This window comes from Siniperca chuatsi, linkage group LG8 (genome assembly GCF_020085105.1).
Source record: "Siniperca chuatsi isolate FFG_IHB_CAS linkage group LG8, ASM2008510v1, whole genome shotgun sequence".
Lineage (NCBI taxonomy): Eukaryota > Metazoa > Chordata > Actinopteri > Centrarchiformes > Sinipercidae > Siniperca > Siniperca chuatsi.
Window position 1 is genome coordinate 3,347,177 of NC_058049.1, and position 72,089 is coordinate 3,419,265.

The following is a 72,089-nucleotide window of genomic DNA, read 5'->3' on the forward strand; positions in this document are numbered from 1 at the left end:
CTAATGCTTTATCCCTTTGATAATCCCTTTGACTGGTATTTCTCCTTCTCCACCTGCTCTTTAGATCATCACATGAGAGATTATTGTGAGAATCATTTATTTATGACTCACTCACATTTATCACTGCAGACTCATTAGAACGTGAGAAATGTGACCTCATGACCCTTGCATCCTGTTATTAGGTATGGTAATAACTGATCTATAAAGCCTTAACAAATGATTAATTGCCTATTAATAAATCCATTGATTACAATGTAAAAACCCAATATAAAGAGTGCCTCATTAGACCATGGTACCAAGAATTCTTCACTGTCCATCAAAACCAAATGTATGTGTTTTAACAGTTCCGTAAGTCAACTTTTCACTGCCCGCACAGACCTCAATATGTGGATTATAGAGTTACCATTAATATTATCATGCTAAACATGCTAAATGTTACATTTTTAACCTAACATGCTAACTGCACACATGCTACCAAGCTAACACACTAACATCTTATCATGTTATCAGGATAAATATGCTAACCTTAGCATCATAAATGGTTTATGCTAAATGTCCCGTCTTCATGTTAACTACAGCCATGTTGACATGCTGATCTGCTGCAAGCTAAACTACTTCCAGGATCAGCAACGTCACTGATGGCATCCGAGACGTCATGCTGGTCTTTCTGTTGAGGGCCTGTGAGGGGTCTTAGACATGGTAAAAGGGTTCAGGCATGCGTAGAACCAGATAATAATATATTAACCACCATCACTAAGTATAACCTTTTTAATCATCTACTTGCAGGTAGCTACAGTTTGTCGTGGATGTTTCTGTCTGCTTCCAGTCTGCTGTCTCTGACTGCTGTGCTCACAGTCAGGCCTGCTCTGACCAGCGGAAGGAAGGCCATCGCTGCTTTGCTCCTCAACATCATCTCTGGTACAACACAATTTTACAGTTTTAACCATATACAGACAACTATCATTGAACATGTGCATATATATGCAAACTGCCATGCACCAGGGAGCTCCTGAAATCAACCACACTCATTCACAAGCTCATGCACAAACAGCAAACAGTAGATTCATACATAAACGTAGTTTAAATATCTCCTCAACAATTGTTTTGTGTTTCAGTGCCATATTTCAATGCATTCTACAGTTACTGTATTTAATGGTGTGTGGAAAACTTATAAGCCGTGGCGATTACATACATTTATTTAATTATTTACCTATAAAATTAAACTAACTATATTTAAACTTGAAACAGATAAGAGCTTTGATCTGTTCCACTAAATAATATATGTTAATTAAAGGTCCACTGTAGTGGTTTTGCACGTTTTAGGCCATTAATTAGAAATGTACTTTACATAACTCTATGAAACTCAGTTTAAACTGTCTTTGAGATACATCACTGCATCACTGTGGAATTTCATTTTTATGTCAAATATTGTTATCATCACTGATGATAATAATATATTGTTATCATTGACTGAACATGGACTGATTATAAACATCCATCCATCCATCCATTTTCTACCGCTTGGTCCCCGTTAGGGGGTCGCGGGTGACTGGAGCCTATCCCAGTGACTTCGGGCCTTAGGCAGGGCACACCCTGGACAGTGGCCAACTCGTCGCAGGGCGAACACAGACACAGACAAGGACAGACAACCATTCACTCACACATTCATTCAATACGGGCAATTTAGAGTTATCAATTAACCTACACATGCATGTCTTTGGACGGTGGGAGGAAGCCGGAGAACCCGGAGAGAACCCACGGTAACACGGGGAGGACATGCAGACTCCACCCAGAGAGATTGTGTGATGTTGGTCCGGTCCGGGATTATAAACATCTGACCTTTAATTTCTTTGAGATTTATTGGTCGTATTTTTGGTTTGTATACTTACTTTAAACACAGACTAAAGGTATGAAGTTCAAAACCACATTGAAGACTGACTGCTCCATGTTCTGTGCCTAACCAATCACATCTAGACTTATGTTAGGAAAAAGTGTTCTACTTTTGGCCCCTAGAAAGTACCTCTAAACACTAAAGGGTTCAATGTCTTGCTCAAGGGCACTTGAACAAGATTTCTTCAAGGGGGGGGGGGGATCTGTGTAACTGTGTTGCAATATGTAATAGGACATTACATTTAATACTTCCTGTGCTCCTCTGCAGTTGCTCTCTGTGCAGGCTCTCTGATCGCCTTCTTGGTGTCCATCAAACAGCAGGAACCTGAGCTGCTGCAGCACCTCGGCTGGACCTTCTACATCTGCTGTGCCACCCTCTTCTACGCCTCACTGGTGACCTTCCTGCTGGGTTTCATTCACGGTGACGCCGCGAGGGTTGAACCGGCTGTGAGAGGGGCAGCTGTGGATCTGTCTGTGATAGCAGCCTGACAGACAGACGGATAATAATGTACAAAATATCATGTTTTTTTATTGGTGAAAGGTTGTATGTTGCAGCTTTAAATCCACATTATAATACATTAACCTCCTATATAGTGTATTTTATGTATATTTTTGTATGTCACTTTGCTCAGGAATATCAGGAAATTGCATTGCAATGCACGTATATACTGTAGCTCTAATTTATCTGTACCCTGTGCCTGCCTACCTCTCTGGTCAGTTTCTTGTGCTGCTGTAACGCTCAAAAAAAATACTCAATCTGCCCCTTGGGGGATCAATAAATTTAAACTTCAAATACACATGAAAAACACCCTTTTTTAGGAAATATCCATCCCATATGTTACACATTATAACCACTTGCCTTTCAAACTGAGCCCTCAGTGATGGAATTCAGCCTGATTTGACCAGGAATGCACTTGCATTTCATAACTGAATCCTAACAGCTGATGACGTGTCTGACACGATGATCCTCGTCTTTAAGTTTGAAACATTAATCTCAGGAGTGTCTTCCGCTCCCCGCTCCCACCCGTCTGAATAGCCAAAACTTTATTTTCTCCTGACAGAAATCACACCGGCAGTGGCACCCATGTGTTTCTGAGTCACAACACAGTTTTGATTTATGAGGATCAGAAAAAGAAAAAACTGAACTACTAAATATTTAATTCTAACCTACTGTTTTGGGAAAGTATACTGAATAAAAAAGTTAACTCTTATTTCTGTTTTACTTCACAACTCGTCCTTGAGCTCTTCAGGAGAAAAAAAGAAGTTACAGCTGAAAGAGGGGGCAAATGCAGCTGTTAAACAATTAAAAGCGCTCAAGAAAGTGGGCACATCTTGATCCCACAGTGCCACCTGGTGGTTGAAGCATCGCGTTATTATCAACCTGAACATCGCACGTTCAGGTTACAGTGAGGGAGCGGGGAGAGGTCAAGTGTGTTGGTCAAGGGCTGGTTCATCAACACACAGTGACAGTTTACCTTCTGTCCAAACAGCCGGATATTTGCTAAAAAGATGACTACATATACAAGCTCTTAAACAGGAAGGAACACAGACATTTGGCTTTTTTATGCTTTCAGGAAGGACAAGGACAATTGTTAGTGTGCAACAACAGTTCGACTATTTAATTCCAATAATTGATTTCTACTTCAGTTACCATATTTAAATTCACTTTTTAAAACACATTTTATGGGTTTTTTCACTTAATAATGTGGAAGAGAAAAATGTTTCCTTGAATGTGCAGTCAGTTATGCTGACATGATCTTGACCAAGCCAACTTGCATATCTGATGTAATGTATAACACAATGCATGGTTGCATACAGATACAATACATACAAGTACTCTTTTTGCCATTACATAAGGGCTCATACATAGTTTTTAGTAAATGTTCATTATCAATACCATCTAACTAAGTATTACTACCAGTAAAGCTATAAAAGAAAGAAATAAAAAACAACTAGTGACATACTGAGGCATAACTGATTTTATTTCCCCTGTGCATACACAATATATCGACACAGACAATTATAAAAGCCCAGGAGAGGGTGGTTATCTTTTACCAAAAGTTTTAAAAAAACAGAGTGAATTACAACAAGAGTTTCATGTTGTTAAGAGAAAACAAAGATATCTGCTAGTAAATATCAATCAACATGATATATTTGACCTGTGGAATTAGTGGATTATCATAGTGTAAACTGTGATAGGCTAAAAGGAAGCAGTTCTACAAAATCAAGTCCAGCAGATGGTCCCTGAAGGGAAGACAGACCGAGTTTCCTCCTTGGTGCAGATCTACTGCCATCTTCATACATGGAGCTTCGAAAGGATGACTTTTAATTATGTCAAATCCAACAAAGGCATTAATACTGAGTCAAGGTTCACGTAAATATAGCCAATAGTTTCTAGTATGTTTTACATTCCAGAGAATGTATTTCACTTGTGTCAAAGGATGTTTGGTAGTGTCTTAAGGTGACCTGTACACAAACAGGAAAGACAGTTACAAACATAATCACATGAAAATGGCTACCATACTTCAAATCTCTGGTTGCATGTCCTGATGTTTTTGATTTTACAGCTGGAGTTCATATCCAAGAACATATATGGTGTCACTGTACAGCCCTGCCTTGTCCCATCTGTTATTTACCAAATAAAGATATCTGAAAGTAACACAAAACAGAAAACATTACTGCCATTTCAGGAAATTTAAAAACAAGATGTAGGAAGGCTGTGATTCCAAAAAAGCATACTTTTCTTTCTCAAAATACAGGTATGTAAATCAGAATACTGAATAGAAGCATGTTGGAGAATGCTTGTAGAGTGATTATTCAGGCCAGGCCACCGTTGTTGGAGGAGAAACAAAACAGCATAACCTCGCCACCTCTTCAATCCATCACATGGAAGACAAACACAATTACACAATTAGAGGAGGCCAAGTATAGTGCTGCACGTAAATGAGGCTTCACAGGTGGACAAGTGCTAACATCATGATATTTGGGTTTGCTGTCATTCTCCAAACATGCTTGCCAGTTCTGGCCTTGTAGATCACAACACTGAGAGAAGATCTGCATCCAAGAGGATTTTGGTGTGTGAGAGCCGGGGGGGGGTTTGGCATCTGGGGGGGTCACTTAGGATCCATCAGACTTTTCCTGACAGGTAAAGAACTTAGCATAAATCTTCACTTTGCATAAGCAGCAAGGATTTCCTAAAGAAAATACACAGAAGTAAGAAGTAAGCCAACCCATTCCATTATATGTATAAATCCATAACAGATCAGTTGATTAGAAAATAGTCATGACTTGGAGGACTAATATGCTCAATGTGAATTTAGATTAAATTTACCGTTGCGGAGAGAGATCAATTAACATGTAGTTTTTTTTCTGTTTCTATTGTTCTCAGGTTCAGGCAAAACGTTTTCTAAAGGATAATATATCTAATAAAAATAATAATAACCAACACAATTCTCCATCGTTTCTAGTGGTCAGAAAAAACCCCTACAGAGTTACAGTACGTTTATGGAGATCATAAACATAAATCTGTGAGAAAATAAACATAAATCTATGTGGACTTTAACACTTTATCTCCATCATGTCACCTGATCTACGTGAAGCAGATTCCTTCATTTAGTGCCGTTGTACTTGACCTCCTTTCCGCATTTCTTCAGCGTCTCCATGAGAACTTCCACATCTCTGTCGGACTCGATCCAAACCAGTTTCTTAGGCAGATCGATCTCAAACTTCACATCTGAGAGCACAGAAAACAAAGAGGCGCTTTGTTGAACTGCAAGAAGCAACAGCACTGAAGACACTGCGAAGTGCCCTGCACAACGCCACTTACAAAGCAATGGATTGTATAAGGACAAGATTCACCACAAGACACTAATTCTAATGTTGGTTATGTGTTATATTTCTGGCTCCAGTTCTCTAACAAAGTAAATCTATTTACTACCATGAATTGATGAGATCCGGCAGCGTAAGAGGATCTGAAGAAAGGTATTTACTTTAAGGGCAGAGCGCGTTCAATAAAACAACTGTCTTGTTGTAATGTCACTACCCAGACTGTGAGACTGGTATGAGCTAGAAAAACAGAAGTGTCACTTAGGCACTCAACATTTTAATGACTAAGCCAAATAAAGGTTTTTAAAAAGTACCACTGTATCAGGTGACATGTTGGCTGACTCAACATTTAGGGACAAAGTCATGGGGTGGGTGGGTGGTTGGGTGGGTGTGATGCAAGCTGCCTTTAAGAGCTTTCACACCTAAACCTAATCTAAAATTGGATTGAAAGAGGGGCAGCAAATGATAAGACAAAGCAATAGCTGCAGCCAGCTTTAAAAGCTGAAATTAGAGTTGAACTACTGGTAATTTTGGCCTCTAAACCACTCACAACGTGACTCTACTCACACTTAATGGCAGGTGGACTCTGAAAGTACGTTTGGCTTTGAGAGAAGAACTGCATTACGAGAAATAAAACTATATATGTAGGCAAAGGAAGCATCAATTTATTGCAGGTGTTAAAGGCGGGGGTTGGGGTCACACATGACAGGATAAGTGGATGGCATGACTGGATGATATCCAGTACTTAAAAAAAATAAAAGCCATAACATGCTTATTTATATATCCATGAAATCCGAGGATAAACTACAGGGACATATGTGCTCGTTATGTATTGATCTATGCTATAACGCAGAGAGAAATCAAACAACTAGAAGAACATTTGAAAGACTCTGGGCGTCTGTCTTTTCTCTTCTTATAGCGCCCAGAGAAGAATAAGATACAGAGGACCAGTCAGTCTCACCTCCCAGCTTGTTGAGGACTCTGGTGACAGCTCCTGAGCATCCCTCGCACGTCATCGCCACCTCAAACTCGTGCTTCTGTTAGAGACAGATTTAATAATGTGCTGTGTCACTGACACTGTATTTTGTGAGGGTAATGATTTATTAACTTATTTATGATTCCATTTATTACATCAACGCCTAAGTTGTAGCATATATATATAAAGAATAACTGAAGATCCCACTCTGTGAGATCAGATATCATGATTTTTCAATGTGAGAAACAATGTCATATGTAAATACCAGCATTACCACCACTGATCCTACTGTGACGTTACAACCAACTAGTTAACATTGCAATGGCTTAACAGGTAAGTACTACTACTGTAAGTACTACTACTGTTATGTGCTGCTCAATTCACGCTATAGCTCAATCAAGTCAATGACCAGAATCGATTTTGCTGTTACCTGGCCTCTAACCGTGGTATCAATGGAAACGAGTGTTAACTTATAGCAATCTGAGCCAACTAAAGCAAGTTTGAAAGCTAGCTTACAGGCTACTTAGCAATGCAGAGAGGAAATGCTATATTAACTTCGCACTAAAGCTAAACTGAAATTACGTCCGTAACTTACGGTCATGTTTGAAGTGATGTGGCGCAACCTGGCTGTCAGACCAGATGTGGACTTTTGCCTCTGACTGACCTGCAAATGTTGCAAGTACTGTGGAAATGTTCACTACCTGGTAAGTGTGAAGCTAGCTGTGATCAACGGAACAACAGGATTTCCGGTACGAAAAAAAGGAACATAAATTATTTGTAGATGGACATAGTTTTATGGTGCAATGTTTTGGGGTCACGTATAAAAAATACAACAGTGGATAATTATATAAAATGGATGTAACGTGTAGTAAATACAAACTAAAATAGGACATAAATCATTTGTTTTGTTTTATTATAAATAACCGCTTCACTTCCGCTTTTATCCTGAGGGCATTTTGGCTAATACAGCAAGCTATCTCCCGGTTTGACTTGACTGGATGTTTCTCTTTTTACTGCACATTTCAAACCCTTTTGTGTTATTTAGTCTCTTTTTACTTAGTTATTTGAGCAAATTATACCCGAGAAAGAGAATAAATTAAAGACAAACTGCGTAGTAAATCTCTACACGTAGCCTCAATGTAGTCTGGCCGTCCCGGGGTCCGAACCGAGCGCTTCCAAGCCGCAACATTTTTACAAAATAAAAGCCGGGGCGCTGATTTTTGCCACGGAATACAGATTTGATCATAGAATTAAAACGTACTTTTACTAACATGTTTGACAAAGTCGAAATCAAAAATTTAATTTCAGTCTATTGTATTTTGCTTTATCGCCATTAGTTAGTTATCCCGGACCGTCCTAGTCTTCCGTCTTCCCGAGAAGATTATGGGTTGTTTTTTTTCCCCAGAACTAGATGTGAAAATATGTAAACTTTAGCCTAAATATAACGGTATTTTAAACATACAAACAGTAACACTGTTAAAGTTATAATCCGTATCTATGGCAACGGCCAGTCGAACTGCACTCGTCCTCGGCCGGGTCACGTGACCACACCGCTGGCTCTGTGACGCTAAGAGCCGACTCCTGTTTTGCGTTCAATCGGTGCAGTGTTGTCGCGCTGCGTTCAACCAGATATGACTACGATATGAAAATAATAGGTCTGCGGCGAGTTTGCTGAAGCCAGCCCGAGACTCGGGAGAGGTGAGAGAACGCAAGGTTTCTCCGAGGTAGGTTCGTCCTCGCTATGAGCCGTATTTCTGGGTGTTTACGTACACAAAGATGGCATCGGAACGTTGGCTAACCTCGGTTTGTGCATGTTAGCTAACATGCTGCGTAGAGCCGGAGCAAAATAAACTGTTGTGTTTCCAGGCAAGTCAAAGTCTGTCACTAGTGTGTAACGTTATTTGACGGTGTTGTTTCCTGGCCAGATCCCATCTGTGATGTTTGTCCCGGTTGTCCTTCCATTGAGACGACAAGAGACACTATCACGTCTCCTGGACAAATATTAGGTTAAAATTACGAGATTATCGGGTTTATCCAGTCGGTCTGCAGTGTTTGTTTGTATGTGTGTGTGTGTGCTGTTATGAAGAGACAACACTTCTCATTTTAAAATATCAAAGAACAAATGAAGCCGGATGCCCAGGGGTGATCTGGTTTAGCCGCACCCTGGACAGCCACGGAATGTGCTGTGCGTTAGCTTATCATCTGTAAACACTGGAAGCTGCATCCAATATCAGTTTTAATATTGGCATTCAGACCTTTGAATGCAAAGGTCACTGTTTGCACCTTATTCAGTTTTTGTTGCATGAGCTGAAATGACTTAATGCCTTTGGTCATTGCAGAATAAAGGAGACTTGTACATCTTTGCTAAGAGAGTACACTAGAAAGCATACAAAACATAGTGTGTGTATATATAAATGGGTACATACGCTTTGAAACTGAAAGGATTAGTCAATTAGTCGTTTAACAGATTAGTAAATCGACAGGAAATGTATCTGCAACTGTTTTTAAATACTGATTCATTGTAAATTTGTTCAATTTTTTCAAATCATTTGCTGGTTAAAGCTTCTCCAATGTGAGGATTTGCTACTTTTCTCTGTTTCATCACATTGTAAATGTAATATTTGGGGGTTTCGGAGTGTTGGCGGTCATTTTTTTTTGCTAGTGTCTGACATATACAGAATGATCATTTGTTTAAACACAAAAAAACACATTTCCCTCACTGTGAAAACGTTTATTTCTTCTAACTGAGGGCATTGCTTCAAAGAATAATTTAAAGTGATGATGAGTAATCTAGTAATATTGCAAATATTGACCTTTTGCTGAAGGAAATTCGTTTTTTGTCTTTATTCTTGTCCTGTGGGGGAAAAAAAAAAACCTGGAGTACACATCAAGATATAGAAACATTATGAAGTTTCGTATTATTGAAAATATTTTTCACTATTAGAAAAATGTTTAAATTTCCTTTTTAAAGTGCTGGTGTCAGAAATCGCACACCATGCTATTTGCAGTGCTTACTTTAGTCCTCTGATGTCACAGCACATTGTGAAAATTGCTGAGTAGCTCATAATTGAGACACTTTGGCCTGCTTACGGTTACATTGTAGTCGTCGTGGAAGTCGCACTTCTTGTCTGCATGTTCACTGAACCCCTGCTGAACAGCGGCTCATCCCCAAGAGGAAGCAGCAGCAGCAACACACAGCAGGTCATGAAGATGTTCTCACACACTCTGTTTGAACTAACAGCCCTTATCCTACTCTTATGTAACATCATGGCAAAGTGCCTGGGGTTAAGTGACAAGCTGACAAGAGTATTGATCACTACACCTTCTCATTTGAGCGTTTCTTCTTATTAAATAGTGCAATAATGGTTGCCTCGTAACCACAAAATGACTATAATGCATTAGAGGGAGTTTATTATGATGATCAGAGCCAGTGAAGTAAAATATTTCTTATCCAGTTGTTCATACATTAGTGAAATTTCACACCTAAATGAAAATTACTCATCTGCACCACACCTGTGATTGATAATATGTCAGGTTGTTTTGCTTTTAAATTTGCAGAACATTTCCTTTTGGTGCTGCAATTAACAATTATTGTCATTAATGATACATCTTGCCAATTATTTTGTCGATTAATCAGTTGGTTTGATCTGTACAATTCCAGAAAATTGTGAGAAATGACATTCAAAAGTTCCCAGAGTTCAGGGTGGCATCTTCAGCCGTCTTGTGTTGTTCAACCCACGGTCCAAAACCCAAAGATAATTCAGTTTACTCTGATGTCAAACAGAAAAAAGCAGCAAATCCTCACATTCGAGAAGCTGAATGACTAAATGACTTTAACCGATTATCAATATAGCGGATTCATTTTGTCGATCCACTTATCGATTAATCAACAAATCGTTGCAGTTCTGTGTCCTTTTTTTCTCTCCTTGTATTATCGCTGACCTGTTTGAGAACCCTATTTCTGCTATTTTTTTTATAATTTCTAAAACTTTTCCTTTAATACACAGATTTTGGGGTTTGTTTGATTCCTGATACAAACATTTTCCAATTCTCTTTTTTTATTGATTTTTAAGACAGCATGAGCATGAAACACAACAGAGAGAATCAACACACATCGAAGCACAAGAAGACTTTTTACACATGAGAACAAAACATACAGACAAAATGGGAGGCTAAACATTAAATTGGAAAGGGGTTCCCGATGTCTTAAATGTTATATTGATATTGTGGGAGTAGTGTGAGAGCCATAGGTGAAATGCATAAATGTGTCTACTGTCAGTTCTTAAAATTTTAGCGTCAATGTGAGAAAGTATCTTGATTTGACCGGTATTTCATTTGTTGGAGTAGCCAAAAAAAGGCATTACCATTTTGTTATTTTATCCATCAACAGTTTTTAAATTGATTTACCAGAAGATTTACCATATCATGATCATGAGCTGAAACAATTAATTGATTAGTTGATTAACAGAAAATGTATCAATTAGTTATTTTTGAGCAAAAATGTCAAATATGTGGTTGTTCCAGCTTCTCCAATGTGAGGATTTTCTGTGTTTTGAACTGTTGGTCAGATAAAACAAGACTTTAAAATATGTCACCTCGGACAGATTATAGTGAGAACATAATTCAATAATGAAAATAATCATTAGTTGCAGCCCTAACCATGATATATATATTAATTTTACAATATGAAATTTACATATATCGCAAACTCCGACTCACTATGAATTTTGAATTTACAAATGTTAATTGAAGATCACTGAATCAAAGAGGCAACATGTTATTCAAAGAGCATGATCTGTCACTGTAACTTCCTTTCTGTGTTCATGATTTCATAATGCTGCTGCCAGATCTTACACTGAATTACTTTCTCTGTTTTGCAGTGGGTAGCTGTTTAGCTAGATGCTGCACTCCCTGATCTCCCAGCATTAGGATCTGCGAGGCTGGGAGAGACGACACCCAAACCACCTGACCTAACATGATGGCCTCCAGCGACGTAGACATCCGAGGTGAAGGTATGAAAATCAAGTGCGCTGTTTTTGTCAAATGACAGTGTGTTAAAAAAAGGAAAGATTGTACTCTGGGTATGGTACAAACAGTATAAAGTGGATACGTAGACGCAGTGGGATTATACATAATCCCAACTGGTGGGTTGTCTTGTTTGGCAGGACAAATGAAATATTCATGTTGTGATAAAGGTACAGCATCTAGCCATTTTTAAATTGATTTGTATCTTGTTTTTTATTCTGATTCGTTAAAACTTTTGAAAATAGCATATACAGTGTATGCATGGTGCATTAAAAGACAAGCTCTACTGAACTAAATTGAACCCCAATGCTTGTAATACATGAACGTTGTCAGTATATTGTCTGACAGGTTTTGGAGCACAGGGCTGTGAGATTTAAGGTCAGGCCTCAGTTTCACTTCAGTATTAGTGTTCACACTGTGAGTAGGCTTTCTGCCTACTGGTGCAACAATGAATATTCTGCTCTTCACCCTTCCTCCTACACTAAAATATGCAGTTAATGTGCACACACAACAGCTCCTCTCTGCTTGTATAAGAGTAATAAGAGTCCCGAGAGACTAAAGTAAACTCCACTGAAGCTCCAGCGCTCTGTTTGATAGAGCAGTCTCAGATAATTAAACACGTCTGTCAACAAGCAGGTAGCAGTAGCTGAGTACAGCAGCAGGGCTTCTTGTCGTCTGTGCCGTCCAAGACATTTTTTCCCCAGCCAAACCAAATAATAGGTTTCATGTGTTTTTATTACAGTCAGCTGGTTTACGGGGACCATTTGCAGGAATTAGATCACTGTAAAAGTCATGAGATTTTCTTTACGTGCAGTTAGCCCGAGCCAATGAGCCAAGTATATTCTGACATAACGTGACTGGAAGCCACAAAGTGATTTTAATGCCTTAAAAATCAGTGTTAATCTTGGCACTGGATTTTGATTCCTAATCTTTTGACAGAAATATACATTAGTTTTAGTCACATTTTATACTCATTTTCTTATTGTGTTTTAGTCTAGTATTCGTCACTTCTAGTCTCATTTTTGTCATGCATTTCAAATTGTTGCGTTCATTCTGAGGCTTCAGCTGTCGCCATCGTCTTTTAAATGTTCTTTGTGATGTGTTTTATGATGACCCTGATGAAGGCCACAAGCAGAGATGTGTTGGTCTCACAAAAATTTCTTGGAAGTAGCTGTCGTTGTGCCAGAAATCCATACTCTGTCTACATCTATGATACCAGTATTATTGTGAGAGATATGATATGGCACACCCCTAGATACAATACACTTACTCAGAAAATAAGTCATTCTCAAACTCAGGCTGTTTGAACTGAGCCACACACTCACTGACCTTCTTGCTCACTTACCTTGTTCTCTCCACTGCAGAGCAAAAGCCGTGCACTCACTTGTTCACTAAAAGGCTTTTTTTGAGACAAGCAGCAAAAGCGCGAGATAACAATAACATGAAACTGTTCATTTAGCGAACATCAGGGTGATTTAGTTGGTTGACGGCCTACAATAGACTTGCACGCATTCCTGCCGAAAAACACTACAAATAGCCAACTGAAAGTAAAGTAAACGTTCCATCCAAATCCAGTTCTTGATAATGTTAACATTATATGTTGTATTTTGTTTTGTTGCCACCTCTTGTCTAATTTTGATTGCAGTAACGTGAGCTAGCATTACTGACAGGGACATGTTACTGAAATGCACGATGCTAATGCTAAATCAACATCTGAAGCAGAAGAGATTTACTGTTTTACCAACCAGGAGCAAATAAAGTGGGATTCTGCAGATGCATGCCGATCGTTGAATAATATTTTGCATTCAAGCAGTAATTCGTTAATTTGTCCGTTCATCTGTTTTTCACATTATTGCTAAGTTTTTATTTGTTGTTGAAAATTGTTATACATTTCATCGTAGTTTGGATTTTAATCGGTTTTTATTTAGTTTTAGTCTTGTTTTCATTGTGGGGGAAAAAAGGTTGTCAACAAATATTTTTGGCCATTATATTTGTTAAAATTAACACCAATATAAAATCTCAGTCCTAGAGCCCTTCAGTGTCAAGAAAATGTTTTTATTCCATGTTGAATGTTTTAACAAAATGCGGTGGTTATGACATAACTCATTAACTTAATGAGGTCCCCACATCATATCAGTGCCATTCGACACAGGGTCTTGTCCTCCCTTTTTTTTTTTTTTACTCTATCCTCTCTCTCCTTCGCTTCAGGTTCTTTGTTGTCTGACCAAAATCCATCAGAAATGGATGCGCTTTGTCCCTCTCCTCCTGGACCTTCCAGACCTCAACGTCACTACGAGAGGATTGGAGAACGGAGAGGAACCTCGTAAGTATTATCAAATCTAATGTGCACTCAGCAGCCAACAATCAGTAACAACAGTATTTGTCTAAATGGTTTGTAAATGTAATAAAAATGTTGGCCTGACTTTGATGCAGATTTAACTTGTTGGTTTTTCCTTCTCCAGTTTCTGTCAGACTCTTATCCACCTGTTGAAAGGGAACATCGGTACGGGGCTGCTGGGTCTGCCTCTGGCTGTCAAGAATGCGGGCCTGGTGGTAAGCACGCAGAGATTTTATCTGATCGCACCAGGTCGCATGACAGCTCTGGAGACACAAAATTAGATTCTGTTCCTGTTCCTGTCAGATAATCATGACATAATACAGACTTGGTCAGGCTGGTGTTGCAGTCTGAATTAGATGAACAGTATGTACAGTGAGCATTTTGTCAGCTTTATTTTGTTGTGTAAAATATGTATATTATATTGTGGTTGTCTGGTACTGCAGTAGTGAGCAGTGTTGCACCATGTTGCACCAAAGTGAAAGTGAAAGATTGCGGTCAAAGTAGCGAGACAGGCAGGATGTGATAAAAATTATTCTCACGGTGTTCGAAAATAAAACGACTAAAGCTAATGTTGACCTTCGTGATTAAGCTTCCACTGTCCGTGTTGTACTGCTTACTAGGCTGAAAACTTTAGATGGAGGCTGAAGCCTCTTAGGCCATATTAGTGAATCACTAATTAATGTATTTATGTAATTACGTATGTATACTGTTATTTTGACACATATGTGTCTTTAATTACACTGGACTCTCTTTAATTACACTCATAGGACATCTTCATGTTTAACAGCATGTTTTAGTATTATATTGTAACATCATGAAATGTGTCATTTAATCTTCAATTTTGATATTGGGCTCAAACAGTCAGCAGATTAAATGAATCACCTGACTCTCTTTCCATCTCTCCCTTTTTGACCTCTCTGTCTGTCTCTCTCTCTCCCTCCAGCTGGGACCGGTCAGCCTGCTGTGTATGGGTGTTATAGCAGTCCACTGTATGAGGCTGCTGGTGAAATGTTCCCACCACCTCAGTGCAAAGTAAGTAAAAACACCTGAAAACCACTATTTTCAGTAGATTTCTGTCATGTTAACTTACTTCGAGCAGGTAAAGTGGAGTTAAATAACATTTAACAGGCATTGACATTTCAGCTCTCTGAAATGCCCATTGTAAATAATGTCAGCTCCTCCTCACAAAACAAATAGCAAGGACTTCAATCACTTTTCATGCACACTAGTCTTAATAGACCACAATGCAATGCAGCCACAGTCGTGTTGGGATTTAACTATTGCTTTTTCTCAACATGCTCTCTTTCTTTTGCACTAATGCTCGTGCTCACAGAGTGGGTCGTATATTAATCGCAGGGTCGGTGGAGGCAAATAGTAAGTCGCTTTATCCGTGATATATCAGTGCAGTCCATTTACAATTTTAAAAAAACTAGACAGGAATGAGTGATGCAATGAATGAATTACCTAACAAATCAATCATTACATTGATACACAAATCCTGTAAATCAAATATTGCCGTAATGCACTTTTGCTCATTGATTAACAGTATTGCCTGCAGTAAAACCAGAGATATTAAAAGGGTAGTTACTATTGTATAAATGGTATAGAAAAACCGCTATATGCTGTCGTGTCCCCAACCCTAAACCCACCACTTAATAAAAAGTTCACTCCTCTTCTCGGGGGCAGCACCTTCCCTTGTTTGAAGTGTTTTTGGGAAATGTAGAATATTTTTTACTAAACTAGACAGAGAGGCAGGTTGAGATAAATCAGGTTCAAAAAAGTCCTTTTCCACAGGGTTTTACATTATTTTGTCTTCCACTATAAATGTAGTTGAAATTGTTTCCAGAAAGCAGCCTGATGATAATTTCTTGTCTCTACCTCCCTTTCCTTACAGCAGGTCCACTGTGGCTTCTTTCAGCCGAATAATCTAACGCTCTATGCGCCGTAAAACCACAGCTTTTGCTCTGCTTTCGTTGTCATTTGTTTACTTAGCCGTCCGCTGTGCCAACAGCGACTTGTTTGTCGCTTGCTGACAGATTACACTCTATTTAAGCGTGTCTCTCCACCCTTTTCTACTGTGCAATCAACGAGTTTTGGAGTGTACCCACACTGAGGCCTTCGTCAGCTCCACAAACCAGACATAATGTAGCTGTGACCTGTGATCAGCGCCACCAATCAGAAGTGGTGTGATGCTGCAGTAAATGTTGTTACAAGTCCAATTTTAAACAATCAGATTCTGTAACTGAACCAATGAGGCAGTAAACCCCAGGAATGATCTGTTTAACAGCTGTTAGTGTGTGTCAACTGAGGTGATTATCACACTCGTGCACTTTAACTCTTTATCAGATTTCCTTTAGTGTGTTGCAGTTGGTGCTGCCTCTGACAGTGTCCACGCCCGTCCATGGTGTCTCCCACCCTTTGTCCTGTTCATGCAGGGATATACACCACCTCCGCCCTGCCACGCTAAAGAGGATTAAGCAGATAGAGAGCAGGAATGACAAGCTTCTACAACAAGCCTCAGAACTAGATTCGACAAAAAAGTCACACATCAATCCGAGAATTACAGAGAAAAAATGCTCATGGGAAAAATGCTGCTCTTCCTGTTTCTGAGGTGTCTTTATTGCAGAGCCAGAATCATCACTTCCTCCTTTTCCTTCATAGAAATATAGGAACCGCAGGTTGCATTTACTAAGCACTATACCTGCAAACATCCACATATGGATGGAAAAATAGTTTTCAGTTTATCGTTTCATAATGTCATTCTTATCTGATCTTAGTTCACTGCAAAGGTTGTCCTACAACTTTTATTTTTGTTTTAGGCTTTTTGTGGTTTTACTAAGCAGCCTCCAATGTGTGTGAATGTCTGAAACTGTGTGACTTTGAAGCATGATGGTGCTGAAAACAGATCCAGTAACCCCCTCTGTGAATAACTGAAATTGAAAACATACATAATCTCTAAATAGTAACGCAGAATGAGATCTGTGTTCAGAAGTCGTCTCAGTTGGAAGTTTCTATTCCCCAAAGAGAGAATTTTATCCAAACAGACGAATGCGATGACAGTTAAAAGATGTGAATATGTTTCCTCGTCCAGGATGAACAGGCCGTCTCTGACCTATGGGGAGGCGGTGCAGTACGGGATGGAAAACGTGTCATGGCTGAGGAGACACTCGCAGTGGGGAAAGTAAGACAAATGTTTTACCTACTGAGTTTAGAGGTCGGCTAAAATTAGTTTTCATCTTCTATTCATTTCACCCCCATACAGTTGTATCATAGGGCTGATTTGTTTTTTACACATTATTATGAAAAACAACAGTATTCAGTAATGTACGTGTTTTAGTAAGTTATCTCATTTTTTAAGGCCTAATGTATCCCAGTTCCCCACTTCAGTGAAGAGTTTTGGCGTCTCATGAGGGTGTAAATACTGTTTCAGAGGCTCTCCCACTATGAAATATAATTATGGTGGACATTTTGAATTCTTGATTTAATCAGCAAAGTCATCAATGTTGTGTATTATTGTATTTCTGAAAGATTTCCTAATAATTTCTACAATCTTTCCTGGAAAGGTTGCCGTAATTTGGTACTAATTGTAGTAGAAATTGAGACAGTGTCCAATTGGTACACTTCCACTTAATTTTCTTCATTTAATTGCTGTCAATGTTCTACAGGCAACCATACAATTCACCATTTATATAATTTGTACCAAATTACATAGTTAATTTTTCAGGGAACTTCTTGGACATTTGTAGAAAATTATTCAGAAATACACAGATCCATAAAATGCCAGCTGAATGTAAAGGCACTGACAATATGCACAAACTATTGCAATCAGGGATGTTGGTCTAAAAACATTTCCTGTCAGAGAGCCAACTTTTTCATCTATGTGTTAGTTTGTGAACCTAATGTATGATTGCATATTGATAGTCCATAGGCTCAGTATTTACTGTATAAACATTCTTACCCTTTGTTTGACCTCTTCCCTCTTTCTCTCTCTCACTCAGACAGACGGTGAACTTGTTTCTAATCATCACCCAGCTGGGCTTCTGCTGCGTCTACTTTGTCTTCCTCAGTGACAATATCAAGCAGGTCATGATCACACACACACACACACACACTCACACACACACACAGACATTCTGCTCGTCATTTTCAAGGAATTAACTGACGCAGTTTTCTTAAACTTTCAACACACTATAATACGATTTCTCTGGTTTACATGTTGTCTAATGCTTGTCTTACCACTTTGTGAGATTGTTTGCAGTGTCAACATAACATACAGGTTACTGTGTCTTCTGACCTTTGACTTGCACAGCTCAAAAGATCTGAGTAAAATCTAAGTGTGTGAACCCGGTTCTGTTTACGCGATACAAATAAATAGGTAGCTAGCAGTAGAGGGATTTACATCCACCTGCTTTAGCAGAATAAGTTTAAATCAACCCAAACAACATCTAACAATTGTTGTACATGTAACACCATTTACACCATTTCTACAACATGAGGCGGAAATAGAAACAAACCCAAATACAGCTTTAGAGGATTTGGAGGAACTTTATTCCTGTTTGTTATTATGAAATCTTGAATAAAAAAATATGCAAGATGCATAAGAAAATGTTTCTGTAATTAAAAAAAACTCAAATATTCAGAATACACAACACTGTGAAAGATGCTGATAATGAGTTTAAAATGTAAAGAATCTGGATATAATTGACTAAGGTTTGATGGAAGATTCATACAAAGCATTTCTTTATATGGTTGTTGTTTTATCTGTTTGTCTGTTTGTTGTGACCTTTTGACCGTTGATCTTATTACCTTTTATTGACCTCGCCGAACCGTAGGCACCGAACACCTAACTGTTCGGGGCGCCTGATTATGTGGCAGCCCCGTCACTCTAACATCTCTCCCCAACAACTGCATGTGTATACAGAGTACAATGAAGTTTGCATTTGCGTGTTTGCATAATGTCAAGTACGCTTTGAGCAGATGTCACTGTAAATAAATCAAACACTTTCTACATTGTATTTGGCACTGTCCCTAAATTCTGTCTATTGAAGTGAAGTGTGGTCCTGGATAGAGTTAATTTATGTAGTACAGTTTCTTACCACTAGATGGCGGTGTCTGTCTACTACAGTGGTCTCCTTTCCCCAGCTGCCACATCAACCTTACCAGGCAGAATATTGAGTAAATTTCATTGAAACAATCAAACTTTTTTGTGAGTTTGTGGTTATATTAATCACTGTTGTGTTACCATTCCAAACCTGTTATAACAATAACTATAAATATATAAAAATAAAAAATAAATCGTTCTAACTCACCACACCTCATATGGTGGTACTATAATGACAACGACACTGTTGAACGGTATCATTGGGATCACTTTCAGAGCGACTGATGAACTATAGAAACATCTACAGCCAATCAAAATCCATCCGAATTTACAGGACAGCACGTTCAACATGGCAGATGGCATTGCAGAGACTCGTCATTGAGGTTAAAAAACCCCACCTGTTTGATAAAAGAGTGTTTTATAAAGACGCTATCAAGAAGAAGGGCGTCTCGTGAGTGTTTTGTTATTATTATTATTATTATTAACGGAGATGAGGAGACGATTATGAAGCGACCCCCAACTTGAATTACTTGATAATGGAAATAACCAGGAACTGTTCTGATTAGCTCAGATCAGCATTGAGAATGACAGAGGGTTTTTTGTTGTGCATAAGCCCTCCCAGTTGATCCTCCTTGAGATGTCACAGCTCTGATTCACAAAAACACCTGTCCTGGGTGGAGAATACTTGAGAATCCCACTGTACCTCGGTACATACCTGTTTTAACCCCAGTACCCCAGTAATGAGAGCAGGTGAAATGTGAAAAGTTCATCATAAAGATATCTTCAAGCACAGATTTTCAACAGAATCAGTTTCCTTCCTTCTCTCATTTATAACCTGACTCATTTCTCTGTGCTCCCCTCCACCCCTGCCTTTACCAGGTGGTAGAAGCAGCCAACACCACCACCTTCAGCTGCCACATGAACTACACCAACCAGACCCAGGTCCTGGTGCAGAGCTTCGACTCCCGTCTCTACATGCTCTGCTTCCTGCCTGCCATCATCCTGCTGGTTTTCACCCCCAACCTGAAGTACCTGGCTCCCCTCTCTCTGGTGGCAAACCTGGTCATGACCGCCAGCTTGATCCTCATCTACATCTACTCCCTCACGGTAAACACCACATTTATCTCACCTAATTCTCTGATTTAACCTTCATTAATTCAGAGAAGATTTACTGACTTCAGTTCTGCTTCTCAGCTCTGCCTTTTTCACCCTGACTTTGTTTACATGCACACAATAAACCAGATTTGAAACAAGTAACGTATCTAATCTACATGCGCTGCAGTAGTCTGAGTACTCCAGAATCCCAGTTTACATGCAGGTGGTCAGTCGACAAATTTCACCCGTATCGTATTTGTGAACCAGGATTTGCATATTTTAGTCAGTTTGTGCATCTCTTGTAATATGACTACATTTAAGTCATAGAGCTATGCATCTGTTTTTCTGAAAGACATTTACTTACAGAATCCTCAAAGACTCTTTTGTCCACCTGGTTCAAAATGTATTTGTTCCCCTGTATGATTTTAAAAACGATTTTTAACGACTCTGTTTCCTAACCTAAAGAATATATAGCAGCTGGAAGTCACATATCTGCTTGCTTGTCTTGTACGATGCAAAGCAATTATAAACATGTCATTATACAGTATAAACAAGTTATATAATGGAGGGAAAAAATCACAATTACAGTTTTTTGGACTCAGCACCTGGACCAGAAAGATGAGCATGTTTTGCGCACTGAAAGTTATTATAAATGCAAAGTAATTGACAATAATATTCATGTAATCAAATGTGCCTAATAATAAAACTTCCTACTACCAATTATACTACAGAGCAGGCACTGTGAACATGTTCAGTGTTACAGATATCCTACTTTTCAGCTGCAGAAACCAACATCAAGGTTTTATTTATTTATTTTCAGTTTCGCTTTAAGTACAGCTTTTTATTTATTTGATTTGCATACATCAACAAACAGAGTAGTGATGATTATTTGCTGCTCTGCTGCCACAGTGATACCTTTACTGATCCGTGGCTTCGTCATGCGCATGCCCACATTTAAAACACGGCCTTTAGAAAACAAACTTCCAAGTCAAAGAGTTCAGATAGATCTATTTCCCCAAGCAATAAAAGTGTACTTTGGAAGTAACATCCAAGTAATCACTGCATACAGTACAATCACGTACGTTCTGTGCTGTGTTAGGTAGAGTCATTGTGTGCAGGACTATAATCTGTGAATAGGGGGGATATGTTTTTCACCTGTATATGAAGCAATAATCTCATGTGATCTTTTCTTTATTCAGGTTTACAACCAACCACCTTAAACCCTCACTTTTCTCTCTCTGCGTTATAATCTGTCTCTCTGTTTCTACTCTGCTGATTGGGTTCTGTGGCTGTTATGAATAACAGGACAACTGGTATTGACAGTGTTTCCAGATTACCTGTTTTCTGTTTATAGAGTATTTCATCATGCAGCTTCTGCCATTTACAGATATATATAGCAGTCGTGTTCCCTTGAAAAAAGCAATTTTATGCATTAGAAACCCTACAAAGATTCAGAAGTAAAAGATATATGTGACCCGTAAGGTGTTTCTGTGGCTGATGAATCACCTGAACAAGGAATTTTGGGAAAGCTGAATCATAAAGGCTGTAAGCATTGAACAAACAGTCTGGAATGGCTTTCTTTCTGTTGCTCAGTTTAATTTGGTGTCCTTTCTATAATTCAGCTCTGTTTTTCCCCCAGAATGTATGATAATATTAATGTGGTTCTTATATGCTTGCTCCATTTTCATTTTTAATGACTCCACAACATGGTTTTAAGGTTTTGGCTTATCCCGGTGACCTTCATTTTAAGAGTAATATAAAATATGCGCATCTAAAGTGAAATCATAAGGAAGTTTCCCCATCGCAGCAAAGACATTGTCAGCAGTTGTAAGTCCAACTGACTCTACTGATCCTTCACCAGCAGATACATTTAATTCAGTCATGGTTTAACAGGAGGATATTCCATCAGGGTTCCCACTGGTCTTTGAAATCCTTCAAAGTCTGTGAATTTGAGGGGGGGGGAATCAAGGCCTAGAAAGTTTTTGAAAATAGACATGGGTTATTGAAAGTGCTTAAATTTATATATTTTGTGCAAGAATATAAGTGCTTTTGATTTTTTTTTTATTTATTTATTTTTTTACTTAAAGTAACATCACTGTAACACAGCATCACAACTGAGAAGTGTTCACACATTCAAGCCTCTCTCTCCTTTTAATTGTTGCTTCTGTAAAGCCTGATAGTTCTCATAAAAATTCTCAGTGTTGTAACAGTTATTAACCTTGATCCATGTCTCAAACTATGCCGTGTTGGGTCCTTGAATTTGAGGGAATTGGGCCTGGAAAAGTCCTTGAATTTCATGTTTAGTGTGGGAACCATGTTCTATGAATACGGGATTGTCCTACAGTGTGCAAAAGAGATGTTTGATGGCTTACATTGTCTTAATTTATCCTAGTTGGGTTTATTTTACAGTTATGACACTTCCCTTTATATTATCCTACTTATCAAAGACCCTAATAATATTCATTTGTTTTATTACAAGCTAATGTAATTTGCAAGCTTTGGCCAACGAACAAGTCCAGGACCAAGGAGTGGTGTCCTCTTGGCACAGGGGGTTTTTACTTAATATGACTGCAAATTATCCAAATGGACCTCTTGACTGCAAATATGAAATGATTAGATGTGGAACAGTAGTCTGGTATTCAGAAATAACAAATCAGCCAATCAGACATGAGCATTCAACAAAGCCTTGGATTATAATATCAAATAAGATGATACAGTTTTTGCAGAACGCAGAGTTAATGTTTAAGTCATGTTTTTTCTCTCTTTTTTTTTTTTTTTTTAATCTCCCCTCTAGAACGTCACATACCCCATCAACCTACCAAAAGTCGGCAGAGCTAAAGACTACCCCCTCTTCTTTGGGACAGCCATCTTTGCCTTCGAAGGGATCGGAGTGGTACGTGACCGACTGATGATAACTGGGTGAAGCTGAAGAAAGCAAGGGTCAAACACATTAACATCTAAATAGTTAAACCCCATTTAATCTGGTATTAACATGAAATGTGGTTACATTATCTGGATTATGACATCTGATCAGGGGTCTTTGCATTTACACCTGGTATTATAAGCGGTCTCATTATCTCCATTCTGTCCACATTATGAAGGATTTTAATATGCAAATGAGGGAGGCGATGCTGCAGTTTAGGGTCTACATTTTTCTTTTGCTGAGGAAGGGGTCATCTCGCCGAACATCTTAAAATAGCAGCAAGAGGCAGAGTTAAACTTTTTTCTTAAGAATGTGGTCAAACTATAGAGATGCCATTTACACCTAGCTTAGATCCGAATTCAATATGAGCCAGACTACAGTTGTGATTACAACCTGCATTAACATGCGTTTCTCCTCATCAAGATAAGATGTTCAGATACAGATGGCATTTTTATACCGGTTATAAATGGGGTATTACACTACCATATATTTAACATGATGTCTCGTGGTTCTTTTGGCTGTTAAGAGTGGAAAGTCATCTGAAAATAACAAAGCATGAATCTATATTGGCTTTATCATGTTATGAAATATATATTGTTTTTACTCAATATAAGAATCCGTGTGTTCATCACTTACCTCCGGGTGGAACTTGATGCCTGGATATATAGTATAAATTGAAACCACAATGGAGAGTAAACCATACCTAATTTAATCCTTGACGATAATGTGAAGCAGCCTTGTCACATGACCCCTGACTGTTGGAGACAAATGAACATGTTTTTCATAATCATGTGCGGTCCAAAGTGGCCATTAGCATGCACCACACTATACTCAAGCCACACATCAATTCAATTTTGAAGCATACGTGTTGCTTTTGTGTCAATGTGCAGCGAGCTGGTTTATAGCTGGGGCTTGTTTTGTATTTTGGCTTCATTTTGGAAATGGAGGAAAAGCTCATTCAGCTCATGTTTTTTTTAATTTAATGGGACTATGTAGTCGAGTGCCATATAGTCCCATTATATTCAAAAAATGCAGACATCTTTATGACAGATATCTCCAAACCTCGGCAACTCACACCAAAACAATCTAGATGGATAAATGGCACTACAGGTAAGAAGAAAAATATGTATTTTTGATTTGGGTTGAACTGTCCCTTTTTAAAGGTCCAGTGTGTAACACTTAAGAGGAGCTATTGGCAGAAATGGAATAGAATATTTATATGTTTTCATTAGTGTATAATCACCTGAAAATAAGAATCATTGTGTCTTCATTACCTTAGAATAAGGTACAGAGGGAGCGTGGCCCCTTCCACGGAGGCCGCCATGTTGCACCGCCATGTTTCTACAGTAGCCCAGAACGGACAAACCAAACACTGGCTCTAGATAGGGCCGTTCACGGTTTGCAGCCACCGTAGTTTCTCCTACACGCTTTGAAGGAGAGGGTGATGCGAGCGGTATTTTAAATGGTTGCAAAGTGCAATTGCGCACTAAATCCTACACACTGGATGTTTAAGATGCATATCAGACAGTTCTGCAGAAGAGAATTTTCCATCAGTATTCAATAAATATATCCAGAGTGCTGAGAGAACATTACACTTTTCAAAATGTTGAGTGCAGTGCAAGAGAAGCGCAGTCTTTTGGTAAAATGTCAACTTAAATTTAGCCTTTATTATAACGTCCATAAGCGAAAAGCAAGACATCACAGCCTGAGAGGAAGTGGCATTTTAAAATGAAAAACTCACAGGAACATTGTTAAGGCATTTTCTTTGGATTGTTACCTCTAATGTTGTTCAAATGTCAAAGGAGAGGAAAAAACAAATCACACATTGATTTTGGTCCATTGTCCTATTAACAGTCTGTCTGTGTCTTTGTCTCCCTGGGTCGGCAGGTTCTTCCCCTAGAGAACAAGATGCAGAGGCCTCAGAGTTTCATCCCGGTTCTGTATTTGGGGATGGGCATTGTCACCTTCCTCTATATCAGCCTCGGCACCATAGGATATATGTGCTTTGGAGAGCACATAGGAGGGAGCATCACTCTCAACCTGCCAAACTGCTGGTAAGATAACTTCAACATTCCCTGGATTACAAATAGATGTTGGTACCTGATTTGCAGCGTTTGAGTACCTGATCAGCAGGGTTGGACGTTGGACAGCATGCTGACTCTATTCACTTCTGGCTTGATTTATGCAGAACAAAAGGCTTTAAACTTTCCCAGCCAGTGAATTTAAGCCCGATCTTTAGTTTGAAAAGGGTGCAGATGTAGTCCAAAAAAATGCACCTACTTCTTTTTACACTACATTTGGTGTCTGCATACACGGACATGTTCACACATTTGCTGGCACATACATACTGTGTGTACAGTCCAGATTGTCAGAAAATTTAATTAAAGGAAACTATAAATAAAGTTTCAAGAGGCTCGCACTTCCCAATGGGGAGTTTTTGCCTCCCCACATAAATCAAATTATTAGTTTTTCAGCAATGGATGCAGGCAAGCGCTCAACCAATAATAGCTTTCCATCGACAACCCTACAGTGGAATTATAGGTGAGTTTTGAAGCAAATGAGAAAGTTGTGGCAGAGAGTGTTCCTATGATGACATCTAGTGGCCAACTTCAGAAGAACTGGAAACTCCCTCTTCATAGTAGACCGTGGGACATCTTAACAAATTAATTAAAACACAAAGTTTGTAATTTCACCCACAAAAGATTATAATCTTACTGGCTAATTTAACCTCTAATTTAACAAACTCCATTGCTGTCATAGTTGCGGAATTAATCCAAAATTGACCCAAAATTGAAAAGAATTTAGTCAAGTTCTACAAAACTCAATTTCTAACTTTCTAACTTCAAGCTGCCATTATTAGTGAGTTTTAAGCTGGGGGTTTTTTATGTTTCTTGCTCCAAAACGTATTCAGACTTTTATCAATGAACTAGATTTCCTTCAGTCACCTTCAATTGTTTGTGACAGAAATGAATAGGAGTGTAACATATTAAAACCTGGCTTCCCAGTATAACCTTTGTCACTGTACTACTCTAATGTACGTGTGTTAATGAAGTCACTGTGTGTCAACGTTTTGTGGTAATTTGGGTTTTGGTTTTCTTTGGGAAATCTTGAGGTTTTGTCTTGGAGAGGGTGCCTGTGTCAAACTCTACTTATAAATCCTTCACTATTTCTACTATTTCCTAAAGTAGTTTGTGTTTAATCAAATTATCACGTAGCAGCCAGGTAGTATTTGAGCATAGACATACCACAATTGCTCATCAGCAAATTGACTTTGCTGCTTTTGCAAATGTAAAAAATAACACTCCCTGTGAACCTGAGAATGTTTTCCAGGTGTGCGCTCCCCAGTCCCAGAACAGTAAATGTAACATATTTCATGAACTGAGACAAGTTGTAATCAATATTGAGGCTGAGTTTGTAACATTGATATTTTATAGTATAATTATATTATGGCTATTTAAACATTTCGCAGGGAGCTAGTCATAAATCTCCAGACATTACATATGAATTAGGTTAGAAAAATAATCTTTAATTTTTCAAAGCAAATCAACTTTACTGACAAATCTGAGGTGTATGTCTTCCAGTTTGGTTCTTTGCAGTTTTGATTAACACCATTCATCTTCCTCTCTCTGAGGAAAAAGCTCAGGCATGATGTGTACTCATTTTAATCCTTCTGTGAGCCCTTTCACTTCTTTAAGAATAATACAGGTACTAAAATCAAATACTCCAATTGGATTTGTTTGCTCATTACTTATTGCTATCCATACTATCACGGCAGCTGGAGACAGGTGTCTTTTTAAATTTCTCTCGTGACTGGACTGATGCAGCTAATTAGTGGAAAAGATTGGCTGCTCAATGAGGTTGAAAACTCAGACTATAATTACCAGCATCTCCGTTTTTTTTTTTTTTAAAGTGAGCAGAAGACAGTCAGTGTTTACTGTTTGTATTATAAGGACTACCAGTTGATTCGTCTTCACCTTGTAATTTTTTTTGATGGATCTTGAACATGAAAAATGAGGTCTTGTGTTGATGCTTGTTTTGTATTTTATGAAAGGTTTTTGATTAGCTGCATTTCAGTGCACTAAAAGAATTTAAATATGATTAATGTTTTTCAGCTGTAACTTTGCTACCAAACACTTTTCATTTAGTCTGTTTGTTTTTTTCATTCTCACATTTCTATGACTCTTTCTTTCACTGTCAATTTACCCTCCTCTCATTCACTGTTTCTAGGACGTACCAGGCTGTGAAGCTGCTGTACAGTTTTGGTATTTTCATCACCTTCGCCCTGCAGTTCTATGTTCCAGCAGAGATTCTCATACCACCAGTATTGGCTCGCGTGTCAGAGAGGTGGGAGAAAGCCGTCGACCTGCTGCTCCGCACCGTCTTGGTCATCTTCACATGTAAGTATAAACCGGTCAACAAAATAATGCGGGCTTCCATCCACAGTCTGGTGAATCGTTACATTGGATACAATGAAAGATGAAAGAACTTTTTTATTTAATTTCGATATCTTGTAATCTTTAGTGATTTCAAGTGTAAAAGGGAATTCAAAGCTATATCCTGGTGATAAACTTCAATTTGGGCTGAGAGCAGCGGGAAACTAGGAGATAGAAATCATGCTTAATAAGTAGCAACTGAGCCAAGATTAACTCTGATTTTAAATATATTACATCTAAGTACCAACCAGAGAACTACAACAGTAGCCTGTATGTGTGTGGCAGGAACGGCTGCATCTACAGTGAGGTACTAACACACAAACAAACAACCCCAAGTTCCTACTTAACTCCACCTCTTGTGAAAGTGAAAGTTAAAATTCCCATCAGTTTAGTTACTGTGCATAAATGCAGGATTCACCTTGCGTGATAGGCAGCGTTCCCTGGTCCCCGGCTTCAAACCAGCTTACTGATTTCTTTCTTCCTTTCATTGTTTATTCTGATGCAGTCCCATACGGCAAAGCCTTCATTTCAGTCCTGAGCAGGAACAAGAGATTGGCTTTTGGTTTGCACTTCCTTCTTGGCTGCTGTAAAGCCTTTGAACTTTCTTCAGTAGTGCGCCTAGTTTCTTTTATTGTATTTTTTATTAGGTTCATTCATACAAAAAATGGAGCAGTGACAATCAGCATGCCAGCTGGCACTTGAAAGGGATCTGTCTCTTCTTTTTACAGCTCTGTCTTTGTCTGAAAAACTCACGCTGAGGTAAAAATAGAAGGCTAAGTAATTTACTAGTGAAAATAAAATAATAGCAACCATGTTAGTGCACATCCCAAGGGTTTTGTATATGTGGACAGGACTTCAGAGCTCAAACCTTGAGATCAGAGAAGCAAATATGTACTCCGAAGGTTGCTGGTTTGAATCTTTGATTGGCTGTGAGAATTAGCAAGAAAGTCTGTTGAAAGATGCCTCTTCATCCTCAGTAACAGTTTCAGCTGATTTCCCAGATCAGCTAAACTCAGGGAGGTGGAAGCCAGTCCCCGAACAACTACTGAGCCACTATGGCTAGCCCTTTGTGACCAATTAGTTCCAGGTACTATGGAGCCACAGGAATTGAACTAGGAACAAGAAGTCCCCTTTTCACTTTCCTGGTCACGTTTCTGCCGCATCTGAAGAGCCGCGAAGATTAGGCAAATCAGTCCGATAACTGATTAGAAAATGCTGGCTGCATTTGACAGTGATGAATGACTGAAAAGGAGACTGATGCGCCTGTTTCCAAAGTAGGCAATCTGCAGAGTGTTTTATGGTTATTTATTTTTCCTTTAGTACAACACCAAGATGAAACAAAGTTTTGGGTTTTTTTTATTCACCCCAGTGTTTATGCACAACACTGGGGTTGTTCGTACAGAATCTCTGTAAGACCTCTTATTTGCGAGTGATATTTTTACTTCGCACAGTAACCATGATGATGGAACTCCCTTTGATTGGCCACTTGCCTTAGTTATGACGTTATGTCCAAACTAGTTGCCTATGTAATCGTGGTGCAACCAATTTTAGCAGCTGATTTAGTTCTAAACTGACTAGTACTTACTAACCCTCTAGTGTCGACTTTACACCCTAACTTAGGAGAGAACTTACACATAGCTGGTGCAACCCAGTGCAGAAATCTATGTTTTTATGGATATAGAGTTAGCCATTATCACTGATATTGGTCAGCGAAATTTCAGCATGGTGCCTTACATTCTAGGAAGGAGCAGTTATCCACATAGCTAGCTACTGGCTTGCCAATCAGATTCATATCCTTCAATCTGTACCTGAGTCTAACAGCTATTGTATCCAGAGATGGAAAGAGTACTAGAATATTATACTCAAGTAAAAGTACTGTTACTTTAAAGAAATTATACTCAATAAAAGTAAAAGTACTTGTGTAAAAATGTACTTAGATAAAAGTAAAAAAGTAAGTCAGTTAAAATGTACTCTTGAGTAAACGTTACTGCGTTCCACTCAGCCTCTCTGCGCTCCTCAAAGTTTTCAAACATTTTGGGCTGAATGAGGCTCTGCAGTCACAAACAGCAGAAAGGCCTCACACACCTCACTGAAGGAAGAAGTTCATAATGTAGCAAACGTAGAAGTCACCACTGGAAGATCCATCGTGAGCATTTAGCATTTTACCAGACCCAGCATGCACCTGTTGGTCACGCAACATCTTGGGTGTGTTTGATTTGGGTCACTTAGCGTGCTCACCGGGTGGTGCAATAAATTGCTAAATTGATATGGGTAGATGCAACCTTTTTAACTATGCGTGCCAGCTGAGCGCAGAGTGTCTGCAGAGTGCCATGGAGCTCTCTGGAGCTCGGCCCTCCTGCAGCCACAGACACACCAGCAGCTTCTTCTCTGCTGCAGCCGCTGATTTTCATTTTTCCTTTGAGGGCGACCAGCGCCCACCAGGAGGTGGCGCTCTAGGCGACCGCCTGTGTATCCTGTGTATGCCTTTAGCCAGCCCTGTGTATCTCAAAGAGTGTGTGTGTATTTCTGAAAGTGTTCATTTGCCTCTGCAGTTGCATGTGCATGTGACACTTGCTCCCTGGCCTCTCTGTGATGGAGTAGGTCTCACGTGATTGGAAATGTAACCCAGTACCTTAACAGCCACGTGTCTTGTTAGCACACACTCACAAACACACTCACATTCCCCCATCCATTCTCCTTCCTCCCCGAGTTTCAGGCACCAGCAAACAATTCCCTGTAATCGCTCTGCTAGGCTATTTATAGCAGCAACAGTCCTTCAATTGTTATCGATTCCCATTCAGCCAGGACTGCTGATTCTCTAAGTCCAATCCTTTTTTTGTCACGTGTCTCCTCGGTCAGATTGTTGTGATTTAGTGTGGAATTGTTGAGACACATTGAGGTCATAAGGGGGCATACTTCTACTTGTCTAAAGATCATTATTTTCACATGAATGCTGCCAGGGTTGAGATTTCCAATCCCTGTGTAACTCAGTGAGTAGATGACTGTATTTAAATAAGGCTGGATTTTGTTCACAAACTGTTTTAAAAAAAAAAAAAAAAGTTTTACCAACTACACAACTGCTTATACTGTGTTATGCAACAGAAACATACTTTCTAATACTAGAAGTTAATATTTAATTACCAGGAAACATCAGTTTTTCACTAAAGAGAAGGTGTTTAAGATAGATTTCTCCTTTAACCTCTTAAACTCTGAGGTACCCACCAGTGGTTGCATTTTTTGTAAAGATAACCATTGTCAGAAATGGATTTAAACTTCAAGTGGAGATTCCAAAGTTTCCAAACATACCAAATGTGCCAAACTGAATTAAAGGGAAATGTGTACATATAAGGTACAATTTACAAAACATATTTTAAAAGACAACTAGAGTCAGTTATCAGGGTATCACACTGCTCAGTCTGCTCAGGTGGCACAGACAGTTGTTAAACCCCAGATCTGTGGAACCCTGGACCAGCTCTTTACTCATCTAAGGATACTGAAGGCAGTGCTTGCAGTAATATAGGCATTGTACAGGACTGCCATGATGAAGACAGAGCTGAGCGCTAAGGTGAGGCTTTCAATTTACCAGTTGATAGACACTCTAACCCTCACAAACCCTCGATGAATGAGGTAATGGATATAAGCGGCCGAGATGAGTTTCCCTTACAGGGTGTCTGGGATCAGTCTCAGAGACAGGGTAAGGAACTCAAGACACCTGCAAGGAGCTCAGAGTAGAACTGCTGCTCCTACACACTGAAAGGAGTCTGTTAAGGTGGTTCAGGAAGCCTCTTCTTAGAGGTATTCTGGTCGTGTCAATTGGTGGGAGATCCCAGGGCAGACCCAAAACACACTAGAGGGGTTATGCATCCGTCCTTGAGTGGAAACACCTCAGGATTCCCCAGAAAGTGGCGGAAAATGAATGGATTAATGGATAGATGCTATTACAGAGTGCTTCTAATAACAGCAGCCGCTAAATTGTTTTATCGAGTCAGCCTGCTCAACGTGGTTTTTAAAAGTAGTTGCTCGATTGATTCTTCAGTGAGCTTAAATTTTGCTTTGATTACATTCTGTAGCAAAATGTGATTGATGGTACTAATTACATTTTTGATGGATGGATTGTGAATAGCAACGATGTTGATATTAACTAGTGCCTTATTCTAAAATGAGCAAGGGTTCACTATTGTTCTTGCTGCTGTTTAAAGAAAAACAGTAAATGAGGCCTTCAAAACAGCTTACTTTGTCAAAAACAAGGTACTGAAGAAGTAATTGAGTTCACAGCAGGCACTCTTAAATCGATGGCCAATCTACAAGTAATGAGGAGGATGGAAGCTCGCGTCCATATTTCATTGTGTTTACAAAGAATAGGCTATATGTGTAGGCTTGGGTATCAAATCAGTAGCATAGTGGTATGTTGTCAGTAGCATGCAGAACCTTTTATCATTTGCTCCAAAATGCAGTCTGCTGAAGATGAACATGAATATGTATTTGCGTTTGTTTACAAGAAACAGGTCATTAAATGTATTGGCTGTATTATGTGTCAGGATCTTCATTCCAAAAGAGATTTACACCATTCTTTGCAGAAAAATGATCAGATCAATTCACCATAGAACCATCTTATTGATGCTATCACTTTTGTGTAGATTTATTTTTATTTTATTTTTTAAGATCCTGTATCTATTCTGTGGTTCCCAACCTGGGGTTTGCAATCCCTCAAGGTGTCCAAATAAAACACTTAGGTGTCACCAGATCCTTCTGTTACAAAAATTAATGTTTTCTTATTTTTCTCAATTTTTTTTTTCTTGTGATATACTCGATACTCATCTTCCATCTTCAATTATGTCTGTTTTTACACCCTCTAACTTGTGTGTGGGTCATGCGTAGCCTCATGGGTACACTGTAATATGCAACCCCCTACAGCCAACAATACATACATACATACATACATGCATAAAAGCCTTAATTAAATGATGGATGTTAAGACCGCAATTTACATAACACCAGCCTCGAGGGAGATGTGAAGGGTTCATAATATATCTAAATACTCTCAAGTTGAGTTTGATACAGATGCTGGTTTCTCAGCACCAGGGAGTGCTTAAGGTATTTGTATTATGCAGAAGATGGAAATGGAGCAGAAAATAAGATGCACTGCAGAGGCAGAGATATACATCTTATGCAGCATATTTAACTGTTCTACAGAGATGTCACTGATGCTATTCAATGCCAGGTTTGTGACAGTACAGTTGGTATAATCATACTTTGACAGACTAACAGTTATAACTGGGAAATATGTCTTTTTCAAAAAAGAAACTCTATCCAGCCTCTGTTCATTGCCATTCCCTCCTCACTGCACTTCACATGGAATGAAACCTCAAGTCACGGCAGACTTATTGAGGTACAGGACTGCAGTGCTTGTGAGCCCCAGGATCTTCATTTCCTTTATTAGCTGTGATTGGAGCCTGTAGAGAATTATGCAGATGACATTTGCCACGCTGTATAGGTTTCTGCACATGCATGTTGATAAGTTAATAAAAGGGAATAAATGCATACATGTGCCACATCATATCTGCAGGTCATTTGCAAGACAGCTTGTGGTTTTCATTGGTGCAGAGCAGAGTGTGTGTTGTGGAGATGGTGGAGGTGCAGCAACAAGAAAATACTTGCTTCCAGTCGGATCCCACTGATGCATGCTGGAAAGAAGGTTGCGAGGGACAGGGGACTGGAGGAGGAATCATGTTGCTCCTACATGCACAACTGGAAGAAGGAGATTGCTTTTGGTTTTGAATCGGAATGCAAAATGAGATTGAAGCAGTGCCTCGTCGTCTGCGTATGTGTAGAGTAAATCTTGAAGAGAATGCCTCTGAGAGTCTCAGTCTTTGAATCGAGAACAGATGTCGGTTCTTGGCTGTCCAGAGGGAGAAGCTTTTGTCTGTGTTACACTACTGCTGCCGTACTGTAGTGATGTGAGTTTGCTCCTCTTGCAGCAAAAGAGGGGCTGACAGTGTATAAAGAAACAAATCTCTGAATGCCCTTACACAGAGCAGGTGCATCACTCTTCAGATATTTTTTTAATCTTCTTCTAAATGATGCAAATTAAGATGAAACAGCGTCACATAGAAACTAAAACTCCAACAGTAATATCCAGAGAAACATCTGTCAGTGTTTAGAAGAGTAGTAGAGCCCGAAGTTGTTGCCTTCCCAAAAGAGAAGAAACATTTAGGTGAATAGGTGGCTAAGATTTGAATGTCTCAGTCTTCAGTGTGAGGATGAATTACGCCATTTATGTGTTGTGTTGTGTGTTGTCAAATGTCTTTGCTTGATGTGAGATTAGTCAGCCGACAAATCATCTTGGTAGCAATCTACAATGTCAAAATTTCATTCAAATGATATAAGTGCAGTATTGACTGATGTCCCAAAGTTATTCTGTTCTCATGATTTTACTTAGGAGGGCTTTCAAGTGGCAGAACTGTGAAATGAACCTTGATATTAATTGCTGTTTCTAGTTGCTACAACAACAAATCCTCGTCTTTCCCCGTCATTGGTTTCAGTTTGAGCTCAAACAGCCAGATAAGAGTTAAAATAGAGGACAGCCCTGAGCAAACTCTCTCTCTCTTCTGAGCTGTGCTTTGACTTGTGCTCCAGCTCGAAAGGTCAGTTCATTTCAATGCAGGGAGATTTCTTTTGAAGTGAGCACTCTATTCTAATTTACCAGAGATAGGTTGAGGGGTGGAGGAGCTTACTGTTGCTGTTACTGTTGTTTTGGATCAGAGAGCCTCTGAGAGGCAGCTGTAGGAATGCTACATGACTTTGCCTTGTTTCTTGCAGTTGCATGTAGGCCTGTCACGATAACTACTTTTGTTGGACGATAATATTCTCCCAGAAAAATTGCAATAAACAATATTATTGTCATTTTAAGACCATTTTATGCCACTGATATAATGATAATATAATAACATAATAATGTAAGTACATCCTTTTCAAAGAGCAATGAACTTTTAAGCTGCCTGAGCACCGCCCACGGGGAAACTCAGACACAGAGAGCCGACAAGGAGGAGGGCGGATATGACAGCAAAACGCGCCTCAGACTCTGCATAGTTTTTTTTTTTTTTTTTGTTTTTTCTGTTACATTCGGCTTAGGCACTGTGGAAAAAAAATGCTCAGGCGGTGTGCCCAAGTCTTATAATGTAGGAAAAACCCTGCTGTTTATTCTGGCATCATGTTGGTTAAAATGTTGGTGCCATTCTCATCCAAATAAACACGCATGTAAACACAACGGGCAATATCATATCGGTTTGACAAGGATTGCCCAAAGGCAGAGACCGTAGATTGCCGTTTGATCAGTTAATAAATCTCAAATGGGTAAAGCTGCATCAAGTGATTATTGACCAATAGTGGCAGATAGTAGATTTGTAAAAGAACCTCACAGGAACAAGCCTTGGTAAACTATATCAATCTATCAAGTTGTGACTGATGATAGCATACACTTGCCTGCTGAAAATGACGCTGATGAGAGCGCTGAGACTGAACCAAAAGTTAGCTTGAATAAACCCAGAACAATGAGCTGAAAGACGTTAAACGCTCTGTAGAGCTGAGGGAGGCTGCTGAGTTTGATGATAATTCTCTGTTGTTTTGGCACTACAAGGGACACTTTTAATATTATATGTAATCATTTGACCCATTGTTCATATAGAAATATGAATATATGTAGCTTTAAGTAAACTTCTATATTTACCTGTAAGTCAAGTTAGTGAACTTATTGCTAGCAGTTAAATGCAACCCCATACCTAAATAAGCCCTGGTTTAGCCTGCCGACTAATGAGAAAAATGCATCTTAAGTCAGTTTTATTTATATAACCCCAAATCACATGTTTATCTCAAAGAGCTTTATAATCCGTACAGCATACAACACCCTCTTTTTTTTTTGTGTACGTTTTGAAAACTTCTGGCTTTGGCAACTCCCAGTGGTATCAAAATAAACACTGTAGCAGAAAGCAATTCATGCCAACAAACCCCCCACCCTACCCCTTTCGCTCCCCTCGCATCTGAACTGAGGACACAGATGAATGGGTTGTTAGCAACACATAGGCTGCACCAATTTTCACCACGTTAAATAATGTTTCTACAAACAAAAACTAATAACATCAGAATAATTTGAAAGATGCTGTAATCACACAACAATTCTCCACATAATAACACCACTAATGGGAAATCCAACCCAAGTCTAGACAATATTTTGCTTTTCATAATACCTCCTCTTTGATAGAGCTTTAAATACTGTACACAAGTCATATTCACCCATACTTGCTGAGAAGCAAGCAGAAGAACAAAGCAGTTTCTTTCCTGCCTGTACCGCAGATATATTGGCTGCAACGGTCATTTCATTTTCGCTTTGAAAGTGCTTCCTTTGTCTGAGTCACTTTGCCACAGGCTTGAGCTGAGCAGCTAGCGTGTGTTGTTAAGCTGTTGATGGGAACAAGAGAGGACGTGAGGATGTCTCGTGAGCCTCCTCTTCTTCCTTTAGTTTTTTTGTACTTCATCCAGGAGCACAGTGGCACAAAGGTGGCGTGCCACTGGGAATGCATGCTGCATGTTGCTGGACTGTAGTACTGTCATATTTTTACCCTTTCAGAAACATGATGTGTGCACACGTTCACCTTTATGTCTTGTGGAGCTAATTCACCTCTATTGTTTGGCCTTTGCTTTCTGCGTCTGTTTTATCTGTTTTAACCTACTGTAGGTCTGAAGGTCTATTCTAGAAAGCGCTTTCCCGAAAGCCACCACAATAAGAACTAAAAAGCAGCAGTAAATTATATTAATGGAGAGAAAAGCCGCTATGTAGGACTACAAAATTATCTGAAAATGAAATAAAAACGTTTTCTAAAACCTATGCTTTTATTTTATTACTTTTAATTAATAAGAAAATAATGTTTATTTGTATTAACTTAATTAAATTCAAATTAACACTATGCTACACTGCCAAAAGTATGTGGACCCAAACGTTACACTCCTATGTGATTCTTGGACATGTCACTCCAAAAAGCATGGGTAGGCTTTCCACCAGATGTTGGAACCTGGCTACTTGGGCATGGTAAGACAAATGTTAATGGGTTGTGAGTTTATTACTGTGGTAGAAAACAAGACAAAACAAAACCCTGCTACATAGAATGACATTTATGTTTCAGATTTTTCAATTATTTTACCTATTTTTGAGTAAAAGCAAAGATTAGCGCAAATTGTAAAAAAAAATAACAAAAAGCTCTTCAGGTCTCTAAAAATTATCGAAATACAACAGTGTAAGAAATGAAATCACTCTGAACTGCTCGCAACTCATGCCATATGTAAAGAACGTCAGAATTTGACATGGCTTTGTATTAAAGAGTCACAAGCAAAAAGGTTTAGGAATCACTGGTCCAAAATACCATTGTATGCTCTGGCAATAATATTTCCTCACATTGGAGCTATGGGGCCCAGCCCAAATCATGAAAAAATAGTAGGGGGGCGTGGGTGTCCACTAAAGGTACCCTTGTTTCAGTGGCATCCAGATGGACCTCAACCTCTTCGGATGAAACCCATACTATATTAACCTCTTAGTGTATCTTAATGCCTGGTTCACCACAGGACTAACTCAAAACTGCTGTGGTGTAAAAAATGAAACACTACATACCAGCCTGTGTCATTATCACAGCACCAATTCTAAAATGTATGCAAATGAGTCACGTTTTTAAACTAGCCTTATCTTTGAATGACAACCTCTGTCCCCAAACATCTAAACCGCAGCTCACTTAGTGTGGCAGCCGAGCTAAAAGAAGCACAGCCAGAGTCGCGGCGCTGTAAGCAGACAGGTCACCCTGAGGATTTCTGTCTTTAGCATGGACCTCCTGACCTGCTGGGCAGGAAAGGTCAGCCTCGCCCTCCAACTCCATCTTCCCTCACTTCCACTCCTCCTCCGCCTTCTTTCTGTTGTCCGCCTTTTCTCGCTCAGAGTTTCTGTCAATATGTTCTCTTACTCTCAGTGTCTAGATCAGGGTTGCTCAACATATTCTGGCCTGTGACCTCAATTTTAGGTCCTAAAAATTCAAATGACACCAGGCAGTAGAGAGATCTGTTACCCTTACACTGGAGCATGGCATATTCTTGTATTGTACTTTCAGTCCATTGAAGCATCTCCAAATGCATTGGATCAAAATTGTGATATATTTAAAGTATTTTTTACTAAACATAAATAGAATATCAGTGGGCTATATCAGTCTTATAAATCTAATTTGATCCAGTCTGCATATTAAGCAACCCCATGTGGAGTCTCAGTTGTTTTCCTTCTTTTATAGGCATCCCTCTGACCTCTCTACTGTTCTGTTGTTGTTCTCCTCTGTCCATACTCTAATTTTATATCCCTCTTCTGCATTGCCAAGAGTTGACACCTAACCAGGCCTTCAGGTGAAAAAAGGCACCGCATGAAAAAACAAAACAAGACACTGCATTGATGAGGGCATGTTGCTTCAGCATTCCTGGATGAAATACAGAAGGATGGTTTGAGGAACAGATCCATGAGTTTGGAGGCTTATCAGACACCAAAACACTGAAAACCGATTTATGATACTGTGGGACAGGAACTGTTTCTTGTGCCAGAGCACTTTGTATCAGCACCCCTGCCAATGGACCACTACCAGCGCAGTTGTCTCACTCAGTCTGAACACAGCCTAATACCCCTTTAAGCTCCACAAGGTGAGAATTGACAAAATGCACCAGTTTTATCAACCTAAATCACAAAGTGGAGATGTGATACAGAAAATAGGCCTCTCTTATCCTCTGGTATAAAGCATTACAGACTGACTGAGTTGGGAAATATGAGCATGCTGTGTGTATCTTAGTATTCTGACATGATAGGACTTTTGGAAGTTGGCACATTTGCAACAGGACTGTTTAGAGACTGCAGTTCAGCTTTATACCCAGGAGAGTCAGCAGAATGTCAAACAGGACGGTCCCACTGTGACCCTAACCGATTTTCTTCATCATTGTTAAGCGATGACAACCAGGACTTGTATAAGTAACTTGTAAGAACTTTATCAGTGTCAAACTCCGTTCTGCAAGTGTCTTTTTCGACACAAAACAGGACAAAACGTTATGTCCCCAGAGAAAGGACATACAGGTCAACACTAAAAGTGCTGTTGTCATTAAAGCCTTCCTTGCACTTTCAGGCCCCCTCAAAAACCTGGAGTAGCACCCAAGGGCTCTTAAATATAGACAGGTCAGTGTGATGTCAAGCCAGGAAAAGGACAATAGTCTCTCTCTGATCCTATTGCTTGTTTATCCTCAGCCTTCTTTGCCCACAGTGCTGGGGTCTTTTTGTCATTATTTTCATTGTAGTATTCCCAGAGGTGCTTACAGCTTAATATGTTTGTTGTTCAAAGAAAGAGGCTTTTGACTTTTATCAGTTTAGGTTTTCCTTCAACTTCTTAAAATGGAAAGAACATTGAAGGCCTTTTGACAATGTGTCCACTTTGTTGGCACATCCTTCAGTTGCTGATATTGATTGCAACACATCTAGACATATCTAAACACACTCGAGGCTTTCTTTATATAGAAAGTACTGTTCTTGATATCAGGGAGGATGTATTGTAACATTTTATGTTGTCCTTTAATGTTGACCTTTTCTCTAGTACCCCTGTCATGTGTTTACATAGAGCATGCTTTGCATGGTTTGGTTAAACTTTGGATCATTTAGTGCTTTAGGGCACGTGACCATGGGGTTGTTGTGCAGCTGTTTCCATGCAATTGTAGTTAAAATCACTGTAACTCGTCTCTGCTCTCATCTGTGTGATTTATTTTATGAGCAGATTAGTGCGGTCGAGGAGGCAAGAACGCTTGTCATTACCTCTGACCATTTAGTTTGTTCCGTCAACCTTTCCATGTTGTTTTGTCCACTTTAAAGCCACCTAGTTATCATAGGCACCCATAGTTTGTTTGCTTTGGACAGGTAAAAACAATACTATATTATTTTAAAGGGCACAAAATAAAAATCTGTACACTGAGAAGCCTGAAAGTTGAGGCTGGAAACAAGAAGTTACCTCAAAAACACAGAGAAAAAGGGCTTGATAGCAAAAATGTACTACTGCTTGAAATTTCCCTTCAACCAATACTTTGGTAGATTACAAGTTATCTCAGCATCAAGTGACCGGATTTGCATGAAATTTGCTGCAAATAGTCATGGTTCCAAGAGGATGTATCATAACGTTTTATGTTGTCCTTTAATGTTGACCTTTTCTCTAGCGCCATCAAGTTGACTTTGTACACAAGATATCTAAGGTGGTTTGTCTAGTAACGTGCTGAGAACATTCATGCATCCCAGAGGATAAACCCTTTCAATTTCAATGACCCCATTGCTTTTCCTCTTGTTCGTTCAGTCAAACACTTTCAAGTTTAGGGAGGCAGTCATGAACATTGCAGCCTCCAGGGGCAACTCGAGGGGCATCTCGCAGTTATCACACAATGAAATGTTACATTTCCAACAAATTACATGGCAGGCTAGAACGGTCTCCTGATGACATTTTGTTGTCGTACAGTGCACCACAAAGAAAGAATGGCAGCTAATCATGGTGTGGTACCAGAATATATAGTTTTGTGTTGTGTATCATAATATGCCTTTTTTAACCTTTTGTTGGATCACTCTGTGATTTTTCCCTTGATGCATTTGACTGTTTATGCCTTTTCTACTGTTACTTATTTATCATGTCTGCCAGACAAACCAGCAGAAGTACAGGTTTTATGAGGTGTGTGATTTTATTTATTTATTTCCATCCGTTCCTTTTGTGATGACTGCGAGCCATGTTCACTTTCAGCACCACTTTACAAGACATTGCTGGTTCAATGGACACCTATAGGTTAAATGTTATCATTACCTTGCTCAGATTTTCAATTTCCAGATTTAAAGCAGATATTTCAATTTAGTTCCCTGTCTCTAACTCTAGGCCCGTTCATGAATGTGACCAGTTTGTCCTCATAATCTGATATCAACTTTTCCATGTTATCCAGGAAATATGATAGCTCGCTCTGTGGCCCACTTTACATTTTGCTCAAAATGTACGTCAATTATTTCAAAAATATAGTTTTGGGGCACCCAGGTTGAGTCCTTACCGCAGCAGCCTGGGTTTGATTCCAGCCCGGGGCCCTTTGCTGCATGCCAACCCCCTTCCTGTCTCTCTTCAGCAGTCTCTATCTAATAAAGGCGAAATTTAATTTAATTATAATTTCAAAAGAGATAGCAGCAGACATCCTTATTTATCGTACTATCCCTCACAGCCATATAATTTTGAGCAATCATTCTCACAAACACACATGTTCACACAGCACACTGCTCTCTCTCTCTGTTGGTGCTTATTATCCTGCTCGCACATAAAATACAGTAAGCTGTTCAAGGCTAAATCTCTCTTATTCAAGATCAACACTGAGAGGTATGTTTTTATATGCCTGGGTGCTTCACAGTCTTCATAGACTGTGAAAACAGCAGTAATAAAGTAATGTGTCCTTATTTTTACTTGATATTTAATGTGAGCTTTTTGTTCCACTTTGTGTTTGTAAAAATGCCAAATGAGAACATAAATGTACAGTGACTTACAATGAGTGCAACAGTAAAATAACATGTGTTTACATAGAGCATGCTTTGCATGGTTTGGTTAAACTTTGGATCATTTAGTGCTTTAGGGCACGTGACCATGGGGTTGTTGTGCAGCTGTTTCCATGCAATTGTAGTTAAAATCACTGTACTCCTTTTTTTTTGTTTTATGAACAGATTAGTGCAGTCAAGGAGGCAAGAACACTTGTCATTACCTCTGACCATTTAGTTTTTTTCCAGCAACCTTTCCATGTTGTTTTTCCCACTTTAACACCACCTAGTTATCATAGGCACCCATAGTTTGCTTTGGTCAGGTAAAAACAATACTATATGATTTTAAAGGGCACAAATGTGCATGGAGAAGCCTGAAACCTGATGCTGGAAACAAGAAATTACCTCAAAAAAGGGCTTGATAGCAAAAATGTACCACTGCTTGGAAATCTGAGCATAAAACGTTTCAAAACCACATTCTGGGCAGATGTTTATTTTCATAGTTTCCCTAATATGTTCTTCAATGCCTGGTAAAGGGCATAATTATACTTAGATTATATATTATAGTTGTACTTGGCTATTGGCTACACCTTGTCAGGTGTAGGTCAGAGATTGTATACAACGTGTCTCCACTTCCTCCCACTGTACAAAAATGAAGCCAAAATATCCCCGATACGGGAGTGTGATAAGAACTACCTTAAATGACAGAAACCATCTTTGGGAAAAATTTATTTGATGTGTACTTTGAGTTTTTAGTTTGGCTCATGTCCTATCTGTAACATGGAGGGGGCGGGGTTTATGACCTGTACAGCAGCCAGCCACCAGGGGGCAATCGAGATTTTCTGGCTTCACTTTTAGGGAGCTGTCATGTCGTCCATCTTTATATACAGTCAATGGTGTAGGTTTAAAGTAAAGTTTGAAATCCCTTAAATGGGTTGGTGATGTGATTTTGGTCAGGTAAGAACAATTAAGGAATGTGACTGCCAGACAAGAATGACTTATGTCTAGATGTCTTTTGCAAGTCATGTAGCGTTTGAGCAAGAGTGTAAAAGTCTGAACTCTTGAGCTAGAAGTACTACTACCGAGATGCAATTTTTAAAGGGTCGGAGATACTTGTGAGCAATCGTCACCATTCAGCCCATTCTGGCAATGGTGCAAATGGTTTTCCATAGGACAGGACAGCATGGGACAAGGTGTTGTTTACCTTGATAACATGTTGGAGCTGTAGAGCCGGTAGTCTGCAGCTCTTCATCTAACAGTTCACCGTAGCTGTTTCATCTTATAATATTCCTTGCTGCAATATTTAAAACTGATCCACTGACCAAATAGTGCCAAATATGTCTTGTCTTCATATCTTATTCTGTTCGAACACTAACTAATTTCCACTAACTCTGTGACAAAAATCAATTGTATTTTCCATAGTTGCTTCACAAAAAAAAACTCCTGTTGGTTGCCAATGTAAAGCTTTTAATGTGAAGCAGCAGCAGGAAAATATTTGCTTTTGCAATTAACACAGCTCAGATATAAACCCCAATATGGCTGGAAAACAATCAGCAGGAACGCAGGAGTGAAATTAAACTACGAACCACAGAGATTCAGTTAGTAACTGCATTATCACTAACATTTTTATGGAGACGAATAATAAAAAATAAAAATAAAAAATATCCATAGAGCTTTTAGAAAGCATAAAACTACAGCTTTTCATTTAAAAAATAATAATTATGAATTAATCATTTTAAAAATCATATCTGGTCCAAAATGAATGTTTTGTTTATCTCCGCATAAGCTGGCTGACGTTTGGTTTCCGTTTCTAACGAGGCTTGTGAGCCAATATTATAACAACTGGTATCACATGGAATCTCTGCGTCGTCAGCAAGTAGCCTGTTAGTGTGGGGAAAAAAACAGAAAGATGGTTGTGTTTGACGGTAAGCGCCCGCCTTCACTACAGTACCCATCACAAGCCCTCGGCGACATAAGGAGCAAGACCAGGGTGAACACTGGTTCAACTTTTTCCCGTTGGAGTCAGCTAGAGGAGCTTCAAGGGCTGAAAAGTTTAGTGAAAGACACAACATTTACTGCTACTACTTGAAGATCTCAGCTTTTTTAACTCATCACAAACAAATATCACACAACTTGATTCATGATTTTGATATACAGTATATTTTGTGCTATCCGTCTGCTGTTTGTAACTCGGTGTTGTTAGTGCCTAAAAAAGATTTTTGATCTCTTTGAGGCTTTCCTGGTTAAATAAAGGTTAAATAAAAATTAAATAAATAATCACAGTCCAAACTGATTACAGCCCTTCCAACAGACTGTCACCTCCTGATTAAATGAAGCTCACACATGCTCATAGGGGAGAGTTGTAATGACAGCTTCTGTTACCTTGTATTTTTTTTAACTTCAAACAACCATGAGCCACTATAAATTGAATTGGCATGGCCAAAGGTTTTGACTGCTCTTACAATGTATCCCAAGGGTTGAATTAATCTATTTAATTTCCAAAGAAATTCTAGTCATATGTAGAGGATCTAGAAGTTAGTGAGTTTGTAATTGAAGAGCAAGGAAATGTTTGTACTTTTCGACAAGCCCCCACTAGATGTACCCCCTCCTCAGGCCCACATATAATGTTTCTTAGTCAAGTTAAAATTACTTTTATTTTGTGCTGGTGCCATGATGACTCATATTGGCTTGAGGTTTATTCAAAGGACTGTTCTGAAAATTAAGGTACATTCCACGACACTTTACTTTCCTCTCTAACTACAAAAAAAGTCTGTCAAACCCCCTGCCAAGTTATCCTCCTTCCTAGAATATACTTGTGAATATTAGAGAAGGTGTTTTAAATTCCAGCTTGTATTGTTTTAAAAAATGTTTCTTGCATTGTAATTATTAAGGATGCAGATTATCTATATACATTAAGGAACATTAGGAATGATTTAAATGAAATGATGATTTATCAGTTACTCATTTATCAATTATTAGTATGATTATGCTTAGTAGCTGTGTTAAGTAGTGCTGCAACTGACAATTATTTCCATAATCAATTAATCTATCAGTTGTTTTTGCAATTAAGGAATTATTCACTTTGAAAATGTCAGAAAATGGTAAACAAGACTCCACAGCCATGCTAGCATCTCCGTCAGGCTGTTTTTAAGGTTGTGCTTTGAGTAAAATGTTAACATGCTCTCAATGAAAATGTTGGTGTTAAGCAGGTAAACTTGGTCTACTTCTTACTTTAGCATGTTAACATTTGCTAATTAGCATTAGACACAAGTAACGCTTACGCTGATGGGAATGTCATCAGTTTTGCAGGTATTTGGTTATAAACAAAGAGAAATTTTGACCTGGTAATGGCACTAGATGAAAAGTCAGTAGATCACCAAAGTTATTACAATTCTTCTGATGAGGAACATGAATGTCTGTACCAAATTTCACAGCAATCCATCAAGTATTTGTCGTGACATGTCAACTTCATGATGGGGCTGGACTAAAAGTCATAAGGATCCATTCTCTGGGGACCATGAATTTCATAGCAATCCATCTAATAGAGCTCATGATATAATTAATTCTAGACCAAAGTGGTGGACCGAACACCCAACATCGCCATCACTAGACCTACCCCACTAGCATAATGAAATGTTCATCACGATTTCCCCGCGCCCACGGTGATGTCTTCAAATGTCTTGTTTTGACCAGCCAATAATCAAAAAAAGTTATCAAATTTACAATGATACAAAATAGAGAAAAGCAGTATATTCTCACATTTGACAAGCTGTAACCACAGAATGTTTGGCATTCTTCCTTGATAAACTAATGGACTAAAATGATAATCGATTAATTTTATTAATTTCCTGTCAACCCACTAATTGAACAATTAACTAATCCTTACAGCACTCGAATAAGCAGAATTTGCTGTGTAAATCATTCCGTTACCGCTATTACAGTAACTTAGCTCTTCTAGTTGAATGGATGTGCCTTGTAATCCTTCTCAGGACATGTCGTTGACCTTACAATGACACCAAACCAGTTACAGCTTCATCATTCCTGTCATGTCTTGTTGCCGAAAAGGGTTCAGTGCACTGACCACCGTCTGTTCGATCAGAGAAGAGTTTTTCCATCTTTGTCTGCTCATTGGAGTGAGGAGAATCGCTGATTCAGCACGGTGATGACATAGTGGGAGAGAGAGAGGTGAGCCAGAGGTCATGTTGAAATGGAGGGAAAGCAGGAGGGTTGAAAGAAATGGCAGAGGAGGTGTGTTTGATGCCAAGTTAGTGATCGTTAGGGATCATGGCTGTTTAGTTAAATTATATACTCTGCTGGCAATGACGAGACTCCATCAGAGAAATTGCAAATCAGCATATTTAAGAGTTTTATAACTTTGTCTTCCTTTTGCACCATCATGGTTTGTAGATTTGTCATTGACAAGGTGGACTGACAGATAAACTGTCCTGTGGTTGGAAGATCACAGACTCCTAAGATCATCAGGAAAGATGGTGTCCATGAACAAAACACTAAACCCTCACATGTTCATGGAGTGTTGTCAATTGTCCCTGTAGGGCACCTTCTGTAGTAGAATAACCATTTTAATTTCTAAAGGGCCCTGCAGCAACACATTTTATAGTAGCCAACAGCAACACCATTACAGGATTTATATAAGATGGAATAATCACATCTGCAAAACTGCAAAAAAATTTATTAAGGCAAAGTCATTCTGCGCTCGCATTTAATGGGCCTTCATTTATTAACTAAATTCATCACAAGACGAGATGCGTCAGGATCTGGGGGGGTGACCACCTCTTTAATATCCTCAGGAAAACCTTGATCTTGCTAATCTGTTGAGGCATTTAGGTTTGATCTGCTCAAGGGAAGTTGTCCAACGTTGTCCAAGTTCTTGTTTACCTTTGATTAAGGTATTGACAGGAAACGGGCACGGTTTGGGATTGGTCATTTGCTGTCATTAATGTGACCTATTTATTTTACTGGCTGCTGTTTTTTTTTTTTTTACTTTTGCACCATTTGAGCTTTTTTTCTGGAGTGTCAGCAAAGTTTAATCTAGCTGCCGCTGCTGCTGGCTCCGTGCTGAGTAGATCCACTCCTGGCTAATTAACATTAGCATATGCAGACCTTGACTGCTCACTTGCTGTTGGTCCCAGTGAAAACAGCCTGGGAGTCTGCTGGGGAGACCAAGCTTCCCTCCATCTTTAATGAGCTACAGTCCACTGAGCAGCAGATCAGCCAGCTCTGGGTGTGCCAGATGAAAATCAGCTCCCATGCGGCAGAGCTGGAGGCAACCAAGTCCTGTGGCTCCGTCCTGCTTGGTGACTGCTGGCGGCAAGGTGAAGAAATGACACAGTAGGACACCGTCTACATCCTGGTTGACTGTGGAGAAGAGGAAACCAAGACCCTCCCTACCAATCTTTGATCCAACCACAGAACATCCCCTACTGCTGACTATAGCTTTGTGGCTCTGGAGGTAATTGACTCCACCTAGCTGAGGAGCTGTCACTCCAAGTGGATTTAAAAGTTGTGGGCTCAGTTCAGAAACTGCCTGCTGACAGTCCAAAGGCAGCCAGACCCCCACTTCCCTCCTTCCCTCTGAGTCTGTCCTTTCTTTTCTTCCAGCTACTTATTTGAACTGGCGTAGCCTGCCCAGTGTGTCTGTTGATGCTGGTGGGTGTAAAGATAAGAGCTCATAGTTTCTAGTTGCTTGATAGTGTGTTGTCCTCAAGACTTTTAGACTTTTCTAAACATGGTTGCTATTGTCTTAGCAAACCCTGCATTTCGTCTGGGACCTTCGCCTGTCTCCGGGTTAAGCGCCACATTAAGTTCCCTTCCAGCTCTCCACAACTGGCTCATGGCTGGTTGTGCCACTTTCCACGAAGCATCAATTCAGTGATTTGTACATGAAAAGATGTCTAGACGTCTTATCTGCAAATTTGAGGCAAGTGGTTGAAAAGTGGAAGCTTTCTAGATGGCTAGGTTACACATATAAACGTTGTTTCAACAGCATTACTATATTTCAATGTGTAGTTAGGACCTGCTTCACAGTGAAAAACCATTACAGTTTCATTACAGTGCTGTTGAAACAATGGTTATATGTAAACTAAACATCTAAAATAACTTAAGACATTAACTTTAGCCAAATTTGGCTCGGTTTTATCCTATGTCTAGACTAGAGGGCTTCACAGGTCCACTTTCTGGGTTTCTAGTATCCAAGACCCAAGTCTCGCCAGGTCCAAATTATATTCAGTCTTAGGGTCTGGTAGGATCCTGTTCTATTGTTGTGGGTCTCAGGACTAGGTCTCATTATGTCTGATACCTGAGTGGATCCAAACAGACTTTCTGTCAGCTCTGGTCGCATTGTGTGTCATAATCATCACAGGAGAAAAATGCGTTTTGACGCAAGAGTAAGAGTGAACTGTGAACTGCAGGAAAAAAATACATTGCTGCTCTTTTAGACTACGGCTACTTGTTAGATGGTGGTCAGTCTTGCTGCCACCAGGGTTAGTGTTCTCTCTGTCTCTGGATCAGTTTGGCTCGACTGCACTTTGGATCGGCTCTGATTATCCTTGTGTCCTTTTTGGATGAGATCTCTTTTGTTTGTTTTTTAAGAACGAATTTTTTCACATCAGGTTGAGGTAGATTTTCCACAGGTCTGTTGTATGTGTATGTATTCTGACCTGCAAATCGCCACACTCGTATTCATAACTATAACTTATTTTTGAGATGCCCTCAGGAGGGATGGTTTGTGTCAACAATAGTCATGGCATGAGAACGTGGTCGGATGTTGATGCCAGATTTGTTCGCTTTCCTGTACTGACGTCCACACACAGATTTGTGTTAGTCCCACTATCAGGAATAAATAAAGCCAGCCTCATTCTTTGTATCCTGCAGGAACTCAGGTGCACAGATTACTATTTCTACATAAATGAGCGAGATACCAAGTGGATCACTTATACGTTTATTCAGAAGCTGTATTGAAATAGTCATAATGGTTGTATTTGGTTTGTAGTGGGCCTTGCTATCGTGTAGTGTGTTCTCAGTGTCAGGGGATTTACAGATGTATCTCCCAGTGGTCAGACCTTTTGATCGAAATCTTTGATGAGCTATTGGATTCAAGCCTTGTTATTATTAAGAAGAAAATGCTGCAATTCAAGTGTGTCTTTTTAACCTAAATGAGCTAAAGAGGGTTATTCACACCTCCATCTCCTCTCGTTTTGATAATTGCAGCTTTACTTTCTCTGGTCAAAGCTTAAAACAAAGGTCACTGTATATAATTGTACATTATTTAAGTGAGTTTCTTTTCATGGCTTCCTCGTCTTCACAGAGACTGAACTCTGCAGATGTCATGCCTGACCTTAAAGGTGCACTGTTGATAAGGCCACTCATTCACCTTGCTTCTGTCAAACACTCCTGACTTTACCCAGCATCATCACATTTTCTCCTTCTCTGACTTCTTTGTCGTTCTCTGAAGGGGTGTCTCACTGTGTAGAGTGCTCTCTGGCACACACCAAAGCCCCAGCAAGCTGACGGGAAGAAAGTGAAGTATTTTCTCTTTGTTTCTGTAAGATCAGAGGTTGTATGGCCAAATTAATGTTCTCTGAGTGTTCCCTCTTCAGCCCTTTGAAGCTGCCTGATTATCCACGTCCTGCCTCTCTCGGGTGGCAGTAGCCAGGCTTTTAAAGTATTTCTGATTCTGATTTTAGCTACAGCCTTGCAGTTCATTTGCTATGAAGGCTCAGCGCATTCTTAAGGTATGCGCTGCTCCTGCCCGGCTCCCCCCTCACCATCCTCCTTCATTGTTGCGCCTGCCTTGTTTGATGGCTCAGAAAGCTTCAAATGTAGTTTGAAGAGCACCCTTCAATGGCAAGGGCCTTTTCCTAGAAGTGACAGTTTACTCCCCGGGAGCGTATAGCGGCAAGCTGCTTTTGCCGTACTTGAAAGCTCGACCTTGCCGTCGCCCCATAGGTTAATTTGACATACTTTGTGAACACGCAGCAGCGAGCAATTGATTATGGTTCAAAGAGTCTTTTATCAGCTGCTGGTAATGGGTGTCCGAGGTACAGAGAGAACAAGAACACCTGACTTGTCCTCTCCACTCACTACGGAGAAGATGCTAACAGACAGAGCGAGACATGAAGTGTGTGTATTTGTGTGTGTGTGTGGCAAGTCAAGCAGGTCTCTTTTCAGGTGTGTCCATGCGTGTAACAATTTTGCCTATTTCAAGGCAGTGCAGTGTGTCAGCAGGAACGGAAACACACACCTTGGTTGTGACAACGCAGCCAACGTCGGAGCGGGCACTTGTTTTGTCCGAGCACAGCTGCCCATCGTTGTTCCCTGCCCTGTTATCTACTGTAGTTCTGATTTTCCTGCCAGATCTGTGCAGCAGAGTAGATGAAAATGAAGAAACTGTCTTTGCCTTTTTTCTCTTCTACAAGGCAGCCCTTTCCTCATCTAGCTCTTCTATTACACATGATCATTCTTGTGTAACAGGTATGGATGGGTAAAATGAGAAAAGATGCTCTTTGCCAGAGAGACGGTATTATTAAATTCTTTTATCACCAAAATCAAAAGAAACCTGATTCAATTCGATTTCCAATTTGATTCGATTCAATATCGATTCGGTTAGGGATATTTTAGTAACAATACCAGTTTTGCTTGGATATGACTGAGATTCTCAGAGAACTAATGCTGTAAATTGTACATGGAACCCTCTAACCTGGTGCATTATTAAAAATATTAATGTTTACATTAAGAATTGACCTTTTAAATCACCTATAACAGAGCTGATATTTCCATTCAGACGTCCCAGTGTTTCCCCAACCATTACATTATTAATAATTATATAGATATTAAGAAAAACAACTTGACATTTAAGGTTGAAATAATTTCCCTTAATCATCAAGTATTGCATGTCTAAATGTTGTGCTGTTATTTCCGTGTTTAAGACATATATTCAATCTCTCACCCAAATATGTTGGGTGGTGTTGGAGCTTCAGAATCACTACAAGATCTACTTTCTTACGTTGGGTGCTCAGTTTTATATATTAGTAAAAATACTGGAAGCTCATATCAAAAAGAACAAAGTTAATCCTGAAAAGCATTTGGCAGTGTGATACGAAAATTCAACACTACTCAGAAATCATTCATGACAAATGACTTTTGCAAAGTTAGTGTTTTAAACATAAAAGACCAAATGTATGTATTTTTTTTAACATCCGACATTTTCGCACAAAAATTAAAGACATTTAGTGTGCTGGGAAACAGTACTGTTTTTTCTCACTCTCTTTATCCCCATCGAGTCTAATTTGTTTAGGTCTTATACCACAATTCTACAGATCTGTAATAAGACATACCTCGGGGCTACGGGTGTGTTGGAGTTTCCCCAAAACAAAGATGTCTCTGCAGTTTTCTGTTATACAGAGTTGAAACTTAAGTCCATTTCCTTTATGAATTTCCTATGCAACAGCCTGTAATGAACCCAGTAATGAATACAACAAATTGTACATTTATATCATTGTAGACTCTGAGTTTCTTCACCTACTTGCAAGACTCATGGAGAAGGGAAAGTAGTCTTAACTCCAGCAACACTTACAGAAGTAATTACAGTAGTAAAAAAGTAGTAATAAGAACAACTCTATTGTCAGACCAGGTTTCGGCTTGTAGCCTTCATCAGGGTCAACATACAACACTTTACAAAGAACATTTAAATAAGACTAGTATGAAAAAAAAAGTTAAAAAAATTACACGTGTATACACATATGCAGCAACCAATGGGGGTATTCACACGCATGTGGCTTTTGGATGGCTTTAGCAAATTCCTGAACTGAAATGTAAGGGGTTTTCTAATGATGGATGTAGGTGACACTATCTGTGGTCCATAAACAGGAGGGGTGCATCCATGGGGAGGTACCCTAACTAGTATGGAGGATGTTTTTACCAAAAATGTGCCTCAGTATGTGTGTATGACCTACTATGAAAATGTCTCAAAATGCTGAGATAAGAAAAAAAGAACCAGCAATGAACAACATTACGAAAGCACGCAGATGAAGGATTTTAAAATATTAGCTGTGATAAATACTCAAGATGGTCAAAAGCTTATACAGAGAGTGAGACTTTTAAGTTTAACCAAAATTAATTTCTTAACTTTCTTAACGTTACAAAGCTCTCTCTCATTCTGTCTCTGTGTTTGTCCCCCTCCAGGTGCCCTCGCCATCCTGATACCGGAGTTGGACCTCGTCATCTCATTGGTCGGCTCGGTCAGCAGCAGTTTCCTGGCGCTGATCTTTCCTCCCATCCTCCAGATTTTAGCTTTTCACACAGAGGGCCTGTCGCCACTGGTGACAATTAAGAACGTCGTCATCAGCCTGATTGGGTTGGTCGGGTTCCTCACAGGAACCTACATCGCCATCGAGCAAATCGTCGCCCGTAACGGACTCAAACATGAAGAGATGTTCTCCTCTTACATGGTCCAGTGAAATGACTGTTGGCAGGTGGAAGTAACACACCCAGGCCATTTAGCAACCATTTTAGGGCACATTTTTATGTTTTTCTTCTTTGATTTGCTGCTGTTGGAAATGGTGGCCATTTTAGGATTAATCTACCACATGTTTAAGAATTATGAAGCTGTAAGGATTCGTGGTACTTGGTGTTGTGTTTCATGTTGTATCTGACATACATGACTAGTGGCAGTTACTCACATTTCATCAAGTCCAGCCATTTAGTGCAATATACTGATAACATAATTATGATAAAAGCAAAATCATTCCTTCAGGTAGGAGATACCTTGAAATGATTTTAAGAGAATAGAGGGTTTTTAGAGGTAATTTATCATTTTGACAGCCTGAATATATTGATGTGTTTTAATATTTCAGTCAAAACATCAAACTACCTCACAAAGGTTTGAAACTTTTTTAACATCCAGATTAGACAATGTTGCTGAAATTGTGTGATCTTGTAACCCTCAGCCCTCACAGCTTCTCATTTACAGCTTTTAGATTTTGACCAACCACCCACCATTTAGGAAAAAGGGGGGGGGGGCTACATTTTTTTGTTGCACTTTGATTTATGCCTTATTCAGTGAAACGGCGCACTGCTTTGACATAGACAACACATCACACAAACTTTAAATCAAGTAACTGTAACTTTAAAATAAGTGGCAGATTTTATTTTATAACAAAACCTAGAACAAAAAAGGGTTGGGTGTCGAAATGGTTCTGAATTGGAGCCAGTTCCAAATTAATAAGAACCACTGATTCTTTAGGAATTGTGCTTTTCGATCTCACTTATCGAATCCTGACAGCAAGATTAGGACCTGCTGCCCCTCGGTCTACATCACAAATGTCCGAGCATGTGTATAGTGTTTACAATAGTGCTTAAAAGTACGGAAGTAAATTACATTCACAGAAGGATAAAATAGGAGTCCTTATTGTGTAATTCTGACTTCCGCATCTCATAATTATGACTAAGTATCTCATAATAATGAGATCTTCATCTCATAATTCTGAATGTACAGATCTTGTTATCATGAGTCTTATCATTTTAGCTGTAGGAACAGAGGTTTTAGGTTGTAGCAGATGGGATTGGCTATATCTTTCCTTGACTTTTGTCTTTTATCAGTGTAATCTTATACACAACAACTCATAATATCAGGCACTACATTAGCATCAAGTGATATAACACTGCTTTGTGTGTGTGTGTGCCTGAATATTACCAACATGAACTCAATTGCCATTTAATTTTTACTTCATTATTCAAATACTGACATACAAATCGTGTACGATTCTTGGGTTAATGAAGTGCACTTATGTACAAAAGTACAACCAAGCAACAAAATCTTTTCAAGAAGGGAGGAAGTATAACAGTGCAGCATTTTTGTCTGTAGTCACAATGCCCTAAAATCACTTAATGCTACAACATCTGGCTCAAGTAAAACTCAATTAAAATAAAAATTTTGACATTTAACTTGTTTGTGACAGGATGAAGAATATTTATATTTTAATGTATGTTAGGTAATAAAAGTGTTTTTTACTGTTTTAGTTGCTATTCTTGCGAAAACAACAAAACCAGGATCTGATAAGAACGCAGATCGATGAGCACAAAGAGAATCAATAAAAGCTAACTGATACAACCCTTGAACAAAATATATCAGACTTTAGAAACTTAGTTGTAGTGTGTTTATGTAGGCGCTCTTCTGTGTAACACCTTTTTTCTTGTCTTTTAAACTTATTTTTTTGATCCGATTATTTTTTTAATGTGTTTTTATGTTTTAATGTTTTAACTAAATTAATGGTTGGGTATTTTTGAATTATTATTTTTTAATTCAACAGCATGCATTTTTAAGACTTACAACTAACGTTGAAAATGTTATTTCGGTTTAATTACAGAGAGGCTCTGCAATATAATGTAATATGTATGTAATATAAAACACAAGTTTTAGTTACAAGCTGTAGGTATTATATTCATAAAATAAACCCCATCTATCGACAAATACCGACACGTACTGTAAGTTCATTCTAAAGCTTCTGTACTGTTGTGTCTTCAGTGATTATGTGGCAGTATAAAGAGAGCTTGGTATTGGTAAAAGTAGGTATTTATCAGGGGTCAAAACCGAAAGCTATGAGCCTTATGTGTAAAGGATTTGTAGTAGCTGTTGGTTTGAATCACAGTTGAAGTTTTTGTGTAAATAACCATTTGTTGCACATGTAAATGTCTGCTCACACACACAAAATGACAAAATACCCGTTATTCTCCGTCCATATTGATGTTATGTGCTAAAACAGTTTAATGAGATTTTCTCAGTATTTCCCACTGGACACTTTAAGAGGTGAATGAAATGATGATGATGTGCAGCTACCCAAAGAAGACTACTTTCACTTTGCTCGCTTTCATTTAGGGCTGCAACTAATGATAATTTTAACAGTTAGTCAGTTAATCAATTCTTTATTTTTTTAATTAATCAATTGAACAAATGCTTATTTCAGGTTCCCAGAGCCCAACACATCATCCTCCAGTTAAACTTGTTTTAACAACAGTTTAAAAAGCTCCAAATCCTCAGATTGGACTGAGACTGGAACCTACAAATATTTGAGGTTTTTATTTGATAAATTAATTAAAACCGGTTTTCATTTTAGCAGTCTTTCATTTCTTTATTCCTTGCTTTATTTCATTCCTTATTAAAAGTGAGAGGTCTTGGCCAAGTTTTACCATTCATATCAACAGAAATATATCCAGAAATTGAATTTAAAGATGCACAGAAAGAGACGACTGTACATCAGGTCAGCTAAACTACGGAGCAATTCCTCCCTCAGCCAATCACTGTCTTCTGTTCGGTTTGGCAGATATTACAGCAGCAAAGACACACTCCGAGGATAAAGTGAAGCCCAGCTACAGTGGTCTGTTATTACTCCTCTGCAATCAGAACCATCAGTAATCAGAAAGTTACCACTTCAGAGATTCTCACTGAATTTGGAAGACCAATAAATGTGGAGGGCTTTAGGTTTATATTTCATGTCATTTATTTGCCCCACAAACTACTGTAACACGGCAGAAATGACCTTGAAACATAAACTAGCATGTAAAAAATGTTCTGTAAAGGTCACAGATAACCGATGGCATAGGTGTAAATTGGTCTTTCATGCTTTTAGGTTGTGGAAAGTCTTCTTTACAAATAAATGTTATTTTGTATGAAGGGTTTGCAAAAAAAGTCATGTTTTATACATGGAGAACAAAACGCTGTACAATGGTTCAACCAGACTGACAACTGAAAGGGCAGAAAGAGACAAAAATCCTTAAATACGAATATAAGAAATCAGCAGTCACTGGTAAAAGAAATTGGAAGCTTAGCATTAAAATCTGTGCAGATGTAAATGGGAACAGGTTCCTGTTTCAGTGTCAAAGCACAATAATATCTATAACAAGCTGGAATTAACAGACGTGTTGCTTTAGCAAAGCTATTCTTATAGAAATAGAAATAGTAGGTTAGTCTACGGTTAGCACTACTGGAAAACAAATAAAAATTGAGTATCTGGGGGGGAAATGGTTACAACAGTATTCTCCCCTGTCATGCAACACTGGGGATATCGACTGTGGAAGTTTTAATCATTTAATTATTCTAAAACTCTTTCAAATGTAAATTTTGTGTATATTTATACTGTTTTTATCTGTTAAAATAGCCATTATTGATTGAAAGATGAAAAACATCAATATAACAGGTGACTCCAAACTTGAACGGTAATATATATATATATATATATATATATATATATATATATATATATATATATATATATATAAAATAAAAAAATTAAAAACTTTGTCCTTCAGCCTCCGTGGGTGGTCTCATCCTTCGAGCTCGGGTCCTCTACCAGAGGCCTGGGAGCTTGAGGGTTCTGCGCAGTATCTTTGCTGTTCCCAGTACTGCACTCTTCTGGACCGAGATGTCTGGTGTTCTTCCAGGGATCTGCTGTAGCCGCTCCTCCAGTTTGGGGGTCACTGCCCCGAGTGCTCCGATGACCACGGGCACCACTGTCGCCTTCACCTTCCAGGCCTTCTCCAGCTCTTCTCTGAGCCCTTGGTATTTCTCTAGTTTCTCATGTTCCTTTTTCCTGATGTTGCCATCGCTTGGTATCGCCACGTCAACCACAACGGCTTTCCTCTGCTGTTTGTCCACCACCACGATGTCTGGTTGGTTCGCCATTACCATTCTGTCAGTCTGGATCTGGAAGTCCCACAGGATCTTGGCTCGGTCATTCTCTACCACCTTTGGAGGTGTTTCCCACTTTGACCTCGGGGTTTCCAGTCCATACTCCGTGCAGATGTTCCTGTACACTATGCCAGCCACTTGGTTATGGCGCTCCATGTATGCTTTTCCTGCCAGCATCTTACACCCTGCAGTTATGTGCTGGATTGTCTCAGGGGCCTCTTTGCACAGCCTACACCTCGGGTCTTGTCTGGTGTGGTAGATCTGGGCCTCTATTGCTCTGGTGCTCAGGGCCTGCTCCTGTGCAGCCATGATGAGTGCCTCTGTGCTGTCCTTCAGTCCGGCCCGCTCCAGCCATTGGTAGGATTTCTTGATATCCGATTTTATATAAATAAACGATGGCTTGTTTTAAACCAACTGAAGGTGAAAGTTTTCAACAGAGTTTGTTGAAAACCAGATTCATGTTTTTCAAAGACTCCCTCTAATTCAAAACAGACATGTTGTTACCGGTCCTAATGCAGCAGGATAAATGCATGAAGACGCTTGTGTGGCTGTGGCCGTACAATTACATCCCAGAGGTTGACACACTGGTTAATAGACCGGAGGAAGGCCATTGTGAATCACGTGGCTGCTGCAACTTGTTGCTGACTTCAGTTTTTCCAATTATTTTAACCAGTCACAGACTTGCAATTGATTTTCTCTCAGAGAATGTATGTTTTGAATGCCATTAAAACTTTGATAAAACTTTAACATGTTTATGAAATGTGTAAATCTGTAAATTTACACTTTCTGGTTTTCATTATTTGTGTAAATATCAGAAATGTATATATATGTTTAATGCTGTCAATATTTATAGTAACTAACCATAAAAGGGCAAACTATTATCAACTCGTGCTGTCCGTTTTGTGTGTCAGTGCTCTGCAGAATGTAAATCCAAGCCAAATGAGGAGCTCTGAGGCTGAGCTGCTTTTGTGACCACCTCTGCTTGGTTCATATTCTTCTTCTCCGTGTCCCTGAAGTGCAAACGCTTTTCAACATTGGCTGCTCAAGTAGTCCGAGTAGCATAATCATGTTTGCTGCCTAATTGACAGAAATGAGAGGGAGGCCGATTGGATTGGGAAGCAGAGGAAAAGGTCTATCGAGACTAATTCTCCTCTGTAAAGCTCCACGCTTTACTTACAGTCGGCCAGAGATGGAATTTAATTAACCCGGTTGGGAGCGGGTGAGTCTCTAATGTAGACTGATGAATTCGGACAACAGCGCCATGCGTTATAAATGAGCTGGTCATTATGGTCAAGACTGTGTGCATGCCTGCATTTAGCTTTACATTGGTGAAAATGTCCTATAGAATTTCCCTCTGATTTCTTGCTGCAGGGATTTGGCAGTTTATTATACTGTCAGTATCACATTGGTCTTCTGTTGCCCCCTTTTCTAAGGACAAATAGTGTCCGGCTAACCTCCTCTTATTCCTGCTGAGATTACTTCTCTTTGTCGCTTATTACCGCCCACCCAAAGAGGCCAAAAAACACATTGATAACACCTATTTAGCACTTCCTATGTTGTAAACATAAGCCCTATTCACTCTCACAATGCAGTGTCCGTGTCTGAGGCAGCTACAAACACAGACGTGATACGTGACATTAAAAGACTCGGTTTGTCTCTTTATGTAATTGTGTTCCTGCGCTGAACCAAAATGATGTACTCGTGCAGTGTTAACTGTAATAGTATTAAAATTAGCAATTGTAGTATAGGTGTAATAGTAGAGCTAGCTAGTATTAGAGGTTATTAGCCGTTGAAAAGAGATTTCCAGGCCAGACAAATTGAACAAACAGACAAACTGAACAAACAGACAAACTAATGGTGAACTAAATTGGTTTAAATTCATGGTGTTGATGGAAACTTTTCAAATCCCTCTCTATCTTGCGTTAATATGTAGAAAACTCATATTTTCTTTTGGAGCATACAGACCATAGACTGTACATAAAGAAAGTCAATGACACAGACGGACAGCAGTGTTACCAGATTGGGTGGTTTTCTGCTTAAAGTCATCAACTGACTCTCTGTCAAATCCAAATGTCATTTCAGTTTATTATAACTAAGCTACTGGGCTAAATCTGGTTAAAAGGGTTTTTAATTTTTTTATTTTGACATGTAGGTTACATATAATTGACCATATTTCATACTACATGTTCAAATATAGTCGAAACCTTTTTTGTAGTCTTGTTGAAATATGTTTATGTCATTTGACAACACGTGCAGCATTTCGAAAACACACTGCAAATACACAAAACGACGTTGGAAGTGTTTCCAGAGGACACTAAAAAGTGCTGAACACGGCTTGTTGTTGCCACGGTTTGAGACTCATGAAGTTATTAAAGTCGGGTCCGTGTATCATCCGTTCATGTTTATCTTGTGGGTTTCTGACTTCTGCTGCTGCTCTTCTCTGTGCATGACCACTGCATGTGCCTCGCAAGACCTTGCAGAGCAAAAAAGTGGAATTCTATCAGTACTTTTAATGATTTGTGAGAAGATTTAGTGTTTATGACATATTAACCTTTACTATCCTACTGCCGGTGTTGAAAATCATCTAGGCATTATTAGACCAGAAATACACAGATTAGACTGTCCGCATGTCATCGCTGATGAATCTGGTTATTATCTCTGATTAACAGTAGTTTTCCAACTTTTTTTTCAAATTCCTTCAAGTTTACCATAATTTTCAGTTTCAAAATGCTTTACAAACTTTTTCTTTGAATTTGCGTGTTAGTGGTTAGGTTAGTGCACGCCGCAGATCAGACTGCGCAAAACGGAGAAAGTACAAAACAAAATAACAGAAAAACAATGAACGGATGATGTGGACCTGACTTCATGAGTCACAAACCTTTTTAGTGTCCTCTGGAAACACGTACTTCCGTTGTTGTTGTGTGTATTTTCAGCACGTTTGTGTATTTGGTTGTTGTGTGTATTTGCAGCGTTTTTGAAATGCTGCACGTGTTGTCAAATTAATGAAAATGTATCTTGCTTGTGTTTTGTCTATTCGCATGTGTGTTTTGTCTATTCGCATGTGTGTTCTTAAGTTGCAGTGCGTTTGCCCTTGTCGGCTACCGTATGTTTGTAATATTTAATGAAATTACAGAAATTATAAAACACATACATGTAAAATATCATACCTCAACACTAACTCGTCCAACCAAAATCATGGTTTTTCACCTGAGGTGCCTCACCTCAAGCTTTTAGTAAACTGAACAGATGCTGTGTGAATGGCTCAGTGTAGCTCCTGCTGTTACCTTGAGACAGTTGAAATATGGAGAGCAAGCAGCTCCCTCACCGCTGTCAGGAATATGCAGCTGCACCACCTTTCACTTAGCACCGGGAGATAAGCAGAGCTTCCCTGTGGACACTCAGCGTAAAGGATTCTCCACTCTCATTTCTTATTTTCTGTTTAAGAGGATGATTGACTCTTTAGAAATGGTGGCTTGCCATATGCACAACAGCCAATCGCTCGCTAATTAAAAAGCAGCAGCCACACAGATGATTTCAGGGGTGTTGCAAGATGATTAATGTGAAAAATGCGTTTCATATATATTTATATATAATATACGTATATATTTATTATAATATTTGCAGCTTCAGGACTTTCGCCACTTATTCAATGGTTATATGTTTACTTGAATCCTTTATTTATGTAAAAGTACAGTATAGAAATACCAGATTAGAAGTTTACATATTTATACTGGACACTACCCAGTGGAAGCAGTCTCTTCTCTACTGAGTAACAACTGGACATGTTTGTATCAGCCCTGAAAAGGACCTGTGATGGACCTGAACACAACCATTAGCAGCTGGTCTCAACGGACGCAATGAACTCCAGAAAAGTGGAGTTGATTCGCTGCCACCAGCTTGTTTTCAGCCTACCGAGACCACTTGACTAAGTTTCCTTTTCCAGTTCCAAACTCAATAGGAAAACCAATGATTAATACAACATTTACTGGTACATTAACCAGTACTTAAAAACCATTACCTGCTTCACGTCAACATCCAGTATTTCTCTTTTTGGTACTGCGGCATATTTATTGTATTTGGTCGCAGCAGCACACATAAAGAGAGCTCAGGGAACAGGTATAAACTCTAACATGATTATGTCACATTTAAATTAATACCTTTGATTGGCTGACTAAAGATGCAGCATGTGTTGTTTATGTTATCAGACATGAGCCAGCTCAGTTGACTGAATGAAGTCCATGAGATGCAGTTGAAGGAAAAAGTTTTTATTGACTAGTGACCTCTAGTGACCTCTCTCAGTAGCAAAGATGGAAATAGCAAGAACTGCAGTGGTTGCGCTGGTTCCAGAAGTGTTTTTACCACTGTAAACTAACATTAAATTAACATTTTCTTTTAATGATACCCTAAATGTTTCTTAACACGGAAACAGTGAAGTATCCTGGATAATTTAACGATATTACATGCTGTGACCATCTGTCGACATTGTTTCTGAGAAATCATGTTTTTTCATCCAGTTTGATTTCAGCTGCCGTTGCTATGGAGCAGAAGCCAAGAAGCCACGCTTTTTCCTTGTAATTGGAACAAACTGGAAAATCTGAAACACTTAATCAACATTGGTTTCTTTTAACCATGAAGGCGATCCCCCCTGAATCCTGACCAGGTACTGTTGACTAAACTTAATCCGACTTTGAGCTTGGAGGTTGCAGATCAGAAAACACTTGTATGAGTAATTTTTGAAGGTTCTGACAAACAACGTATTTTGATGTTAAGGTTGAAGGACTTGTTTGTGTATCAGACCACACTCGGGCCCCTTAAGGGTCCAGTCAATATTTTGCATTGACCTAAGACCCTGACATTTCAGCCACACCTGACCCAGGACAATAGTGGACTAGACAGTGTGGACCCAAGACCCTTTTCAGGTCCTCGGGGGTTTATGGGTGTCCGTTCTACCCAATGACTCTTCTTTACTTTTCTTTTTTTGCAGTTCTTCATTTTTTTCATCACCCACATTTTTCCAGTTACTCTGAGGTTTCACCTGCCAACACCGGGAGCAGAGCTTTGTCTCTGTGACCTCTCAGCTTCTGCACTAAGACTCACACTTGACCAAAACACTCTTATCCAGACACAGGAACATTTCTTCACTTGTTTTGGTTTGCAGCTTATCATCAGACGAATCTCACAACATCACTTCAATAATATGCATCACTGTTTGTAAACTTGGAGAATATTATCATTATTATTTTGATGCTGTTAGTTCATATCTTCATTCAAATTGGATTTAAGCGTCATAATGCCTTAATCTGAATAAATTTGGGTTTTAAATATACCGAAATTAACCAAAGTAAAATATATAACTAAAACAGACTTAATGCAAAATTAATATTCTGTTCATCATATCATCATCATCATCATTAGGTCTGCCAATCTATTGAGTTTTGTTTAGATGTTATTAATTGTATTTGCATATTTCATCATAGCAACGTCTACATTTCAGTGGGAAACTTCTCTCACTGCGACAGCTGCCTCAGTCTTTCTGCAAGTCCAGTATCATCTTCTGTTGCACCCAACAGTGTAACATCACCCACTGTAGCGCTGCTCTGATGACACGGCGCTGACAGCTGTACTGTTAATATTTTTTTATCGTTTCAGGTCCTCTAATTCCGCCACTGACACTGTTAAACTTGTTATCGTTTTGTCTGCTGAGCAGGTAATTTTAGGGGCGTCAGCTATGCTAAAGATCAAATCTCGAGCGCGCACTTCCTCGTGAACAGGTGGCATTCATCAGGCTGAAACGAGCGATTTACGACATGTTTGTGCAGTTTAGAGAGTTTGTTGAATCCGACTTGTACGAGCAAATTTCTCAGAAAAAGAAGTAAGACATGTTTAGGATTAGAACATACAAATGTTCTTGCATGAGGCCCACTATCTTCAAAGTTGACTTTAGTTGACCTCTCCATGAGGGGAAATTTGCGCCTGTAGCCATAAATGACATCGAAAGCCCTTCAAATGATGAGGAGGATCATCAGCTAATCAGCCAACTGTCAAGCTTTCTTGATTTTTGCTGAATTAAAAACAATGAAACTGAACCACTGGCCACTCGACACACGAGAGCAGTCGGCTGCAGGTTTGTGGGAAAATCAGTAGTGATTCGAGATTCGTGGAAGGTTCTCCAGCTGCATGTGTGGGGGACAATCAATGGACGTCTCCCAATGATCTGACCTGAAGAGCACGTTCTGCATCCAGGGGACTCCTCTCAGCCTCTCTACTCTTGATTGGCTGTGACTACATTGAAATTCAAGCTCACAGCTGACTACATAATCATAATATGAGCAGAATTTGACCTAACATGTAACATGCATGGAGGCTGTTTTCATTTTATTGCCATGACACTGGGATTTTTCAAAAATTTTAGAATTTCTTTGCAATGTGCAGCTTTGAATGATTTATACTTGCTTATAAAAAGATGCAAGTGGGAGGAAAACAGAGGAGATGAATTCATAGAAAAAGAGGAAAAGAAAAAAGGAAAGACATGATCATCTTGTGTCTCTGATTTTCAATTTTCCTCTCAGGAACCATGAATAAATAATGAATTTCTATTTGTATTCAATGCCAGAGAATTTGTCCATCCATCCTGAGATTCCATGACACCTCACCTCCTCCCTTCTCCTCTCCTCTAATCTCAGATCACTAACTTTACTTTCATCCCTTTCTTTCATCTGTTCTCTCCTCCTCCTCCATGTGTCTCTTTTTTCATTCTAATCTCTCGCCTCCACTCCTATCACTTCTTTTTCCCACCTTCTTCTTCCCTCAAAAACTACACAAACTAATATTTTCTGCTGATGGAGAGCAGATTTATCGGACCTCCTCTGGTATGTACTGCTTCCAAAAAACCCTCGCACTCGGAGTCTGACATTGACGAAAGCTCTCTGATTCTCCTGCCAACTCGGCTTTTATATATTACCAAACTAACTGCCAGTGACTCAAGTGGACGCACTGCAACCTTCAGGGTTCATCCAATTCATTCGTGTACCAGAATCAGAGAGTAGACTCAGTGCTCTGTGGAGTTTGGCGAGACTCATTGCTGCAGTTTGGTTGATAGTAAGAGTAGTTGTTGTGCGTCTTAATACGGAGCCCGGGAGGTGTCACTGGGGGAAAAAACTAAACCCTGTTCTCAAATTGGTAATTGTGTGCACGGGTTACTTAATTTGTGCTATCAATTTAGTATTGTTTTTGGTGTGATACATACAGTGGCCGAGACGTGTTGAACTAACTGCACATCCAAAACACTTCGCAAATTTCGAAAAAACACAAGCGCATTAGTGGAAAACACAAATGCAAAAGCCACAACATAACAACGGAAGTGAGCAACAACGGATGTTGACAATGAAACGGCCTGTAATATGTAACAGCATGCATTGCACGAAGGCCACTTGGAGAGCCGAGAGAAAGTGGGCGGGAGATTTAAATGGAACGCACCTGCCCTTGTACACTTTCAGCTCAAACTAATTCACGGATCGACCGCCAGTTGTAGGCTCAGCGCTTTACTGCTTTTTACAAATCATCAGAAATACCTGCAGACTCATTTCATTGAGGCGAAATCGTCTTCTGCGGATAACTGCCCATTGTAATTAGTTGCATCAGTTTCTGATTTCTGTTTGTCATCTGTATCATGATTATCATAACTATTACTGCTACGGGTTTAAGATATCTTGCAAAATAGCAATATTTCCATGCGTTTACAGATAATGTTTGGAATAAAGAAATCACACAAAATGAACAGAACAACAATCTAAGTAAATATTAAATTATAGACAACATGTTGGCATTGTAAGTAAGTAAGTAAGTAAGTAAATAAGTACTGATTGAAAAACTTACCTTGCTCAATTTATTTATCTTTTCCTTCTTCGGTGGTAAGCAGCCAGAGTTTTTCATAGGCTACATTACTGCCACCTAACCATAGATGTATTTTCTTGTACCAAATGCATAACTGCAATGCATTGTGGGTGATACACACCTGTGAAGTGACCATCGTTGTTGACTCACTCCCCCAGCCCTCCGAGAGTTGATCTCACAAAGTTCACTTCAGTTTTTCAGACAAATAGCAATAGCCTAATAGCCGGCCTGTTTCATTGTCAACGTCCGTTGTTGCTCACTTACGTTGTTATGTTGTGGCTTTTGCATTTGTGTTTTCCGCCAATGCGCTTGTGTTTTTTCGAAATTTGCAAAGCGTTTTGGATATGCAGTTCGTTCAACACGTCTCGGCCATCGTAGAGACAGCCACTTTTAAGCTCTGTCGCCGCCCAAACAAAGCCACTCCTTAATGAAAAATGTGCAGTAGTTTTTTAGGTGAACTGCTGCCTCCGCACACAGGATAATGTCTGAAGGCCAGGCATTTATCCCACATTCCAGCTTCGAGACAAAAGCCACAGTTTGGGCAGCTTTAGTGGAGGCGCACACCGACCTGTCCGTTAATCACTCAATACCTTTAATATCTGCCGAGCTTAGCCTCTTTCAATCATCTTTAATTATCTAAACTAAATATTTTGGAAGGATAATGAAGAAGAAAGGGCTTTACTTCCACTCAACACCAGCACATCTTTTTAGCCTGGCCTGCCTTCTTGTTGCCTAAAAGTTACACAAATACTCGAAAAAAACATAGTTCAATATATTAAGAGGAATGAACCTGACGGAAGCAACGTAAGATTCGAACTTCCTGGCACTAGTCCACATCTCAGAGCTCCTTTCCATTTTCCATTTCATAATATCCTCTTAATTTTCTTTTCCAAGGGGGAAGAAATGAATGTTCCTACACTGCCCTATCTGAGTTATGTTCCTATTCTTAGATTTAGATTTATTTTGTCTCTTTAATTTAGTACATACACATTTATTTTATCTTTGTCAATTTTTATTTAATTTAATTATTTCTTTTATTTTGAAAATTATTCCTTTCTCTTTTCAATTTGCCTATTTTTGATACTGTTCCAATCTCAAAATACAATCCTATATATTTTATACCATGTTCTATATCTGTGAATGTACATTAATATAATATAATTCTTTCATATAAATGAAAATGAGCATTGACAAAACAATATACTGTATGTATAATCTTCTATGGCTCAGTAAAAATGAAAATTTCTTCTCCTCCCCTCATCTCATCCACTCCTCAGTTCATTACCTCTCCTTCCCTTCCTTTTCCTCACCCTGTATCTCTTGTCTGCTCCTCGCCTCCTCCTCATTCCTGCTTGAGCCACCCCTTTCTTTTCCCACCTCATCTCCTTTCTCCAAATCACTCCTGCAGTCTCCTCTCCCATTTCAGCTCTTAGCTGCATTCTTTTCATCTCATCTATGCTCTTCTCTCACCTCTCCTCCTCCACTCTTCCTCTTTATTTAATCTCTGCTGTTTGTTTCATCTCACACCGCTGTCTGCAGCACTGATCTGTGCAGCGTCACATCAAATGTTGCCAGAAAGCCTGCGAGGATTTACGCTGTCCTGCGGTGGGATTCTGATGTTGAAACAACAATCTTTTCAAAAGTCTATAGCATTTTTTTTATATGTTATATTCATGCTCTGATTAAAGTCTTTTCAGTCTTGCTGGGCTTTGTATCAGGCTGTGGCTGTGAACGGATCAAGTTTTAAAGCAAAGCTCAGAATTTATCCGCCACTTTACAATTTTAAGTTGTCAGTCTAAGATTTTGGCGAGAGGTTTTACAGACTAGATTGAGACTATTGGGGAATTTGATCTGCAAAATGCAAATTCTGTCATTAAAGTACCTTTAAAGGTTATGACCACTAAAATTAACACAGCTCAAAAATATGCAAAAGTAATTCTTGGAACATGAGGGAAAATCACAAAACAATTAAAGTGACGCATTTCAATGAAATATACAGCTACGACACCTTTTCTGAACACCGTGAGGCGCAGCATCAATCTCAATCTACTAACAACCAGTTCACAACTGGCCAGAAAGCTGTAATCTAATGATAGATCACAAGGACGTACTGATAAAGGTCAGACTGGAATTACATTGCTTTTTTATGATTTAGATGCATAAAAAGTAAGGATGTTCCTGACACTAAAATGTGTCTCTGGTCTGCTCAAGCAAAGAGAATAAGATACCTCCAAAAGTTAAAATATGAACGATGATATGAATGTATAAGAACAAACTTGACTTATATGGCTTGTATAAGTTTGAGAAACGCCTTACTGTATCTCTTTTTTGAGCATGTTTATGCCTTTATTACAGCCACTAGAGAGAGAGAAAACTGAGGAAGCTATGAGCTACATTAGCTATGTTGCACCAGACAATTTTATGTAACAATTGCCTTTCTGTAACTGTTTCATAAAAGAGGGTGTGCAGCAGTGTTGCCAACGCAGCGACTTTCACGCTAGATTTAGCAACTTTTAAGACTCCTTTAGCGCCAAATTTAAAATGGAGAGTTATTCTCAACATATAGAGTTTACAAGTCAGTTTATTCCAGGATCTGGATCCTCTCTATTCAACTTAAGTTCCACATTTTAAACAACATCCTCGGTTTTTGAAATTAGAGGTAGAGTTGGATGCGTATTGATGAGATGATAGCAGCTTGAAAAATTATAATAGCAAATGATAAAGATAGTTTTTTTTCATCTTATACATATATGTAACTAGTAATGCAATGATATCACTAATATGCAAATTAGCATGTGATGCGTGATTTAGCGACATCTTGCTACTTTTCAAGCAGGCTTTAGCTACTTTCCATTGAAAATTGCTGGCAAAACTAGTGGGCAGTCAGTGGTGAGGCAGGTTGATGGTAAAAAATATGTCTCTTCAATTAAATGTGTATACTTGTCCCTTTTGCAACTGAGCTAGCTAGCTAACTTATTAGCATGCCCCAAGCTTGACTGGCTTGTAGTTGCCGGTGGCTCATGTTAGCATATTACCAGTTAGCTCGCCAGCTACAGTTGCTCACCACCTAACCCATAAATAGTCGTGTCACCAAGTTTCCAGCGCTACCTTTTCCACAAATGACTTTCCCTGTGCTAGTTTCTAGGGTGAAGAAATCTTATACACTTGCTGCGAATCCATGAAGTGTTTACATGATGTTGTAAAGACACTTTAATGACTAGCTCCTCTCCTCAGCTCCAATCTCCCATCACCTCCTCTGCTTTCCTAGCCTACTGCCCCTCATCCCTTCACTCCTGTCGTTTCTTCTCTCCTTTATCTCCCTTTCCTTTCCTCTTTCTATTCATCCTCTTCCCTCCTCCGGTGTCCCAATCTCTGTGCAATCTCCTGCTTTTGATTTCTTTTTCTCTCTCCCCTTACATTTCCATTTCCATCCTCTCCTCTCCCCCCTGGTGTAAACAGTTTGGAGAGACAGTGTTGACCGGCAGCGTTGCTCCCGGCAACAACTCCTCTAAACTGACAGGATGCCCCTCAGATCTCCCTGTTACCACAGCAACAGACTCAGACTACAGAAGAGGACACAGGGATGGATTGTGTGTGTTTAACAGAGAGAAACCATAAAGCTGCCAGTCTGGTGAGAGGTTTCTATAGACTAAAATGATAGAGAGACACAAAGAGAGGTGACATGATTTATACATTTGAAATGGTGAGAGACAGAGCAGGGAGATGAGTCATATAGAGAGATAGAGAGTTTAGGAAAGAGTAAAATTAATAAAGTGGATTACAAGTGAAAAAATTTAAAGGTGAGAGAGAAAGATGAGAAGATTTGAGAGAGGAAGGAGATAAAAAAGTCGAGATGAAGACAGTTTAAGAGTATAGATAAAAAAAAGGAAGCATAGGAGAAATGACAAAACAAATAGTGCTGTAGTTAGTGGTAAATTATGTTGCTTGAAACACCAAAATGTTAAATTTATAGGAACTACCATAAGAACAGCTTTGTTGGTATGAAAGTGAAAAAAGATCATTTTTGACTTATCTGGTAAATGATACTCGTTCGATAAATCCTTAATAAAAATGAAACAGAAAAATGCACTATGCTTTTAAAGAAATGGTTCAACATTTTGGAAAATAATCTTGTTTGCTTTCTTTCCGAGAGTTAGTTGAGAAGATTAATACCACTTTCATGTCTTTGTGTTATGTACAGAGCTAAAGCCAGGTAGGCGATTAGCTTAGCTTAACATAAAGACTGGAAACAGGAGTAAACAGCCAGCCTGGCTCTGTCCAAAGTTCAAAAATATGGCAACACCTAAGTTGATTCTAAAGTTGATTAATTAACAAAATCTGTTTTGTTTATTTAATCCATCCATGAACGGAAATTAAAAAACAACAGTTTGTGGCTTTAGAGGAAGCAACGTGCTGTAACAATTTCAAAGCTAGGCTAATTGCCTCCCGACTCCAGCTCTGTAGTTAAAGTGTGGAGGATTTACTGTCATCTAGCAGTGAAATTGCAGTTTGCAACCATTTGAATACCGATAGCCTCATCCTCCCCTTCCCAGCATGTAGGAGAAACTACTACTAAACTTTGCAAAACTTGCAAAAAATGCGAACGGCCCTATCTGGAGACAGTATTGGTTTGTCCGTTCTGGGCTACCGTAGAAACATGGCGGCGCAACATGGCAACCTCCATGGAAGCGGACCCGCTCCCTCTGTAGATTAAAACGGCTTATTCTAAGGTAATGAAAACACACCGATTCTTATTTTCAGGTGATTATACTGAAATGAAAACATTTCTGCCAATAGCTCCTCCTAAATGTCATCGAATTGATATCTATCTTCTTGATATTGATCGATAAGTGTATTTCTCAAATGTTGAAATATTGTTTTAAAAATATACTTCCCCATTTTGCTATTTAGCATCCAATTGCACCGGCAAATCCCCAAATGTCCTCCCCACTGACTGTTGATGTTGTTAAACTCACCAAAGTTCACAGTTGAGCTTCAAACACATCTAAAGTGAGCTGACAGGAGGTTTTGGGGATTTGGGGAGGAAATGTCTGTATACAGTATGATGGAAATACGGAAATGTGTGCTTCTGTCCATTTTCAACAGACAACATTAAATATTGATAAGGTAAAATAATGTTTTTTTCCAATGTTGCGTCTTGCCTTTACAGTAAACAAAGATGCTGAGTTAGAAACTTATGTGAAAAATAAGGGACAGACAGAGGCAGCGGCTCACAGTGAACGTTCTTTAATTAAGACATGTTTTCCAGGTCTTGGTTGTTTTTTTTGTCTCATCAACATTACAGAAATTCAGAGGAAACATTCTCCACGGCGATGTGCAAAACAGCGTATGAAAGGAAAACAGGTACATTCTCATTTACTGTTGGCTTCCAATGCAACTGGCTGGCCGTCAGCCAGGGACACAGACACTGTTTTTTACATTTTCTTTTTTTAAACTGTTCCAACCACACAAACAACAACAAGCTCAGTTCATTGCATTGATTTTTAGCGCTTAAAAGAAGAGGGGGAAAAAAGGAAACTTTCAATTTACACCACTACAGGTAAAAAGCTGGTACTGTATTTTTTTAAACCCTCAGTGGGCCAATTATATTTGCCACTGTCCTCACCAGGTTGTTCTAACTAGCCCACACCTGGGGTTGATTTACTAACTCCAGCTCTTATGGATGTAAATTCACATCCATCTGCACTGGGAAGGTGGGGTTTTACTCTTTTAACTCATTCTTCCATTTAACATCTACCTTTTTAACGTTGAAAGGAAGGCAAAATGTTCAGGACTTTTTTTTTTAAGGGAAACTGTGCTTCACCTCCACATATTTTTCCACACATATAACTATTTTCTTCTGAGAATTGTCATTACACAGTAGACATGGTTTTGGTAATTTGCAGGTGAAAAGATGTCTGGTTCTTGGTCAAAACGGGAAAGTTTGGACACATCTAGGTTACATATAATGCTTGTTTCAACATAATTCCAGTGATTATATTTCAATATCTTATCTTATGTTGGGTCATGTGATAACTGAACCATCTCAATGACAACTGAGCAAACTGCTGATGAAAAAAAATCATCACATACAAAACAAATTTACTAAATATGCTAAACTACTACCAAAAAAATGACTAAAAAGTAAATATAAAAATAATGCACTAAATGAATACTTAAACAAAAAGTTCGTCATTTTGGGAAATACATGCATTCGCTCTCTATTTTAGAGTTTAATGAAAAGATCGAACTCTTGGAAAGTCTGTGCGATCAGCACGGAGCTAGAGCCATGTCCATTAGCTTAGCTTAGCTTAGCATAAAGACTGGAAACAGGGGGAAACAGCTAGCCTGGCTCTGTTCAAAGTTCAAAAATATGCCTAACAGCACGTCTAAAGCTCACTAATTAACATGTTGTATCTCATGTAAATAAACATGTACACAAACAGGGTCTAAGGACAGAGGGAGTCGTTTGCTGCGCAGATTGTAAAGCCCCTTGAGGCAGACTGTGATTTATGATTTTGAGCTAAATAAATAAAATTGACTTGACTTGACAGTAATGTAAAAACAACTATTTGTGGTTTTAGGAGGGGGTTACATGCTGTAACCAGTGGTTGCCTGGTAACCTCACTGTGACGACAAGACTCCCAGAAGTCACTGCACCCATCTGTTCACCAAGAAATAGTTCCAGCGCCTAAACCTCCTAAAACCACAAATTGTCCTTTTTTAAATATGTGTTTGTGTACAGGTTAAACAAACCAGATACATTGTGTTAATCTGTGAGCTGTGGAGGTGTTTGTATATGGTATATTTTTTTTAACTTTGGAAAGAGCCAGGCTGGCTGTTTCCCACAGCTTGCAGTCTTTATGCTAAGCTACGTTAATCACTTCCCGGCTCCAGCTTCATACTTAACGGACAGACATGATAGTAGTATCGATCTTCTCGTGTAACTCTTACCAAGAAAGCAAATGAACTTATTTCCCGAAATGTCAAACTATTGCTTTTAGCTAAAGAAATGACAAACGTGTTGATTTAATTGAATTTCCATGTTAATTAGTCATTTAGTTCATCAGTTAAAGGAATAGTTTCACATTTGGGGAAATATGGTTATGAGGCTACAACCAGAAGCTGGTTAGCTTAGCTTAGCATAAAGACAGTGGAAACAGCTAGCCTTACTCTGTCCAAAGGTCACAAAATTCACCAATCAGCACCTCTAAATCTCTCCTCTAAATTCTGTATATTTCTCAAATTCTGTTTGGATGTCTAGATGTTGTTTGACCTGCAAATTATCCAGTTAATGCCTACTGAGTACTGAAGAAGAAAAAAGCATTTCACTTTAAATTTCCCCTTAAAGACCTTCCCTGGGTTCGGAACCGGCAACATTTTGGCACAAAAATGAAACAAAGACATACACATACACACTCCATCACACAGCTGAAGTGAAGAACTGGTCCCAGAACAGCCTGATCCACACACACACACACACACACACACACACACACACACACACACACACACACACACACAGTGAGTTTATTAAAATGGGGCTGAAGCACAGGCAGATCATTACAGCAGCAACACCCTGCTTATTCATACATATGCAAAATTCATCTTTTCAGGAGTGTGAAACACAGTGATGTGGTCAGAATACTGTTCAGAACAACCATAACTTAATTAGTCATTTTCATGTCTCTTTTTTTGGTCATTCTCATGTTTAATGTTCAAAGGTGAAGTGCAAAGCAAATGTACTCACTGCTGGGAGGGTGTGTGATGTAGGAATTGAGCCCAGTTTTGATGTGTGAGGATGAGTTAGAAATGAAAGTGCACACAGTATTGCTTCTGAATGGCAGAGACACCGTGTTATTTCTTTTTTTTTTTCACTCTGGTTTTGTTCATTTAAGTGTCTTACACACAGACACGTCCGGTTCACGTGTGAGAAAACTTCGTCATCTCGTCTGAGCGGATTAACGCAGGATGTGGAGAGTCTATCCCACCTGTGCTGTTCCTGTCCCAGGTAGAAGGAACCGATGATGTGAAGAGGTGAGACAGTCCCAGAGGATAAAAACTTTACGCCTCCGTAGCACAAATAACACCATCAGCTTTCACCACAGGTGGAAAAAGGTCTTTATATTGCAAGTCACAAGTCTCAGTCCCAAATGTTGACACTAAAAGTTAAGTCCAAGTCCTAATCTTTGCATTTCAAGTCCTAAACTTTGCATTTCAAGTCCTTAACAAGTCATTACGGCCCCCTCACCACATGTAAAACCAGCAGAGTAACAGTAAAAATGAGAAAATCTT

The 72,089-nt window shown here is 39.1% G+C and overlaps 3 protein-coding genes across 5 annotated transcripts in view; 1 reads left to right on the plus strand and 2 right to left on the minus strand.

Moving 5' to 3' along the window:
- Positions 1-3,851: 3,851 nt before the first annotated feature.
- Positions 3,852-7,863, minus strand: atox1 (antioxidant 1 copper chaperone). Of its 2 annotated transcripts, none has more exons than XM_044204586.1 (4): positions 7,287-7,863; positions 6,677-6,752; positions 5,475-5,623; positions 3,852-5,028 (listed from the first exon to the last, which is right to left on the minus strand). In XM_044204586.1, the coding sequence occupies exons 1-3, from the start codon at positions 7,290-7,292 to the stop codon at positions 5,499-5,501; spliced, it is 207 nt and encodes a 68-aa protein (XP_044060521.1). In that variant the 5' UTR covers positions 7,293-7,863; the 3' UTR covers positions 3,852-5,028; positions 5,475-5,498. The 2 variants fall into 2 exon arrangements, with proteins under 2 accessions (XP_044060521.1, XP_044060520.1); XM_044204585.1 differs by having other exon boundaries at positions 3,852-5,084.
- Positions 7,864-8,017: 154 nt separating this feature from the next.
- On the plus strand, positions 8,018-54,329 carry slc36a1 (solute carrier family 36 member 1). 2 transcript variants are annotated; one of them, XM_044204584.1, is made up of 12 exons: positions 8,018-8,415; positions 11,572-11,703; positions 13,925-14,039; positions 14,179-14,269; positions 14,998-15,086; positions 17,146-17,235; positions 18,053-18,137; positions 20,035-20,262; positions 23,045-23,143; positions 25,061-25,227; positions 27,401-27,570; positions 51,401-54,329. In XM_044204584.1, the coding sequence occupies exons 2-12, from the start codon at positions 11,667-11,669 to the stop codon at positions 51,673-51,675; spliced, it is 1,446 nt and encodes a 481-aa protein (XP_044060519.1). In that variant the 5' UTR covers positions 8,018-8,415; positions 11,572-11,666; the 3' UTR covers positions 51,676-54,329. The 2 variants fall into 2 exon arrangements, with proteins under 2 accessions (XP_044060519.1, XP_044060518.1); XM_044204583.1 differs by having other exon boundaries at positions 8,018-8,389.
- A 14,696-nt stretch (positions 54,330-69,025) lies between these two features.
- mtnr1al (melatonin receptor type 1A like) overlaps positions 69,026-72,089 on the minus strand; it is a 23,858-nt gene continuing 20,794 nt past the window's right edge. Inside the window, exon 2 of the mRNA XM_044205952.1 lies at positions 69,026-72,089. This exon is cut by the window's right edge and continues 2,659 nt beyond it. The gene's annotated coding sequence lies outside the window, so the exon portion shown is untranslated.

What these genes read in the sequence shown, in the direction of transcription:
- atox1 (XM_044204586.1), bottom strand. An exon ending in AGTCCTCAACAAGCTGGGAG is followed by an intron (nt 5,624 to 6,676) that starts GTGAGACTGACT and finishes CTGTGCTCTCAG; the next exon opens with ATGTGAAGTTTGAGATCGAT.
- slc36a1 (XM_044204584.1), top strand. Translation starts at nt 11,667, where the DNA reads ATGATGGCCTCCAGCGACGTAGACATCCGAGGTGAAG. An exon ending in AGACACTCGCAGTGGGGAAA is followed by an intron (nt 17,236 to 18,052) that starts GTAAGACAAATG and finishes TCTCTCACTCAG; the next exon opens with ACAGACGGTGAACTTGTTTC. An exon ending in TCTACATCTACTCCCTCACG is followed by an intron (nt 20,263 to 23,044) that starts GTAAACACCACA and finishes TCTCCCCTCTAG; the next exon opens with AACGTCACATACCCCATCAA.